Consider the following 72,089-nt stretch of genomic DNA (forward strand, 5'->3'; position numbering starts at 1 on the left):
TAATCATGTCCATTACATAATTACTACAAAAATGCATAAGAGATCATATGTAAGATGCACTACAAATTATGCCATTACATTGAACAAACAAAGATATTTCAAATCACCAATATAAAGCCTCAACAACCAACAACAAAAGCAGTAACTACTATGAACTACTAAAGTAACAAAAAGTTCTCAAGTTTTCTTGATTTTGTCAACATCAAAAGTTTGAAGACAGTAGCTAAATGAATTCAATGCATCTAATTAATCATGTCCATTACGCAATTACTACAAAAATGCATAAGAGATCATATGTAAGATGCACTACAAATTATGCCATTACATTGACCAAACAAAGATATTTCAAATCACCAATATAGAGCCCATGGAGCTTCAAATAGGCACAATTAAAACATGGCTCTTGTAAACAAATTTATAAGTCTGCTACTCAAAGATACTATTATAATGGGAATAGTTCGATCTACCACTCAAAGATACCACTAGCAATAGGTTTGCTACTCAAATGAACTTCCAAATTTTGCTCTTAATAATGCCTCTAATACCCAATTTGCAAACTTCAATGGACGGGGTATGGAATCAGTCAGTTGCCAAAATATTGTCCTCTTTATCTCCTTCGTTGGATAGTTCTTGCATAAATATAATAATATTGAAAGTCATAGATACATTAATAAGTAAAAACAAAATGGATCCTTGCTAAATCCAGCATACATGTAACCAACACTACTGCATAAGAAGCTAAAGACAACCCACAGCCAATGCTAAAGACAATATGGGGCAGTTTAGTAGCTATCAATTGAGAAGTGAGCCCAATTGACAATAAAATCTGAACTTCTGTTGCCACTTCTTGCAACTAAATCTTAATCACAAAGCCAAAACCAACCTTTCATTATGCAATGATGAAAATATAATATCTTGTCGATTCGGCTACGTTCGTTAGACAATTAAGGATATAAATCATTAGCTTCCAAACTTCTAACCCAAATATGCAAAACTCAATTGCATCTGATGAAGAGTGTGCTTTCTTGCCTACCTTTATCTACTTGTTCCGATCTTAGTGTGAGGTAGTCTTCATATGTCACATTCTTAAAAGGTTAGTTTCAATTCAACGCACAATCCCTTGCACCTGGATTTAACATAATTAATAAATGTCAAACGATAACTAAATTCATATACTGTGAGGTTATGAAGTCCTAATAAGTGCACACAAAGTCACAATACAAAAAGGCCGAAAGCATCCAATAAACTACAACCGTAAAATAAAAATTGATCGAAATTAAAATATCATATTAGAAATTATGAGGATTCAAAAATCTGATAAGAAGAGAGGATACTGATCCTCGATACTTGAGTGATATCATAAGAAGTAGAAGTTCTACTTGTGTCTTTTACATGATTGAATGTAATTTAATACCGGTCTGAATCAATTAGCAAATAATGAATGGCATACCAACTCTTTCACATCTCCATATGAAAGGTAAGAGATCCCAAAAAAAAAGTTGAAATTGATAGGTAAGACTTATTCCAAAAGAATAAATGAAAACATGAAACCACAAAAGGCAAGATAACACCTTGCACATCGAAAGTTCGAAACACAAATAGCACAAAGAAAAACAATAGTTCAAAATAAGAAGAATACTTACAGAGTTTCCATATCTATCATTGCTACTTGGGAGGTGGCTTCGTACTAATGGGAAGTGTCAACATGTCAAAAACCTTTTTTTCGGTTTCAATCACATGCACTAGGGGAAAGATACAATAAAACTACTATATTTACCTGAAATTTTTAATGAAGTACCTGATCCAAGATGATTCAATGCGACTGGAACACTGAAACGGAAACACATAGTTAACAGAAAAGCACAACCAACTCATTAGGTCCTAAATCATTAAGCTTGGTGGAATGGATGAGTTTATAGCATAGGAACATTGAATATATTAGCTTTGTATTAGAGCATTGGAGACAGATATTACCTGGGTGAGGTTGTATGACACCATTGAAATAAAGAAAGAAAGAAAGAAAGAAAAACAAAATTAAATAGTTTACATGCTTGGAGTTAAATGGTTTGAGCTGACAAATGGTACGATTAACTTGAAAAAACAACGAAGAAGAGAAAAGGTGAAGGTACGTACTCATAGTAAGTAAGGGGACTTTTTTCTTTGAAGTTTCAAACTTTAAGGCATATAGTTGGGAGGTGGCTTGGTACTAATGGGAAGTGTCAACATGTTAGTAACCAATTTTTTCGGTTCCAATTACATACACCAGGGGAAAGATACAATAAAACTACTATATTTACCTTAAAATTTTAATGAAGTAACTAATCCAAGATGATTCAATGCGACTGGAACACTGAAACAGAAACAGATAGTTAACAGAAAAGGGAAAAAAAAACAAAAAAGCTTAGGGAACCAAAAGCTAATAAATTAGCAAGCAAAGGGGAAGTCATAAAGTAAATCTTCCTCTGATCTATATTTATTTAGCTATGACATATGAGGCATATTACTAAGGAGTGCTGGTTAGTATTGTGTTTGAATCATTGGTATTCGTCTTACTTTCCGCTTCTGCGAGTAAGTTTTCGTAATTCAAAAAGAGTTGGGATATTTTTCTCTAGTGATTCTTTTTGTTGTTATTAGTTGTTCATTTATATTTTTGTTTTTGGTATGAAATATATAGAATTTGTTAGATATACCACCTCCAAACCTTTTCAAAACCCACAGGTCACCATGAAAAGAACGTGTTTGCATACTCTGTCTCTGTTGGGTAACACCTACGCACACCTCCAAAAAAAGGAGATAAAAAGTTGTCGGCCATTGGAGGTATAATAAAGCAACTTGGTCTTTTTATGTTGTTATATCAAGCGGCTGTCGAGAAAGCAGTTTTGGGATGATCTGACGGTAATTATAACACTTTTACTAATAACCACGAAATTAGGAAATAAAAATAAGAATCCTTCGTATGGCCAATCTCTCTTTTTCCTTCGTATGGTAAAACTTTCCAAAAAAACAAACAGACTATTAACTACCGAGAAAAAACAGTTCGTTCAACCCAATTTTTTTTTTCATAACTCCCTTTCTCAACCTTTCTATTTTTACCACTTCTTCTTTGATCAATAATCATGGTGCTTCAATACCAACCCCAACACAATCTAATCTAATGGCGCTTTTGTGTCAACAAATTTGAATTGTGTTTAGAGTTTTCAGGTATGTCTCCAATTTTATGATTTAATGGTTATTCAGTATTTTTCATTTTCTAACTCGACCAATATTATTTTAACATTAATTGAATTTCTTTTATCAATTTGGTTATTGTGAATTCTGGGGAGATGTCAGACCCAAGTGGTTTTGAGAAGGAATTTCTAAAGTGCCGAAGAATCAAAAGGTAGAGCCTTCTTTCAATTCCTTTGTATTTGTTTTACATTGTATAGACGTGATCAATATTAAGTACAATCATAATCAGGAGTGAGGACTAAATTGGTATAGTAGGTGGTCCTGGCACTCCAATATGGTGATATCTATAACCTTGCATCCCTTTAGGGTCTGTTTGGTAGCCTGGTTTGGGTAGTCTGTATAATGTATAAGACCCCTTATAAGGTGTTTAGTTGTTTGGTCCAGTCCATTTTCAGAATATGGGCCACAACTTATGAATAAGGAGAATAGAAATGGCCCGATAACAAGGATTGCTTTATCTCTTGGGAAAGGTAAGATAACGATATTCGAGAGAGAGAGAGAGAGAGAGAGAGAGAGAGAGAGAGAGAGAGAGAGAGAGAGAGAGAGAGAGAGAGAGAGAGAGAGAGAGAGAGAGAGAGAGAGAGAGAGAGAGAGAGAGAGAGAGAGACTTCTTCTTCACACTCTATAGCTTCTTCTTCTCCACTATCTCCATTCCGATCTTGACCAACCACCGCAAATATATATTTGGGTTTTCATATATACCTACAAATAGAATTTGGGTATTAAAAGAAGAACCATCTTCACAATTTCCTCATTTTTATACTTTCAATCTTCTCTCTATCTTCATTAGCTAGTGCAGTGCTTTTGAATTATCAATTTTTTTTTGTTGGACTTCAAGTAATAGGGAGATTATGTTGAATTGAAGTTTGGTTGTCATTTTGAAATTACTAATCCATGTTATCTTTCGGTTGATTTGTGTTTATTTTTTCTGAAAAATTTGAGAGAGAGAGAGAGAGAGAGAGACTTCTTCTTCACACTCTATAGCTTCTTCTTCTCCACTATCTCCATTCCGATCTTGACCAACCACCGCAAATATATATTTGGGTTTTCATATATACCCATAAATAGAATTTGGGTATTAAAAGAAGAACCATCTTCACAATTTCCTCATTTTTATACTTTCAATCTTCTCTCTATCTTCATAATCTAGTGCAGTGCTTTTGAATTATCAATTTTTTTTTGTTGGACTTCAAGTAATAGGGAGATTATGTTGAATTGAAGTTTGGTTGTCATTTTGAAATTACTAATCCATGTTATCTTTCGGTTGATTTGTGTTTATTTTTTCTGAAAAATTTGATGTTATTTTCATTTAATTTGGAGAATTGATAAAAAAAAAACGAAAAAAAAAATTAAGAACAGTACCAAACAAATCTGAGGGACCAAACAGTTTTCAAACTGATTACTTTTGGGGTATCCACCACAAATTATACATAGCCTAAACATGGTCAGGTGCAGAATTTCACAATGCCAAACAGAGCCTTAGTGGTTAACTAATTAACTAAAATATTATACACTATCTTTCTATAAATACAATCGTGGTTGTTCACTTCATTTTGCAACCAAAAACAAAAGCAATATTTAATATAACCATTTTATTTAATATAACTAAATAAAATAAATTTATTTAGTTATATTAAAGTCGGGGTTAAAGTGAGACTAAAATTGGGAAGAGAGGATGACTCTTGCCTATTTGAAAGTATTTAACGTAGATAGCGTCCCCTGACCTTCTTCTTCAAACGATTAAAAAAGAGAGATGAAGGTGTTAGACCGTGTTTTGGGTAGGTGCTTGGGCGGAGAGCTGGAGAAACATTGACCGTGTTATTCTTTCTGATTGATTGATTAGCAAGGGTTTAAGAAAATTAAAATTTCCTAACACATAAATTTATTTTTACGCGCCTGATTTGTCTACCATATGATCTCCCAAAACTGTTTTCTCCCTTGACCACTTCATATATGCATAAAAAACCAAACTCTTTTATTATATAGATTTAAACATGTACAAGAACCCCACCTAAGACATTCCAACACCGAGTAGGTAATCCATAACAATTCGACACAGGAAAAGAGATCGACAGAGAGATAAAACAAGTTTACACAGATGTCACAGAGAAGAGATGTACGTCCATATAGCCATTCTCTAAGATAAATATAATGTCCACCGGCAGAGATGATCAAAACTCTGTTGTCTATGCGTGCTTGATCGGGTTAACTAATCTGTCATATCAGTTTTTGACTTGAGAATTAAAATAAAATCGGAGACAGACTGCATCCCTCTTGATCAAACATAGGGCATTTTAAGCTACAGACTACAGCATCACATCTTCGTTTCATATCTAACACAATTCGTACAGATAAAATACTAGTTCAAATGCGCATAAAGAAAGCAAGATTAGCACAAATTGTCTACAACTGGGCTGAAGTTTTGTCCATTTGATAAAAAATGAAAAGTCTGGTAACCTTGTAAGAAAATCTTGGGATACACCGGGCCAATTTGCAAAATACCAAAAATCTGAAATTTTAACGAAATGTAAGATTTTTCAAACGGAAGAAGTTGCTAGCAATTACAGAAAAAAATAAATGTAAGTGAGTCAATAACATACTATGAGAATGAAATGATGCCTGATGGGTGACTTTTTTTTGGTACAGATGATGGGTGAGTTACATTTCATATTGTCCATCAACTATGTTCAATTAGGTGTAACTTTTGTAGGTCACGGTGACCTCACGATGATCTGGCCTCAGTGAGTCAAATCTAAAAATCAATATGGAATTCAGGCACTAGATTCTCTGTTAGCGAAAAAAAAAAAAAATGCACTAGATTCACTGTTAGCGAAAAAAATAAAAATGCACTAGATTCTGTGAAATTGGAACTGACCCAAGTCACTGCCCTCATCCGTAAATAAGTACAGAAACACATTTAAACTAGAACTAAAGGCATTCAAGTATTTTCAAAGGCCCGCTGTATTGACACCCTATAAAATGGGACTAGTACCCTTTATCTAAATCTGTGGTCCTGGCACCCCTCCATTTAGTAAGACATTTTCCATCCACCCCACCATCCAAAGCACTCCCACCCCACTTTTTGGAACTGCCCGACACAAAACAAAAAAGAAAAAAAAGAAAGAATGAACTGGCGGCTATTTCTTCTTCAAAATAGAAAACATTGGCGCTCTCTCCCGCTCCTCTCAATTTGCACCTATCATCTTCTTTTTCAGTTTCAATTCGGACATTTTGGTATTCATCTACTCCTCTTGTCATTCATTCAATTTATTTTTCAATTTTGACTTTTATTTTTCGCAATTTATTATGTAAATTAAGTTAGGTAATTGTTCTTATGAGTTCTTGTAAATTAAATTGGATAAATTTGAAAAAACTAACTTGTATATTTGAAAAAACTTTAATGGTTTATTTTTAGTTTACAATTCAGCTACAGATTTACAGTATCGCCAATTTCATAAAAATTTCTATTAATTGTTACTCTGCAATGGGGTTTGAATTTTTAACGTTTGAATTTTTAGCTATTCTTGGTTTAATGTTGATTTAAATGATTGTAAAGTGCATTGCTGTTTTTGATTAAATGCGTAAAAGAACTTCGAGCGATTGCGTAGATGAATTTGTTGATTATTTTGGATTGAAATGAAGTTGGATAAAGTGCGCTAGATATTTGATGAAATGCCTAAAATGACATTTTTTTTGTAATTTTTTTTTAGTTTGGTTTTATTGAAACTAAATGGATGTTGCATTTTTTAATAAATATATATCGAATGTTTGAATTTTTTTATTTCATTTTAAATAATTGCGATGATGTTGTTTATACTGCTTATCATTAATTTCAAATTTCTTAAAGAATAAACTATGCTTAATTGTATGATTTTTGTAGTGATGCCTCCTAAAACTAGAGGTGCAAAGGCTTTCCAAGTACAACCAGCTAGTGCTGCAAAGTTGTCAAGAGCCGACAAGCAACCTCAAACTGCTTCTTTCCGTAAAAACCACAATCGAAGAAAGCGGGGTAAGAATGTTATTGAAGAAGAAATTCCAAGTATTTCTGTTTCTGAGGAAGAAAATTTAAAAGAAAGCAATTCCATAGACTCTCAAGAAGGGGCTCAAGAATACTCTAACAAATATTTTATACTTTCTTTGAAAAAGAAGAAGGAAAAAGCCAAGGGTCCCGATGTAAGAGAAGAATATCCCAAAGAGGGTCCATTCCCTGGAGGCCTAATGGCAACGACTGTTTCGAGGTGGTATTATGAGCATGTATCTTTCCTTGTTTGGTTGGGAAAGGTGTGTTACTTATGCAATAACGTATTTGTTTTATTATATATAACTCATTTGTGTTCGTTGTAATGAGAAAATATGTGTTTTGTAGGAGCGCGGAGTATTGAAAACTCACCAACAAACAATGAAGATGTTGGCATAGGTTGTGGAGGGAAAATGCACAGCATTTTGGCAAAAGGTTAAAGATTCAGGCCTTTCCCCTTTGTTGCACACCTATAGGTATGTTAACAGTCTTTCTTTGTGCTTTTATTGAGAGGTGGCATTGTGAGACAAACAACTTTCATCTCCCATTTGGTGAAATGACAATCACTTTGGATGATATTAAATAACTTACTGGGCTTTTGATTAGGGGTGAAGCGTTGGTTAGGAAAGTTAATATTAAAAAGGCAGATGCTAAACAATTACTAGTGCAAGGGTTATCTCCAGCTGTAACAGAAGCCGAGATAGATAAAGAGTTAGACGATTGTGGTGGTGCTGGTAAGGCTGTGTCTTTGGGTTGGCTTCGTTCTAAGTTGGCGGGAAAGGAAAATAGTAAAGATAGTGAAATAATTGATAATTGTGTGAGGGGTTATTTATTATATTTGCTTGGATGTGTACTCTTCCCAAATAAGTCTGGTGATAAAATATATGTGGCATACATGAAGTTTTTGTTGAATTTGGAAAAAGTGAAAGATTATGCTTGGGGTATGTCTGGCGGAGGGTATTTGTACAAGCAACTAAGCCTTGCTTCTCAGCACGACGTAAGACAATTTTGTGGTTTTGCAGCTTTGGTTGAGGTATGTGTTAAAATGTTTTCTATTTTTATTTTTTTGGTATTTTGTAGCATTGGTTGTGGTATGACTTAAATATTTTCAGGCATGGGTGTATGAGCATTTCCCTTGCTTCCGGCCCCCTTATAATTCTGAATATACTATAGACATGCCACACATGAAAAGGTGGCTCGTTAGAACCAGTACAGGTGATCTCATGACAAGGTTGGTTTTAGTTCGAGAGGAGCTTGACGAGTTGGAAGCAAGAGATGTAAGATTTAAATTCCATATATATTAAAAATCATGTTGAATTGTATAGTTGTGCCTTTTTAAATATCAATTGTGATTTTCTTTTGTAGGTAACTTGGGATCCTTATAGAGACGTGCGGGCATCTTTTTCTTTTGATGAGGTTTCGTTCTTTAGTGGATGCCTTTGTTGTCTTGATGATTTGGCGGCTTATCACCCAGATCGGGTATTGCGTCAATTTGGTAGGGTTCAAGGTATTCACTTGAGCCGCTTATACCGGAGCTTGACACGAGTACTCCTCATAATTACAAAATCATTTACCCAAACATTTAGGGGCATCAGTGGTCACAGTGGTTTAACCATGTGTTAAACGAGACAATGCGTGGAATGGCTGTTGTTGATTCTTCAGATTGCGATCCCAAATATATCGAGTGGTATTACAGTGTTAGCCACCCTTGTGTTCAAACGCGCTTTAGTGGTTGCTCGACCTACCTATGATGAGTTGGTATGTGTTCTAATGTTTTTTTTTACCTCTGTATTTGGTGTGAATAGGAAGTTGTACGTGTACGAGTAGTAGTAGTGATGAAAGTAGTAGTAGGTGTCTCCTTTCCCAAAGTCTTAGTAGTTTTATGAAGGCCCCAGTCTCGGTTATTCATTCACTGGTTCCACAACCTCCTAGGCATAGCCACTTTATTTTGGAGATTCCATTATGGATTCGGATCCTGATGAGTCTGCTCCGGTAGGAAAAAAAGGGTGCATACCCGAATAGAGCTTCATTTGGACGATGATGTCTTTGGTTCTAATGGGCTTCAGTTCCTCCCCCTTGCTCTGTCCTGAAGCTCATTAGCTAGCCTTTGTTCGAAAAAAAAGGCTTGTTCATTCCCAATTCCTGCAACAGATGAGACTGGATAGTAGGTTTTGGCACAAGTTAGATACTAACAATAGCAAATCGTTAAGTGTAGGGTCGTGTGAAGCTTAGCTTCCTTTAGCAGCCAGCCACATGATGATTCAAGTTCGTGGTAGGTGTAGGAGCTGGGCGAAGCATTTCTCGTGAGGAATTAGAGGTAGATTGCTTAAAAGATTGGGAAATTTGTTTCTTTTTTCTATAGTCAACAGCTTAAGAGAGAATTGGGAGTAATGAATTTCCGCATATCCAGGACCCATCGTCTAGTGGTTCAGGATAACTCTTTTTTTCTTTATATAAGATGCTAGAGAGAGGAGATAGACACGAAAGTGCTCACTTGCTTCCCGATCAACCAACTAGCATGAATTCCCTTCGTTGATCGCTTGGCTTTCCCCTCGGATATGAAGTTGTGGGTTGCTCCTGTATCAACTAGGGCCCTAGCCTACTGGTCGTTTATGCTCACATCCACGTACATTAGACCCTTAGTGGCCCGCTTGGGACTTGCAGGCTGCTTCTTCACAGCGTTTAGTAGCCTAAGCGCACCCATCTTAGGCTCTTCAGGCTCCTCTTCACTAGCGGCTTCCTTCGCCTATTCGGTCTTTTGGAAGTGCCTTCTTCTCTAAGACTGCTTTCTTATTCCTACTCTTCTACCCCTAGTCTCAATTCTCAAGAAGTGAGCAAGACGGCAAGTCTGCCTTGTCCAGAACGGAAAGCAAGCAAGAAAGCTAACCATCTTCGACCACATCTTCTGACCACACTTCCTTGGGCCGATTTACGACCTGAAGTCACTCGAGAAGTGGTGAAGGACCGATTGACACGGCTCTTTGCTTGTCAGGCCCTGCTTTTGGCCAAGGAAAGGGTAAGGGAAGGGTATAACTAGGAGGCCGGTATCTTAAGCACTAACACATCTTCTCACACAGCCCAAAGTCTGCTGCAGGAGGCTTTCCCTGTAACTGGTGTTGTTCGTCAATACACCCGGTTATAAATAACAGTCTTATGCATTTATTATTGTTGAATCCCAAGTAGAATAAGTTCGATGTGTATCCTTTTTAAGTTTGATGATTGAACTTCAGGAAGTAGCGTACAACTAGTTTCTTATTCTTGTTGAAAGCTGCTATTTTCCCTTATTCTATGAAATACCTAAGTTGTACTGTGTGCTGGAATGAAGAAAGAAACATGTCAGATTTTTACTCCCTGCTTGCACAGACTTTTGGAAATTTGAGAGAAAGAATCTTCCATTTTACCCTTGAGAAGAAATCAAGATATATGTGTCTGGATTTCTTAGAATTTGGATTCGACTGATTTGGACTTATATTTAATTTTATATGAATTGTTTTCCATGACTGCGCAGACCAGAAACCGTTTTGCTAACATTCCCGAAACTTGAGGTTTAGTCAGGTATTACGATGACTTAGGTACTTTATTAGATAAAAGTTTCTTGAGACTAAATCTAGATATATGTGTCTGAATTTCACAGGATTTGGATTTGACTGATTTGGAATTATATTCAATTTTATATGAATTGTTTCCCAAGACTGCGCAGACCAGAAACTGTTTTTCTAACGTTACTGGAATTTGATCATGTCATGTCATTTTTATTTTTATTTTTGCACGTTATGTTAGGACACTCAATTGTGTTTGCAGCTAGTGGACTTTCAATATCTATATGCTAAACCCTTTGGTCATCAGTGTGGTCTTTTAAATTTGAATTTAAAAAAAGTTTCATGTCTTTTTTTTTAAGTTGGTTTACGGACAACTTTTACCTTTTTGTGTTTTGAGAAATATATGTTTGGCCTAGACTTTTAGTTTGTCTTTTTTTTTTATCAATCATATCTTCAGATTTTTGTCGTGGTTTTTTTTTTTTATGAAGTATATGAATTGATGAAATTGCATATTTCTCGTATATCAAAAGCAAAGAGCATTTTAAAGACTCTGATGGATGGGGGAAGTGCTATTGCGCAAATAACCGAAGCATACCAAATACTTTCGATTGATGATTCTTCTGCGTCTTCTGCATCCAAAGATCCGGTTGATGATTCTTTTGCGTCTTTTGCATCCAAAGATCCGGTTCATGATTCTTCTGCGACTTCTGCATCGACAAATCCGGTTGGTGGTCCTGAGAATGAAGGTTGTGTTGCGGTTGTTTCGAATGATGGTGGTCCTGTGAATGTGAAGAAAAGAAAGACTACAGGTCCAGGTCCAACTCAAGTTCGAGGTAGTAGAAAGAAATAGTTTTGATGAGTGTTGGAATATGTAATGGTATACAAAACTTAGGCTCTTCAAATATTTGTGAAACTTGTTTTCACGTATGATATGTTTTATGATTTAATGTTAAAAATATAGATGAAACTCTGCTGAAATTGTTCTTGATATGAAAAGTGTTGGAATATTGTCCAGTTCCTTTTAAAGTGTTTGAAGCGTAAATACCAGACATGAAAAATTCTAATCCAAACTCTCAATTGAATAAACCAAGTAAAAAATGAGCTACGGAAAATGAAGCAAAGTCATTGTATCCTTGTTGCAAATGAAGTGGTTGCACTGCACGAACCCAACACCCAAATTCGTTCAGCCTAATTGAAACATTTTCTTTAGGAATGGCAACAACAAATCTACAGAACTAGTTCAGCCTAATTGAAAAATATGCACAGCTTAGGCATAGATGCAAGATTTTACATAGAAGGCTAGTTCCCTCTGCCATCAATGGAGCATACTTGACAGTAGAGTGAACAGAGTTACCTCAACTTAAACTCAAACCTCATGGCATTCCAGCAAGGGTTCAATCATTTTCAAGTAAAAAGTGAGCTACGACAGTTGTTTGCCGTCCATGTGGTCTTTTGGCGACACCCTTGTGTCGTGGCTTTGTTCTGCTGGCGGCACCTAACTGCCGTGGCATTCTAGCAAAGGTTCGACCATTTTCAAGTAAAAAGTGAGCTACGGCAGTTGCTTGCCGTCCATGTGGTCTTTTGGCGGCACCCTTGTGCCGTGGCTTAGTTCTTCTGGCGGCACCTGGATGCCGTGGTATTCCAGCAAAGGTTCAACCATTTTCAAGTAAAAAGTGAGCTACGGCAGTTGCTTGCCGTCCATGTGGTCTTTTGGCGGCACCCTTGTGCCATGGATTTGTTCTGCTAGTGGCACCTGGCTGTCATGGCATTCCAGCAAAGGTTCGATCATTTTCAAGTAAACAAAGTAAAGATGATTAACATTCATAAACACACTCTCTTCAGCATTTAACATTTGAATCCATAAATATGCGTGCAGTCTTAAAATCGAGTATCACTTGGTCATTTGGTCATTTATATTGTTCCATTTCGATAATTCCTATGTGGTTTGCTTGGTACAATTCAATCTTAGCGAGGTGAAAGGCATTAAATATGTGACATTTGCAAACACATGCACACTATATTTTTGATACTCTTAAACTTAACAACGTAAAGATATGTAAGTGTTTTCCTTAAAATTCAATATTTAATAAACAAAGTAAAGACGATTAACATTGGATATTCACTTTTTCATTACATTCTCGTCATTCCAAAAAATTACAAGTAACCACAATTTACACAAAATTACAAGTAACCACCATTCAACAAAAGTTACAAGTAAACGTCATTTAAAAGTTTAGCCTTACATTCACTGAAAAACTACATCAAATCATCATCATCAACGTCAGATAGGATAATTGCATAGAGCTCCAGCATCTGTCAAAAGTTAAAGGTTCCTAAAAGCCTCCGTGTATGCATCGACTCTAGGTAATGCCTAATCTCTCCATTCACCACCTCCTTGAAAAACAAAATCTCTCCATGAAGTCACAGGTCTAGGGAATAGACAATTCTGGTAGAGTTTTACATTGACATAATGGTTATTGTCTTTGTCGCACAAAACACCAATTATTTTAGGATTACTTGGAGCACTTGAGTGCAATGGAAGGAAAGAATGTATGCCACTAGGGGGGGATAAAAAAAAATTAAAACCACGTTATACTTACTAGCAATTAAATAACCGGTTTCGGGCATCAACATATATTTCGAGGAATAACACGGGCTTTTATACCAATCGATGATTGTGCGAAGTTTTGAGGCTCCATCATCGTGCCACATTTTATTATATAAATCGTGCCTCCATGTGTCAATCTCTTCAACCAAGTCTTGCCTCACTTGTATCCATCCCGTCTCCTTATCAAATCCCATACCAACTACAATTGCCCGAAAACCACAGTTTCCATCACCGCTCACATTTTCAAAATTTTCTACATATTGGTGAAAAGTTTCATGCACAAGTGGAAGATATTTTTCTTTCGTACTTATCAGAGCAACATGATTCTTTGGAGCTTTTTTCAGAGCAACAACCTTCTTCGGAGAAACAACATTTTGTGAAGCCTTCTTCGGAGATTCCTTAGGAGCTTTCTGCATTGAAGATATTTTTCGCTTCTCCGGAGCATGTTGCACGGAAGCAACTGATTCATTGGTTGGTATTATAAGAGGTAGTGATCTTTCCCAAGCCAAAGGATCTCTTTTTGTCGAGTCTTCATCTTTACTTTCATTTTTCATTGACCCTTTAGTTTTTTTTGCCAATACTACCAACCAGTCTTCCCTTTAGGTTCACTTTTGTTTGAGGAGGGATCAACCAAGTATTTTGCAGACAACTTATTTCCCTCAATCTTTGTAACAATTTTTTTTTTCTGATCCGCAGAAGAATTTTGGTAATGGTCAACAAACAAAGCAAATTCATCTTGGTAGTCTAGGTCACCTCGATCAATTGGGTTAGGTGTTGTACTTAGCTTCTTCCAAAATGGGTGAATCAGGTTCATAGCAAGTTTTTCCCCCCTCTTAAAAAGACCATTCAATGAATGGGCACATGGTAATCCGTGTGTGCGACGGAGAACACAACCACACTTTTTTGCACAACTTCCTACATTTTCACATCTTTCTCTCTCTTCAAGAAATAGATTCATCACTTTCCTTGACACAAAGCCTCGAATTTCACTAAATAAAGCAATCCTATGTGCATGCCTAATGTTGTTCAAGCTTTGCTCAAATGAAGCTCTAATTTCAATAACTTGAGCAGCGACATTAGGATGGATCAATTCCCACATGTCAAGGAATGTATGATTTTTTCTTCCATTCAAGCTTCTCTTTAGTGAAGCATGTGCACTTTTGGCTCGGTTCGTGGTCTTCTCACCAAAGTTCACACAACAATCTAACCAAGCATCAACAAATTTTTCTCTGCAAGACATCCATGTGTTTTGAAGATAATCAATCAAATATGGAAACTCCTTGAACTTCTAGACAATATAATTCCATTGCCACTCCACTTCCGCTTCAGTTGTAGAACTTACCAAACGATCCCACAAACTAGAAACTTTTTGGCACGATTCCACATTAGGAAGCTCTTTTCTCACCCTATGTGTAACATTCATATTTATGTTAAATTGGCACAACAATTTAGTAACTTGAGGGAAAACAACTTCCAAAGCTTTCATCAAAGCAGCATCAGCATCAGTCAGCATTACCAAAGGTGTCAAGCCATCCAACATTAACTTAAATTTCTCTAGTGCCCAACTAAAACCATCTGTAGTTTCTCTCTGCATTAGGCAATAAAATGCCGAAAAATTCTTGTGAGTAGGGTAGTCATGCATATTTGTCTTGTAGGTGGCATCCATGATGAAGACATATGGGAAACACTTGGACAAAGATATACTGTCTGGATGCGCCCAACACAAATCCCTAACCTCATCTGTATTGTCTACACGTCTAACATGGTGAATATACCCTTCCTGAGAAATCAACTGTAAAAGATGTATAAAGTTTACTTTATTTTTCTTGCGAAAGTTGTATAGAGTTTGTACGGTCGATGTATTATCTGGAAATCTTTCCTTAAGGTTCTTAAGAGTATTCTTGGGTCTCATCCTTGCTTTCATCAAATCAGTGACTAAAGCTTTCTCTTCAACTCTTAATCTATTGGCATATAAGTGGCGCTCTACCTGTACAGCAATAGAATGATTGTGACAACCAAAAACCACCTCAATTTTCCAACAATCTTTTGAATAAGGAACAAAAACCCCTCTTATTTTGAATCGACAACCACACTTTCTCGTTCCCGCGTTTCTCTTCCTCTTGGTTGAAGTGATTTCCTTTACCATTTCTTTTTTCACATGCACTCGATACTCACCAGAGCGCTGACATTCCAAACATATTCTTGGAGTCCTTCCACTAGTATTTAGATCCGATCTCCCAGTAACAATAATCATGCCCAAACCTCTCCCCACTTGTTAGACCCAATTCACCATTTCTTTACGAGATGGGAACACCTAAATTCGCCAAACAAAATCACACGAAGTAATATCATTAACTCAGATAAAACAAGCATTTCTTTGATTAATAAACTAAAATTTTATGGCTTACCACATCTGTAACAAATGAATCGCTAAAATCTGGGTACTCCATCCCGCTACTTTGATCATGGAGCTCATCATTCGAAACATCCTATTAATTTGATGAAATATATAAATAAAGAAAGTGATACATTGGCAAATAAAAAAAAAACAATTATGACCAAACCTGAGAAACTAGCAAATCCTCTTCAATCCTCATAAATTCACTTGTATACTCATTCGCCGGTAACTAAAAAGCAATAAAAAAAAATTATTAAAAAAATTATAAATTCACATGTTTTGTGCTATTCTTATGGTTCAATATAAGGTTATTTTATTCATCTTCCTGATTCTGTCTGTTACGGTCTTCAAGGTAATGGTAAACTTTATTCTCACTCACTACTCACTTGCCCTGCATTTTTTTTTATTCACACGTTTGTATACAATTTTACTATGTTTTAGTCATTGATGTGAAATTAGCCACAAACTTGTCTCTAAAGCTTCAATTTATTTCTGCTAGTATGCTAATACAAGTTTCGAACTTGAACGACTTTTTACTAGAATACTATTATCCCATTCAAGTTTTAACTATGGAAATCAGGGGATACCCTTAATTTGCTCTATTTCATATGTTAATGGGAATAATTTACTGCCAAAATCCATTAGATGATAAAATATTGTGAAAAACAAATTAAAGAAAGAAAACTCACCGGTGATTGTCGCTCTTCATTTATGTAAGATGTGTGGTAATGAAGGTCATTGTCATTCTCGACTGACTCATACGTCGAATTCTCCAAAATCCCTAACGTGAAACTTGTAATCATTGAGACTTCTTCAATTTCATTAGGCCATTCATTGGGGTTTATGGAAGAGAGTGTGGTATTTTCATCACTCATATTTGAAGGAACTAAATTTTGGTGGAATTGAGAATAGCGGGAGTTTGGTTTTGCTAGGACAAGAAAAGAGAAATTGAGGGAAAGTGTCGGATGAGAATGAAAAATATAAGGTTTGGTTTTCTTTTTTCAAATTTTGGGTGCTTATTTGGACAAACAAAGGTGGGGTGCTTGGTGTGGTGTAAACCCATATGAAGAAGGGACATAGATGGAATAACCATTATTCCACTACCCTTTTACCAAATGGGTGCTAGTCCCATTTTATAGGGTGCCAATACCATGGCCCTTCAAGTATTCAACTTTCTGTAAAATTTTCTCCAGTTACCAAAATTACCCTATTAATTATATGCAATGGACAAATGAACTAAAACAAAAAAGGAACAAATAGAGAGTTTCTTCTGTGCCTTTTCTTCTTCCACCATTTGTGCTTTCAGCTTTATTTTCTTACCGGGTGTCAAACAAAAAGACCATTTTGCCATCTATGCTTAATGAGTTGATGTAACCCTGCTTAGCTACTTCTCTCTTTTTCACTCTTTCAAACCCTGTAACTAACCCTCATGCACTTCACCCTTGTCTTGTAAACCTTAGAAACAGCTAGATTACTTGTATTTTATGCTTTGTCCCTCGTTTCTGCATTTGGGTTCTGAATATCAAGCTAAGTTTCACAGTTTTTTCCAATGTCTGGGATCTGCTTCTTTGGATTTTTAAAGTTTTTATTACTACTAACATTTCATGATTTTATGATGTTTTTGAGCTGATCTTTGTTTGGAATCAAAGAAAAAATCTTTTTACATGTTTGATTGTGTTTAACTGTAGTTATGGATTACTACTACATATAGATAATAAGGCCATTTTAGAAGTTTGATGTTTCAGATTCATTTGAGAATTGCAAGACATGGGTTCTAATGAAAATGCAACAACAGTGGACATTGCTAAGCCATTCTCCTTGAGGTAAACAACGGGGTTCTCTTTAAATTTCTCTTATATCATATTTATTCTAGTCTCTTGGTACACAATGGTTATGCATGATGGTTATCAGTTGAAACCTTCTACTTTTTAATTTCTGTTACCAACTGGTTTTGATTTAGTACATAAAATGTTCTATGTGGACTAGTGGATGCACACCGCAGTACTCCTAAACATATCATATATAATCATTTGAGCTTTATTTCATGAACTTTTTGATTGTTCTGCTAATAATATAACAGATAAATTATCTTACTTAGATGTTTTGATGTAAACTCTGTTAGTATTTGTCATATTCAACCTGTGCTACAAAAGGTGGTCACATGTTTGAGCAAAACCCTCTACATCCATTGACGATCTCAAATTCTGCAATTTACACTTCTTGAGCCAAGTTTCCATGATTTCATGCTTAGTATCAGCAATGCTCATCGACTCAAATTAACCTTGCTTGAGCTCACATTACTGTGTCTTTAAAATGAAAATCTGGAAATAGGACTTGTACTAACATCTGAAATTGACTCTCTTTGAACTGTTACTACATAAATTATGTTGTTGAAGCTCGCAAGCAGGATATCCGTCATAATTGGCCATTTCCTGAGAAATGTTTGGAAACCTGTGTGGAGCATGGCATCGACAGATTGCTCCCTCCATTTGAATCTCGTGAATCAGTGAGGTTACGTTCATTCAGAGAACATGCTCATATTGGTTCTAGTAACTATTCCGGTGGAAATTAAGGAACGTACCAAAGTTGGGAGTAATGTATGCATTGGTGAAGCAGTTTCAGAGATTACAAGGCAGATGCACGCATGCTAGCCATAGAAATAAAGTATGGAATGAGCTTAGGGATATAGCCCCTCTTATCCCTGGTCCTTGGTGTCTCTTTGGAGACTTCAATGCTATCTCCTCCTTGGATGAGAAGGTGGGAGGCAGAAGTGTGATGAATAGAAGCATGATAGAGTTTAATAACATGATATATGAGTTAGGTTTGATTGATTTGGGATATAATAAAAGCCCAAAGTTCACATGGAGTAACCATCGTAAGATTAAAGAATATATCCTTGAAAGATTAGATAGAGCCTTGGCTACTGATAATTGGCTAATGTTATTCCCTAATATGCAAGTTAATACTTTTGTTACTGCATCTTCTGATCATCTGTCTATGTTGATTACTCTGAATAAAGAGAGGAGCACTGTCGAACAGGCTAATCCTTTTAGGTTCTATAACATGTGGCTTAGGGATAATACATGTATGCCTGTGATTGATAATGCTTGGAACTTGGTTATGTATGATATGCCTGATTGGAATGTGTTACATAAGATTAAGTTTACACAGAATAATATCTTACTCACTGGAATAAACATGTTATTGGTAATATTTTTACCAATATAAAAAGTATATATCCAAAAAGAGCTCACTTCTGTTCTTTTAAAGCCTTTCTCAAACATCAACTATGAGAAAGCCAAGACTTTGAAGTCTCAATTGTTTGATTGGATGGTCAAGGAAGAAAAATTTTGGAAGAAAAAATCAACTAATCATTGGATTAAAGAAGGAGGGAGAAATACCAGGTTTTTCCATCTCTCTACTATCTATAGAAGGAGAAAGAATAGAATTGAGAAACTAAAAATGATGAAGGGGAATGGAGCATTGGTGAGGAGGAAGTAGAAGCTAATATGAATGACTACTTTACTCACATCTTTGCTTCTGATAACCCTTAGCATAATGAGCATATTCTGGATCGGTTCAATCTTTGTATTACTGAAAGGGAGAATGAGATTTTCATTGTTGTTCCTACTAGTGAGGTGATTTGGAGAGTGGTCAAGAAGCTAGGGAGCCTCAAAGTCCCTGGCCCTGATAGGTTCCAAGGGTTTTTTTTCCATAAGTGTTGGGACATAGTAGGCCCTAGTATTACTAATTTTGTACAAAGTTTTTTTACTACTGGGATTATAAATCCTAATTTTAATGAGACCTTTATTGCTCTGATTCCTAAAATAACTAATCCTGATCATGTCTCCAAGTTTAGGCCCATAGCCTTTGCAACTTTTGTTACAAAATTATTTCAAAGATTTTGGCTAATAGGTTAAAAAGTCACACTAATAAAATTGTTTCTCCTTTTCAAAGGGCCTTCATTAAGGGTAGAAGTATAGGGGTTAACACTGGTTTGGCTTGTGAGTTATTTCATAACATGAATAATATGAAAACCAAGGGGGATGGTTGGGTTGCCCTTAAGATGGATATGGCTAAGGCTTATGATAGGGTGGAGTGGTCTTTCTTGAATAGCATTTTTGGGAAGCTTGGCTTTAATGAGAAATGGAGAAATATGATCCAGCAATGCTTGTCTACTGTTACTTTTCAAGTGTTACTTAATGCCTCCCCTCTGAAAAAGTTCAAACCTGAGAGAGGGCTGAGACAAGGGGACCCTTTGTCCCCTTATCTTTTTATCTTGGTTTTTGAGGCTCTATCTAGGCTTATTGCTAGAGATGAGCAAGAGGGTAAGATACATGGTATCAAAATCAAAAGAAGGTCTCCCCCCCATTACTCATTTCTTGTATACAGATGATCTGATCATCTTCACCAAAGCAAATCTTACAAATGGGGGTCACCTTAGAAAGCTCCTTGATGACTACTGTGAGGCATCTGGACAGAAAATTAACTTTGATAAGTCCAGTATGTTCTTCAGTAGGAATGTGAGATTCAGAAACAAGCTAGGCTTAAAAGATTTTGGAAAATGATGTAGTTTGAGTCCAGAGAAAAATATCTGGGTATTCCTGTAATGCTATCCTAAAGGAAGGCTGAAGATTTTGAGTATTTGGTGGACAATGTCCACAAGAAAATCAAGGGCTGGAAAGCCAAAGTGTTGTCTCAGGCTAGAAGAGTTACTCTTATCAATTCTGTGGCCCAAGCAACACCTCTGTATGATATGTCCACCTACATGCTTCCAGTTTTAACTTATGATAAAATTGATAAAGTATGTATGGACTTCTTCTGGAATGGGACAGAAACCTCAAAAAGTGTACACACCATTGGGTGGGAACACGTATGTAAACCTAAAAAACATGGAGGGTTGGGCATTAGAAAAACTAGGGATATTAATGTGGCCATGTTGGCAAAGTTGCCATGGAAGGCTACCATTGATGTGGAGTCTATGTGGACTAAAACTTTGTATAACATATATAATAAGAACTGGATTAGGGATGTTGGAAAGCCCCCTGACTATGCCTCCTTCTTCTGGAAGGGTATATATAGGGTGTTCAACACTATAAGTGGGGCTTATTTGGAATATACATAATGGGAATACTACTTCAGTTCTAAAAGACACTTGGCTAGTTTGCAATGGGAAGCCAAGGACTCTTAAAGAACTGGGTATCAATAACCCTGCTCTGGAGAATATGTATGTGTTTGGCATGTTTAAAGAAGATGGGTCTGGATGGGACAATGATCTTTTAGCTCTTCATTTTGAGCCATTTATAAGGCAAAAGATCTAAGAGGTTGTTGTTAGACCTTTAGGGGCTAGCTAGCAAGGACAAAATGATCTCGTGTAAGGATAAATCTGGAAGTTTAATTGTTAAAACTGTCTACTCCTTGCTACATCATAAAGAATGGGAGGGACAGTCATCAAGTTATAGCTCAAAGACTATTGCTCACATCTGGAAGTCCAAGCTACCAGCTAGCACACAATTGTTCATCTGGAAACTATATATGCTTGGACTGCCATTGGGGGATAGATTGGCCCCAAAGAAAGTACCAGGGGATCTATCCTGCCCTCTTTGTTACAAGACTTTGGAATCTGACACACACTTGTTCTTTGAATGTGAATGGTCCAAAGCCTTGTGGTTTGCCTCAGAACTGGGCTTATGGGTAGTTGGCCCTGAACAGGGAACCATAAAAGGCTGGGTGGAAACCTTCATATCCTGGGGTCATAGTACTCAGGAGTCAACATCATTTGTAGGAGTTTTGGCTTGTTGTATGCTCAATAACATATGGAAAGCCAGAAATGAGATTAAGTTTGAACAGAGGAAAGAAAATAGAGAGAGGGTGATAAGAAGAAGTTCTTTGGAGGCTTTGAAATGTATACAAGCCTTCAAAGAAGAGGAATTAACTGCTGACCCCTAAACCAGTTATGAATTTGAGTAATTATCTAAATGACTTTTTCAATATTCCTAGTGATTGTGTGGTTATCAGGTTTGATGCTGCGTTTCGACAGGAAACTGGATGGGCAGTAGCTGGATGTATTGCAAGCAATGATGAAGGTAGAATAGTGGAGCTGCAACAAGGAGGTTCAAGGCAAGAAATGCAGAAGAAGCAGAGATGATGGCAGTAAAAGTGGCAGTTCGAATAACACTAGCAGCAGGATAGAAGGAAGTTGTTTTTCAAGGAGATTGTGCAGAGGTGATCAAAGCATTCACAATCCCGAACTGTCCTTGGGCTATGGAAAGCTTGAGAGACTCTATAAACAATCTCTTAACTTCCTTGCTTTATAGTATGTTTTTTTGGATTAGTAGGAGCTTTAATGGGGATGCCCATGATTTTGCTAGCTGGACTAACCAACAGTTAAGTATGAGCAGTCTTCCAAAGTGTATGCTGGATCAGAACATACAGCCTATGTACTTCTAAGGTAATAGCTACAATATGAGTAAGTTAGTATAAAAAAGAAAAACATGATGGAGAAGAGACGGGGAAGAAAGAGGGAAGATTATACATTTTTTGTGGGGACAGTTCTCACTACACCAAAATTGGATATTTGTAACGCACACTTTTTTTGATTTGTAATGGTTTTTTAACGTAAGTGACTTGCTACTATTTTATTGCCGTAAGGAACTATTGTAAAGCGTTACTTTAATTTTCAGTAATAATTGAATTAATTTCTAACGTTTTTACTTACTTTTTGTTTGGGCGTTATCGTCGCAAAGCGTTCTTCAAACTTAAAATAAACTGGGAAAAAAGTTAAACTGAAAATTAGAAATGTTGGTATGAGGGAAACTGAAAAGAAAATTAAACTCAACCGAAAATTTCGGGCTTTTCACAACCCTCTTAACTAAAATAAAATAGATGAAAATTTCAGGCTTTTAATTTTGGGGTTTTGCTTGTGTCCTCTCACTCTGCCCGTAAGTAAGTAAATCTTGCTTGTGTAGTAGTTCTCATGGTTGAAGATCTTTAACTAATTTCTATAGTTGTAGGTCCCGCGAATCTCTCGAACAATCGGTCTTGCATGATGCAAGATCTAAATTATTATAGCTATTGGCGACATGAAGATCAATGGAGTTTTGATATGCCCTTTGCGGAATTATTTTTCTTAAAGTGCCAAATCTTAAACTTGAGGTATGTTGAAATCGGCTTTTGGTTTTTCATTTTATATATTAGCATGTTTCAATAAGCCGCTCGTGGGATAGCCACCGGTATGTGACTAGGTGTTTGATGAGTTTCAAAACTGATTACATGAATTCAAGTATTCTCTAAGACTTTTCAACAATTGAAATCGATTAGGCGACTATAAAATCTGACTTAACTCATCTTATATAGTCTTTGCAGTGTAAACAAGTGTTACATTAATGTTTTTAAAAGATATTCTTCCCATTCTTGCTTGATTTGATGTCATGAAGGTTATTGTTCAAAGTATGCTAACCTTCTTGGAAACAACAAAAGGTGTCCTATCTTGAAACCATAACACTTGCAGTTTGTTGTAAGCAAGATTAGCTTGGACTGATTGTAAATTCAAAGAAATTATGCTTGCTTAAGTTATAATACTTCCAACAACTTTTGTACATTTGTTAGAATGTTTACTTGCGTAAGTTTCAATGCTTCCTGCTATTAGTTTACTTTCTTAACTATATAGGTGAGAATTTAATGAATCTTCGAAAGGTTACTCCCTTATATGGAAACTATAGTGTATGCTTATTGAGGTTTTGTAACATAGTTTGTGTTTGGTTTTATATCAAATTTACATTATTATTTCGTCTTTATGTTTGTTCATTTGTTCCATTACACAATGCCTGTTTTATCATGATCAATTCACTTCATAATTCCAATTAACTACCTGATGCAATTATAAATGGACACCCCTCCTTGTTCTGAATACTATACCCCTATTTATGGAGCAGATGTGACACCCGATTTCCAAGTATTTATGGAACACCTATCTTTGGGAGAGTAAATGATAACTTTATCCACTGGAGTTGATGATATTCTTTGTTGCATGGGTACTTCATGCCCGCGCCGAATCTCAGACCGATGTCTAAAGTCGACACTTTCGACACTTGTACCCAACCTTTGCAACACAAATTGACATTCTATTTACTTATTTGAAGTAGGGTAATAAAATATCGATGTTTGTCTGAATGAACTCTATTCTGCAGGTAATGTGATAATTTCTCACGAGCCCATTATCTTGGCTATGGGCTCGAGCCTCTGAACACTCTTAGGCTATGGGCAAGAGATAGAAAAGGTATGGTCGATGAAAAGCTTGAGGAGGAAGCTTCTGTGAGGAGAAGAGGAGTAAGTTGTCTTGTAGTAACTTGCCTTCAACAGAGGTGAATACATACATCCATTTGTAATCAATTTAGTTTATAGTTTACATCCATTTTTGTTATTTTTCCTACCTTCTAGACTGTTTAGAAGCTTGTGTCGGGTGGAAGGAATTGGGAGAAGCTTTAATTTTGACGAAAGTACGTTGCATAGTACTTGGACTGTTTGGTAGTTGAATTGCTTACTACTATTTGTTCTTTTAGCGTGAGCAGCAATACCTACTTGGCTAGTTTGATGTAATCCTTTGCAGTGCTTTAGCGTGTAGGAACTGTTCATCTCAGGTTCGAAATGTTTTTATACTTTTGATTGATAAGTATTTATATGAGATCCTTATTCTTCTTGAAGGATTCTCTTCTTCGTATCATATCTAAGTTGGCTTCTGAATATGTGTTCTTTTACCAAAGTATCAAATTTATATTAAAACGAGAAATGTAAAAGAAGTACATTAAGCCAAGTATAAGCCTTTGTCTTTAGAGGACCAGAAATCTGAGTTACCTTTGCTAGGATAAGTTTTTTGGTTGCAAGTTTGTAATATATGTTAAGAATGTTCTTTAAAATGGTAGCAATAGTGTAGGCGTGTAGCGTATGTCAGAAACATTGTATGGGTTAGGTTTTGGTCACGAAAACAAAAGGGTGTTATCATTAGATGGGTCCTCTATAAAAATATATACATCTGTTTGTGGCCTATACAGTTATGTGCATCCTACAAACTATTGTTGTGTGTTTAAAACCTGGGGTACTTGGAGAGATGTCTCAAGTCCGAATGTGAAAAGGCACATTCATATAATAAGTCCATAACCGTTGAGAACTCTAAACCGAAAATTTACTTTAAGTAATCCTCTTTGTTCAATCTGTGGAAGTCTTTTAGATGGGCAGGAAAAGAAAGCCATTGTCCTTTAATAAAGATTTTGATCCAGTACTTCAAATCGTCCAATTAAGTTGATGCTTGGCCCAAATATTCACCATTCACCAAGGTGTGGTAGCATTGAATAGTCAACCCATTATGAAAGCATATGAGTACGTATTTCATTGCCTCTTTGTTCATCTGCTGCTGTCTTATCTTTTCTATTTGTGCGTCTGCAGCTCTCAATGGGTTCTGAGTTTTAGCTTGCCTTTGTCCCCATTGTTAGATGGTAGTGATTCCCTTGTATGTGCATTCAGGATTTGGTCATTAGTGCTTTAGTATGTTTTATGTTCCAATTAGACTTCTATTGCTTTCATGGTAATTTTCGTATCTGACATTTATTTCACTTTTGATTTTCCTTTTTAACTTCAGTTAAGCGGGATCTTTGTTGAGGATTGCATTAAGAAGTTCACTCTGTTGAACTCATAAGAATTACAATTACGCAAACCGGTGTTGGCATAATTCTACAATAAAATATTGATCAATTGTAGGAGGAAATGAGGTAAGTATTGGACGTATAGTATTTCTCTAGTAGTCTAGTTTAGGGAAGTCCTTTCTCAGACACACACATGCGTCCTTAGAATAAAGTAAAATATCATACATTAAATTTTTTTTGGTGCTGGTCATGTTTTGCAGACACATATTGAATCACTCAAGTGCTGTACCAAGGAAGATTCATGTGACTGCAGAAATCTCTTTCCTCAAGACGCTATACTGTCGTCAAATAGTTTCTCATGCGCTATTAAACAATTACGCATCACTCGCTGTCCAAAGGTATGTATTGTGAAAATCTATACCAACTCTAGGCTAAACCTAGAATCATTTTGTGCATATGCAGGAGATTGGTGTTGAAAATAGATAAGAGTGGGTATCTGCTATGGACATTCTCATTATGGAGTCCAGTTACCATTTATAATCTGTTTGGTTTTCTTCTTATAAACCTTTGTTAGTTCTTATATTGCACCATATATATTTGGTTTTTTCACTTATTAACATTTTTTCACCGTGACACACTTATTAACGTTTAGAAAGCGTAACTATGTAAATTTTTCCATTACTTAATTTCGGATAATTATCGAAATTAATTTGTCAAGGTGAGCTAACACATTGATACCGTTAGAAAAAACAAATCAGAAAAATAAAAGACAGTCCAAAACCAAAGGATGTCATACTCATCTCTCTCACTTTCTCACTTTCAGAGGGCCGAGATGTGGATACCTCAAACCTAGACTACCTGATCTAAAAAGAATTGAAGGTAAGTTTTTTGTCTTCTTCTTCTCCTTCTTCTCCTTCTCTTTTTAGGGTTTGGAAAATTTAGATTTTTTATTTTTGCTTCTTCCTCTTTGATTTTTTAGTTATTAGTAAAGATATTTCAAATCTTTTCTTTACTTGTTGTCATTATTGGTGTTGGGTTTAATTGGATTTCAAATTTTTGTTTTAGAACGAGGTAGGGCTTTGTCAATGGTACGCTCAACATTTCTGATTGGGTCAATTAATTTTGCTAACGGGTATTTGAACACAAGTGTGTTGGTTATCTCTTAATATTCGCTGAATATTTTAAATTGTTTCATAAAAATTATGTCGTTGTTCAAAAGTTTTAATTTTTACTATTTTTTCACCCTTCGCAGATCTTGTTTCAATCTCTTGGTTTGAGGGGAAAAGGTATGAAAATGGTGGATTTTAGAATTTTGTTGTTAGTTTTAGTGTGTATTCCTAATAGATTTTTCTTGTTGATCTTTGATTAACATGGTTGCAAACTTGACGCGGAAACAGTGATAAAATGATTCTAGATGGATTAGAACGTAGATGGAGAGCAACAACAGGAGGCCTAGCAGTTAATGAAAGGTAAGGTCTTCATGTGGTTTTCTTTCGTTTCATATGTCACAAGTGTATGCAGATGCTGGAATATTCATGAGTTTTGTTTTGGAAGATGAGTCCTTACATATGAGTAGTGTGAATGTATGGTGTATATATATTCAAAGTGTCATTTTGGTATATAACACTGATAGAGGTGTAGTGTGAATGTATGGTGTATATATATTCAAAGTGTCATTTTGGTATATAACACTGATAGAGGTGTAGTGTGAATGTATGGTGTATCTATGGTTGGAACTAATAGAGGTGTATAACACTGATATTTTGGTATATAATTTATAGTGTCATTTTGATTCGAGGATTGGCTATTTGACTTAACTGCCATTGGTCGAGATGGTTAAGTAATTTGGTTCTCTTAATCAATATATATTTGAGTAGTTTGGTTTATGACCGAGGTCTGAGGTTTTAATATATGTTATGAAAGTATATTATTTGATTTTCAGGTTATGATAGAATTTATGTCTATGAAATGTTGAAAATACAGAGGAGATTCTGCCGAAATTTTTATGTCTTTCGTCAAGGTGTCTGACAAAGTTATAGGGTTTTGGGGCGGTACATAAACTTTCGTGTCTATACTATGCTTCTATTGCTACTAGTCTGCTACCATACTATCTTTTTTGAATTATATAGTTTGAGTATAAGGAGCTACTACTTAAGAATAAGATATAAGTATATATCTATACATATTTGTTTTCTACTGCCTAACTCTCTTTTATTTATTTCTATTGTTGTATACGATGAAAGGGACTTTTCTGATGATACCATCCCAAAGTCATCCCCTGATGCTTGCAACTATTGAAGGTGGGAGTTCTGTACAAATGACGTGAGAGCTTGAGTTTAAGGACAAGTCCCATTGATTTGGAAAACAATGTGTATTTCATTCGTGGCGAGTCCTATTTATGAAAAGATGTTTTGGTGATGTTTTTTTAATAAAAGATTATGTGATTGGATGTATTTTTTTGTTTATGTTATGGACGATTATAGAATACCTAATAAGTGGGGGCATCTTTATCCCGGTTTAGTAGTCTCCCAAAAATGGTGATTTTACCTTTTTTGGGGGGAATTTTTTTTTTTTTTTTTTTATATATGAAATAGTTTTGTAACGGTGGAAAACTGTAACTAAGCTTTGTAATAAGTAACACTTACGAAGCAACAAAACCGTTACCAAAACGTTACAAATTCTATAAATCAGTAACACAAAAAAGCATTACTAATTCTATAAAACTGTTACTGTTGTTAGAAAAGAGTAACGGTCAAAAAACGTTACTAACTCTATAAAACCGTTACTATTGTTAGAAAAGAGTAACACAATTAAGCAAAGAAAACCGTTAGCAAATATTTTTAGTTACGGAAAAAACCTTTACAATAAATAATTTTGTAACGGTTTTAAACCGTTACGAATATTAATAACGAATTAGAAACGCCAAAACTGTGACGCAAAAAAACCGTTATAAATATTTTTAGTAACGGTTTTTGACCGTTACGAATATCCTGTTTTGGTATAGTCTACCTCTAAACTAAAAATTGTGGGTATTGCTGACGTGGGGCTGCCACCTATTTAGACACATCAGTAGGTTGAAATAGTAGGTCATATAAGTAGGTCTGTCTAGCAGTGGCTCTTTGCGTACTGTTACAGGGACAACCATTGTCTTGTAGATGACTAACAACCCAATGGTATAATGCCACGTCACGCAAGAGAAACTTGCTACTTATTCAACCATGCTTTGAAAAAAAAATAAGAAGAAAAAGATAGGCAAGATTAGGAAAGCAAGAAGTTCATCTTGTTCAGTTGTAACATGCCATGGTTGCCTTTTCATCTTCGACCATGTTTGCCCAAATAACCGTCGTGACTTCCATCACTACCAAATTTTCTCAAATCTTGAGAAAATACAAATATTTGGACTGAAAAACTCTAGTTAAAAAGATCGACAACATCGAATCATGTAGAGAAAGCTAAATTTTGGTAGATATTCAAAAATTGCTCCTTTCCAAATTAAATACAAAAGATTGTAGTGTTTTTCAACAAAAAATTATGATTTTTAAAACCTACGGGTTTCATTATAATATTTTGCATTCCTAATTAAGTCCTTGGTACGGTTAAGCAAATTTGGAAAGATATAGTGGTTTTCTGATGAAAAGAGTTGTATATCTTTTTGTTGTTATTTTGTTTTGTTTTTCTTAACCTAAAATAAGAAAGTAAAATAGAGAACCGGATGAAAGAGTTGTAAGTTTTTCAACTACAATGTGGATTTAATTGGTTTGGATGTTAGCCTGAAGACAGATTTTATTCTAAACAAGAAGATTGTAATGGCTTGCCCACGAACTAGCTAGTGGGCCTGCATGTATGGCTCCGCGGATGTGTCATGTGTCTACTGGTGCCATCAAGTTTATGTGATGAATGATGCTCGTATCTCAATGACAATCCAGTGTATAAAGTTGAAATGTATTATTCCTGCCAGTCTATCTAAGGTCCTAAAAGCTCGCACCCATTTCGTATAATAACTTATGAAAGTTTCGGAAGCCTTTGTGATACGCGTGGAGTTGGAGCAGTGTTTAGATCAGGCGAACGTAAACAAGTTGATCGAAGGACCACAGGTACCGCCATAACATAATGTTATATAAGGAACTTCAGTCACACCACAAATCTCATTATTTTGCAACCAAGAGAAGAGAAGATGATTAATGTACCTGTTGGGTTTCGTTTCCAACCTACGGATGAAGAACTTATTTATTATTTAGTAAATAGAGATGATGGAGGATTTCTTAATATTATGAAGGATTCAGTAGAAATTTATGGAAGCAATGGAAAGGAGCCAGGGTAGATGTTCAAGGGGAGTTCAGTCGATGAGTTTTATATTTATACGTTGGTCAAGAAGAAGTTTGGTAATGGAACTTACTTCGATCGAAAGACGGCGACAGGAACGTGGAAGGGTCAGGGAAAAGCCAAGAAGATTTACGATTCCGAGAATAAGTACAAGGTCATAGGATATATGAGGACTTTGAATTTTTTTTCTTGGATGCTGGTACCCAAAAAGATGCTATTGGTAGCTGGATAATGCATGAGCACATGTTGGAAGAACATCCATGTGATCAAGAATCGTGGGCACTATGTAGGATCAGGAGAGGGAGGGGTAATGTATCTTCATCCCCGTCCAAGAAAGAATGTTCCGAGCCTCCTCCTCATTGCGGTAATGAGACTGCATATTCATGGAAGTCTGCACCTGCCTTAGAAACTGATGCTCAGCAAGAAAAGAAATGCAGAAGAACATCTGCGTCTGCCTTAGAAAGAGAAGAGAATGACAAGTTCAAGAAGGGCATCGACAACTTTTTTAAAGCAAACGCCCAGTTACTTGGTGATTTAGACTCAAAGGTGGAAAAAGCAAACACCCAGTTACTTGGTGATTTAGACTCAAAGGTGGAATATCTACTGGGTCTCTCGGATTCTGATTATGTTAGTATGAGGCATCAAGTGAAATTGGCATTGCCTAACAGAGAGAATATATGGAGCCTCCTCAACATGGTGATACGACTGCAGATATTACAATGTTCGAGCAGTTCGAGAACGCCTTGGGGTATTTTACTAATCCAGCAAACAACCAATTACTCAGTGATCTAATGGTGGATGAGCCTCCTCAACACGGTGATACGACTGAAGATGTTGCAAGTTTCTACAAGTTCAAGAAGGAGTTAGGGTTTTAATTTCTATTGGTTGTTTTGATTTCTTTTAGAACTACGTGTTAGCTTGATCCCAGTAAGTGAGGCAGGGTTTCATGTTCCCTGGCCTCCAGGGTACATAGGCAGCCCAGGGTGCAACACCAAAAAAAAAAAAAAAAAAAAAAAAAATAGATGATTATCTCATATTTTTATTTTGTTGTATATATGTATCATGATTCATGTGTTGTAACTAATATTCTATATTTGAAAGGCAAGTTGGGTGTATATTAAATGTTTTGCTTTTAAGTATATCTACTATTGGTACATTCTTCAAAGAAAATAACAAAGAACAAAAACAATGGCAACACTGCCATGGATATCCTAAACACTTCATTTAGTACTTTTCAACCATGTAGGAGAACAGAACAACAACCAATTGAAGGTACAACTGTACAACCGTCTATGTAGAAGCCAAATTAAGTCAATGCAACTTGATTTCTCACATCACATGTATAAGACATCTACTGTATACAATTGATGGGAATCCAGAGTAAATGATTTCAACTTTGTTAGGTGAGTCCGATTTTACTGTGCTTGACCTGGCCTAGTTTACCTTGTAAAATTTGTACTCTGCGGAACTGACAACAATTTCCTGCTTTCTTAAAGCTTCATTTCCAGGTTGATTTGAGAGTCACAAGAACATAAAAATGGCATGTAGTTTCTGAACAACCAAGGGCAAGTTTATGGCTCAACAGCATACCACCGAAAAGAGTTATGAACTTGTGATGCATCAACAATATCATGACATGCAAGACTAAGTTCTAGTATTAACACAAAGATGAAGACATTAACAATTTTTTTTTTTTTGCAAAAAAAGCAAGCGGTTTTGTATTAACTCGAAAAAATCTTTACAAGTACATTTGAAGACATCAGGTCCTTCTCAGGTAATCCCTTCTCAGAAGCAACTTCTACATATGGCTTTATAATCTTAGCCTTACATATTGTAATCCATTCCTATGCTCTTCAAGGATTTTGTCCAGTTCCTTCGTTTGGGGGTTAGTAAAGATGTTACTACCTTTTGGCCCTCTTAAAGAGGCCAGAAAAGCCGCTGCTCTGTTGGTCTCCCTGTAAACATGGACAATTAGCACTTCTTGAAGTTGTTGTTTCAAATCCCATATTTCTCGCACCTAATCCTCAACAGTCCATGGAATATCTTCTATTTCATTCATAATTTGGGTAGCTCTTCTGGAGTATGTGGTTATCTTGATCTTCATGTAGCCTTCTCAAACACATATCCTCAGCCCTTGCAAAATTGCAATTATCTCCTGTGCTAAAATAGACCTTGTGTCCCCATTATGATCTCTAATGATGCCACTTGAACTAACCATCATGTATGAGACTCCCTTCTGTGTTAAGCTTCAATATTCCTGGATCTGGTGGCACCCATTTGAAGGAGATGAGATCAGGGAGTTTGAACTTTACTGAGATATTCAGTCAGCTAATAAGTTTTCTATTCCTAGGATTATCTTGTATCCTAGTAATCCTATTATGGAGAATTCTTTTGATCTCTATTATCAATCCCTTACATAGAGTTCTTTCATAAAGTCTTTTTTGAATCTTCTGCTGTTCTTTTCTCTCCAAGTCTAATATAGAGTGGTGGCTAGGCATACCTTAAAGATCTCAGAGCAGTGTTATTTCTTCTTTGTTGTGTCTAAGATTCATCTCCATTCTTTATGTGCTACTTGTACATTTCTTTGGAATCCCAGTACGATGATTACCTCCTTCCATATCCTGCTCGTGTAATCACAGTTGAAGAACAAGTGACTAGTGTTTTCTCTCTCTTTGTTGCAGAATATACATTTAGAGTCAATTAGAGCGGTTTAATATCTTGATCCTCACCAGTTTATCTTGTGTGAAAAGTGCTCCCGAGAGTACCTGCCAAATTTAGAACTTGTGCCGAGGTAAAGACCATTTCCCCCATATTAACAATTTTGATACATGTACGATTACCAGAAATCCCTGCAAGTGCATGACCTGTCCCTAAAATGATGAAATCTGTTTAAATCTCTAACAATAATATCCCTTTCCACAATGTCACTGATAAGCTTGAAGGCCTCGTGACAGTTCCAACACATTCTCAAGTTTTTCATCACTCTAACTGTCACCCCTTTGGGAATGTTTATCAAGGCAAATCCTAACGCCAATTTCTCGATGTGGAGACCAACAATAGTCTCTTCAGCTTCCTCTTCAACGTCAACAAACACTAATTCTTTGCTAGCACTTACATACCCCCTCTCCTTCATTCTGAGTTATAGTTCCTTCAATACAGTCGCGATTTTTGCTTCTTGCGTGTAAGAAGACAAATCTCCTGCATAGAATATGTAAGTTGCATCGTTGATCTCAATCCAACTACACCCAGGTTCCTTTCGGATACCATGTCGCTCCATCTCAGACCGTATTTTATAGGCATTATCCCACTTCCCAATTTTTGCAAATGTATTTGACATTGTCACATATGCACCTGTAACTTGTTGGTCTGAATCGATTAGCCTTTGTCCAGCCTCAACAGTGATATCTAACCTTCCATGAGTCCTATAAGCCGATAGAAGTGAACCCCACAACAATGCTACCTCTTTGGCTTTTGTACGAACAGTCTTAGCCAACTGGTGAGCTTCATCAAGGCGACTTGTACGACCGAGCATATCAACAGTGCAGATGTAATGTTTTGCATCAGGAACTATCCCATGCTTTGTGTACATTGAATTCAAATATTCAAGGCCTATGTTAACAAGACCTGAATGGTTACAACCATGCAAAACACCAAGAAAAGTTACATCATTGGGTTTAATTCCCCTTTCAAGCATCTCTTGAAAGAGGTCTAGTGACAAATTCCCCTGCCCATACTTTGCAGCTCCCACAATCATTGATGTATATGGAATAACAGATGGGTTCTGAATCATCCGAAAAACCTTATTCAAATATGTAATGCAGCTCCATGTGTTACTTTCCCTGTAGCTAACCTACCTAAGCTTGCACAAGCACTAATAATGCTTCCTCAAGTAAAATGATTCGGCGACATTGACACAATAAATTCCCTAAACAACAAAAGTGCTTTCTCCCCTAATGCATTCTGTACATACACTGCTATCATAGAAGTCCAAGAAACTACATTCCTATAAACCATTGTATCAAAAACTTTACGAGCTTCAACAACATCATACATTTCCCATACATATTGATAAGCGAAGTACAAACTCCAATATCATCTTCTAAACCAATAATCTCAACATGGGCATGAATTTTTCTACCATTTTCAACGTCCGAAAGAATGGAACAAGCATTTATGACAGTAGTGAACGAAAACGAATTAGGCAAAACATGACTTTTTAACATCATTTCAAAAACCCCAATAGCCTTTTAAGGTTTTCTACTATTAATATAACCAGACATGAGAAATGTCCAAAAAACGACATTCGGATCATGCATTTCATCAAACAGATTTTTAGCATCTTTAATATTTTCAAGTCTTACATAGGCGTTCAGAAGATGGTTTGCTGTAATGGTATCATTCAGGAATCCAGATTTTACAATGTTAGGATGGACTGAAATTATAGAATTTAAGGGTTTAGAGTTTTGGAGGTGTTGAATGAAGTGGGGGTTTGTATAGAAGTTTTGGCGGGAAAGGTTTATTAAGGGTTTATTAAGAAGAAATATTTTGGATTTAATGTGAATCTTCACCAGGTTCATATTTACTTATTTAGTGTCAGTTGGGGTATTTTGGTCATTGTAACATGGAAAAATTGTTCTTGCTAACAAGTATGCAAAAGTTGAAGATGAGGTCCAAGAAAGAGAAGCAGACAATTTTGTTTTGGAGGTAAAGTAGACCAGTGTTTTTTTAAGTGTTTAAAGTGTTTTTAAAGGAATGCTCGTGGTTATCTTATTTTTTTTGTTTGAAAAGTGATGCACTCTTACTTACTATTCCTTTTTCTAGACGAAGCAAGTTTGGTCATATCTTTGCCTTGTCTTTACAAAATTTAGTCTAGATTACATACATAATTGGATGAGAGTGAAAGGATTTGAGTGACACCTTTAATGGGTTTTGATAAGTACCCAAAATTGTGTTTTAAACCCCGCAGAGACATTACATTTGGGTCAATTATGTGTTTAATAAATGTAAATTAATTGTATTTTCATGTTTTCACAGGTTTCAACAGTCAACGATAAAATACACACAGAATCTACGTTTTAACATGAAATACAGCCGAATAAAGCTTGGACTTGAAATCTTCAGTATCAGCTCATTTAAAGCTCCAATCTGCCAGCAAAGCTCATGGACTCAGAGAACCATGAAACAAGTTGAAGAATCCAAACTTGAGTTCCTGAGCTAGCCAAAGGAGTCATGTTTGGGTCAAGACTTGGTCAAACTGACTTGTAACAGTCCGAAAATCAGGAGAAAGTTCAAATAGTGACATCTTCCGTCTCCTAACTCCGATTGAAGCATATGACCTATCAAAATGATCAGCGCAGAAAACTCTACACAACGGTATATTGTTTTTACAAAATGGACGTATGGTTTGAAATCAGAGATAAAGCCAAGCACGTCACTATTCATCGAAGACGACGTAGATATTTTAGATTTTTTATTATTTAACTTTTTGTAAAGTCAAAAGATGAATAGTTCCGAATAGTGTCAAATAATGTTGAATAGTTTCAAATAGTGATTACTATTCCTTAAAGTCAAAAAGTTGAATAGTGATCAAATCTCAGTCGTTGGATCAGATTTCTGAGATTCGATCACGACCGTCCATTCAACTATAAATAGAAGGGTCTAGTTTTAGTTTTTCTCATGGAATGGTTAGCATTCCATCAGTAGGAGTAGAGTAGTTTACTGCTTTCCTAGTGTAATGAAGAATTTAATTTCCAGTTTTTAATTAAAATGTTTTTAATTCAGTTTTATTTTCTGTTAATTAGAATAAAACTTTAGTTATGTGATCTCAGAGCAGAAACTTTGCCCGAGTGAGAATTATATCTGTTTGGGGAGTTAATAAAACTCATGTGAGGGAAAATCTTCGTTGTTGGTTTGGTAAGTTGTTTAGGAAGAACAACTAGACCTACATCCTATCCCAAAATGATAGTTGGTGTAGTGTCTAGTTAGGGATCAAAGTGATGAGCTTAGAGATAAGTCATTGCTTTGGTTCCACTTGCTAGCATGTATGAGCTTAGAGATGAGCCATACATGTTAGGGATTAAGTTTTCTTCTATTAGACTTGTCTATGAGTTCTAGGAAGAATAAAATGAACTTATCAAACAACAAAACTTATTAAAATCATTAAGATGAAATATTTTGCAATTTTATTGAAATGTGAACGAAATGACAAACCCGACCGCTGTTTTACAGTCAGATCAGGTTTCATGCTTAAAGACAATGATTTTAGGGGATCCATAGTTTGAACTTCTTACTTATGATGGCTGCTATTATGCTGTCTTATGGATAGTAACTGTATGAGCCTTTTTGTTCCATTGGTTTGTTTTTTGGTGATCTCTTTTGTCTCTCTCTATATACCTATTTTGATCAAATATGTGAAGCTGCAAAACACACACTTAGAATTGGCCTCGAAATTGTCATTTTAAACTGAAGGCCCCTTTAGAAGTCTCTATGAATTTAAGGATTTTTAGTGGTCCGGGCGGAAATGACACTACACCAGATTTTCGAAAAAAAAAACAAGACTACCGACGCCCTTCTTTAGTCTGTTATGAGCACGCACCACGTGTGTCTTTGAAGTCCCCGTGAGGCGTCGGATCAGAACCGAGAGATAAAAAGCAGGAGAGGACAAAAAGAAAAAAAAATCACTTTTCACTTACCATCTCTCAAACCCTCGCTCTCAAATCTCTCTCAAATTGCAAATCATTCTCGAATCTCAAATCGCTCTCAAATCACTCTCTCTCAATCACATAACATCTCTCTTCAGGTACTTTTGATCACTTAAATTGATTTTTTGATTTCGATCCCAAATAAATGATTTCAGTTTTAATTTCGATCACTTCAATTGATGTTTTGATTGATATCGATCACTTCTTAATCATTACAGATTGTTCACTTTCAGCTGTTTGATCATTGTTTTAATATCATCAGTAAGTAAACAAACCTTGCTATCATAGCCCTAAATTTTTGTATAAATGTTAAATGTTTATTTTGGATATGTTTTTAGCTTATTATTGATTGGTATTGGTTTTTTGTGATGTGAAGATATGAAATAAAGCTTGAAATGACTTGAAATGTGTTGTCTCCTTATTAGAAAACATTAATGTTATGGTGGAAATGACTAGTAATGGTTACAAAAGTATTAGTTAGTTATAATTCAATTGCATTTTGTCAGTTGTTTGTTGTATTGTAAGTTTTAGATTCGGAAAAAAATTAACGAATTTTAGCTAAACTTCGGTGTGTGTTTAGGAATTTTGGAGCTTCTCGAAATTTGGAAATTGAATTCCAATGCTCCAATACAATTAACGACTTCGAATTAAGCTTGTTAATACACTACGTGGGTTGTTTAAGATCTACTTCCGGGAGATACTGAAAACACACAAACTATTTTGTATATAGACTGTGGCAGGAGAGCATTGTCTTGATTCTTGAAAGTTTTTTTCTCATCACCTGTAAAACAGCAGGTTTGTTGTATCATCTCATTTCTGTTTTTGGTATTTATTCTTTTGTTTAATTTTTTTCTTCCTTCAAAGTGAAAAATGGAGATCTAATTAGTACAGTTCTTTTTATAATGAAGATTCGTTGTTTACGTGTTTAGGTGATTGATCCAAGTAACAGAGATGCCGAAAGTGGTTGTTTGTACTAAATTTAGACCGTTAAATTTGAAAGAGAAAGGAGAAAATGGTGATAACCTTTGCATCAAAAGCTTAGATTCTGAAAGTTTCATTTACAAGGTTGTTTTTCCACTCAATTCCTCTTAATTATTTAATTCAAACATTTTTTGTGAATAGCTTTTTGTATACTTGTTACTATTGGATTGATTGATTGATTTTAGGATGAGAAGGAAGATGATTCACATTCTGGTTCGATAGAGTATTCTACCAGGGATCTGAACAAGCTGTTGTGTATGATTTTCTTGCAGTGCCTATTATTAGAGGTACATAGATACACTCTAGATTGTACTGTATAATATCCTGGATTTTTAAGCAGATGATGTATTATATTATAATATGAGAATGAATTTTTTGAAATAAATGTTTTTAATGGGACTAATGGAACAATCATCACTTATGGACGGGTAAGGCAGAACAACTTTTGAAGTTTATCTTAGTGTTATAGGTATTAAGTGGCATGCCTGTATTATACCTTAAGCTGTTTTTGTCTTATTGGTTTTATACATGTCATAGTTATAGGGATAAGAGCTTGAATTAGGATGTTAGTTCATTTGTTTGTTTAAAAGTTGTCTACGCAATTCAACAGAAAATTAAGATTTCCTATTCCAATTTGGCAACAGGGTAATGATTTTATGAAAGGGGTCCGAGTTAATCCAATTTGTTCCATGTCCTTACGTTTTGCGACTATTGTGACTTATCTAATGGAGACTGGAGTACAGGTTGGCAGAGTGTTCTATCTCACTTTTTCTTTAGTCCTATATCATTGTGTGGTATCTAAGTGATTTTTTTTGTTTTATTTAGGATATGGTAGACCTTCAGATGATAGAGGTATACTTTAATAATTTTTTGTATGTAAGTTTCATTGAATATGCTAGTTTCATTGAATCTGTGTGCTTGATGGAAGAATTAAGAAGAGTTAGATATAGGTATTGTGTTTACCTGTGCTCATTGATATTGTGCTTGATAATGTTATCCCTTTATATTAGTTCCTTTACCTAAATTTACTTCTGTTTGTAAATGCTATAAACGTTGGTGGCATGGTGTTGAAATCATGAATTATATACATTTAGATATCGTTTAAAATTACATATCGTTTAAAAATTGCATGTCTCTTGGATGCACAGGAAAATGATGTATGTGGGACTTTGTTACAAGCAATGAAGTGACCTATATTAGAAACATGATTGAACCATTTTTAATAAGACGAGGTAGATAAGAAGAAGTATCTGGCAGTACTCTCACTACTCGACCATAAACGATTGTGCTACTGGTTGGTCAAGGGAGAATATGCAATAGGGGTGGTGGAGGTCAAGGTGTTGCAGCAGTTGGGTTTGACATGCAGTAAATGGTTAATCAGTAATTGGTGGTTGATTTTAAGGTGCATCATATGATACATGTCACTTGGTGATCTAGGATAATTTGTGGATGTCACTTGACATGTAGAGTATATTGTATAGGATAGAATCTTTGTGGATCTACCAATTGAGGTATGGTCATTGGCGAGGCCTTCAAGCTGGAAGTGATTCAAAGCCAGCATAGTTGCCTATGGAGGTCCTTTCTTTTTACTCAAGTCCTTTATGTTTGGGATGCTTGCACTTTTATCAAGGTTCATGTATTATTTTATTTCAAATCTAGGTTTGCAAGATTGTCGAGGGGCAGAGATATTTTAAAATGTTCAATGAGAAGCAGGTGACTGCCATGTTAAGAGCATCTTGTCAGCATCCCAAGCTAAGGGAGGACAATATCGAAACGGTATGCACCACACTAAGTTTGATACCAGTAAATCTTTTTGTTGGTACTCATCTCTTCTTTGATAATTGACATGTATAATTATGGATAATTTTACCTATATATATAGCTATGATATTTATATTACCGTTTCATTTATATCCCATTTTTATATCATTTTTACATAATAAGGATACTTCCTGTTTTATCATTGTTCCTATCATTTTTACATAATAAGGGTACTTCCTGTTTAATGTATAGCTATGATAATTGACATGTTCCTATCATTTTTTTACATATATATATATATATATATATATATATATATATATATATATATATATATATATATTATGATAATTTTACTTCCGTTCATTTTTTTTTTTTTCCATGCGGCTTTGTTGACATGTGTGTCGCATCTGTTCCTCTCCCGAGATTCGTGAAAGGGATTTGAGGTTCATTGACTGAAATGAGAAAAGGCGATATCATGTCGAGAAAAAACTTTTCTCGAAAGTAGCTTTTAGAAGGACGGATTCGCATTTAAGAGAATCAATCTTATTTGTCAAGAGAGAACTGCTGATTTATTTGGAGCACATCTATGTAGGGTCACTAGAAAGAGACCTCAACATGCAGGGGTTGTAGCTGGGAGCAGGTAACTCATTTTTATGAAACTACTATAGTCTTAACTGTTCTTTTGAAGCATAAAAAACTACTAAGATATAAATGAGACATGCAAAACTTGCTTTACTTACATGTTCAATTCTTACTGATCTCTCACTAAACTCTCTCCTCCATCCTCTATTTTTCTGTTGACAATTTTTTGATTCCCCCTTCACATGTCATGCAGAACCGATATAAGGATATCTGGTATGAACACAGGATTGAGTAACTATAGCTTGTGCGGTACGGTAATGAATATTTTTCAGTAGGTAATGAATATTGTTTGCAATAATGCTACAGGAGCCCATCTACCTTCCAACAAGTTTAAGTGGATTTTGCTAATCTTAGAGGAGATGATGACCCTGATCAGGAGGAATAACTAAGTCATTATGGTTATGAATTTGGTTTTGCGTATCTATTTCGTACAGTATCTTGAGCTTTACTGGTATGATATTTTTTCGGTAATAATTCGATCGAAACTTACACATCCTTTTACATGAAATAATAATAACCATAGAAATATCGATTTTTTTATCTGATTTTAGATCTGTATATGCGTGTTTAAATGGAAACTATTTAGCATAATTAATCGATGATTTAGGTTTTTTAATAGTTTGCTCAGATTATTTAATATTATAAATTTGAGTTTATGTTGTGAGATTGTTGTCTGTTGATAATAATTGATATGTGTCTACCTGAAGGGTTTGAATATGTGCATGTCCAAAATTTCTTGTTCTAAGATATTAAAGTTTGTTTAGGAGAGCTTTCTAGCTGTGGACGGATGAGTTGGTAATATAATTAGTTGGTTCACAGATCTAGTGGCATAGAAAATTAAGTTTAGCATTGAGCACACCTTTATTTGCTTTTAAACACAGTCCTTGTTTGGGTTAATCTCTATTTTAAGTTCAGATATTTGCGTTGTTGACTTGTTTGGTGCAAATGAGCTTATTTAAGGTTTGAATCATGTGTAGGGAAACACTAGATTTGAAACATGGAAGAAGATAAGGATACACAGGAAACTCCCACGAGAGGAAATGAATGGGAAGTTGTGTCTCGAAGATATTCAAAGATATCAAATCGCCCTCTGGTCTAGCAGGGTTTGAGTCAATTCATACGAGGACGTTGGTTAATTATGGATAATTTTTTGAATTGGAGAAGTAGCTAGTTGACTTTGAATTATGGTGTTTGGTTATATAGTTTGGGCTTCTAGTTATTTTGAGAATGATTATATTTGGGTATGGCTGTGTTTCTGAAGAGATTTTGGGCCAGGTAAGAATGGATCCAATTAACCTGTACTGGGTGGGTTGCTTTTGGCCATGATTCAGTAGATATTGGGCTAGGGACTTTTTTGGTCCTGATTCAGTAGACTTAAAAAAAAATGAAAAAATGAAAAACGACACATGTCAAGTGTCGTAGAAAAAAAAACGACTGCAAAAAAAAAACGGGTCACCATACGACACCCAAAAATGTTTTTTTTTTTAAAAACAACGCATTTGTAATGTCTTTTTTCAACAGATCTAGTGTAGTGTGAATGCTCCACTGGAACATGAGTTGGGATTCATATTTATGTTTGTGGGCCACTGGTCATGGGGTGCTGTTTGACCGGTTTGAGTCCTATGGTCTGCATGCTTTGATGTTTTAAGGTTTGAGCCTGAGATCTCTTACTTGATACTAGTGTATTTGCAAGCTCTACGTGCGAGATTTTCAATCAGAATGTATATTATTTTAATTTGCATGAAAATCATATGATTAAATTAAAACTTGTGAGTTTAAACTATAAACATCTTAGTATTTAAAAATAGGTCCATGCGTATGGGATTTGTAAAAGTTTTAGAACAAATTCATATTAGACTATTAGTCTATCACACCCTCAAATATATGTATTTTATAATGCCCTGTTTAATGATTGTGATGTAATGTCAAGGAAGTAGAAGGTTGCTGTCCACTTGTCTAACCCCTGATGAGCCAATTAGGATTCCCCCCCTAGATGGGAAATTAGGGTCTCTCCCCTAAATACACACAAAATTTTTTTGGTCAACCCACTTTGACTTTTTTTTTGTGTGTATTTAGGGGGGAGACCCTAATTTCTCATCTAGTGGGGGGAAATCCTAATTGGCTCATCTAGTGGGGGGGTAATACTAGTTAACCCTATAAATTATAAAGGAAGAAGGTGGTTGTTTACTTGTGTAGTTGTTGTATGTGCCTATTGAGATGCCCAATCTATCAGTGTTCCTTTTCATCAAAACTACTATGAGTGTCACCTTTCTTTGCACTGTCCCATAATCACTTGTTTTTCCTGCAATAATCTTGTACACTCATCACACCATTATACTTCCACATACAGACATACTTCCTGAGCTTTGTTGACTGCATATGAAGTAATATTTAGTCATAGAGTAGTGGACTCAGTAGCTGAACTACTCCTATTTTATTATAATTTATACATGGATTTGTTATTATATATATTACTCCTATCTGGTCAAATCCCTCTAGGTTGTTACTACCATCTGGCAGTTACTAAATATGCATGCAACTTTACTTGTTATATTTTTTTTTATGAAACCTTATTCATGCAATTGGAATACTCTATTTGTTTAATTTTTATTTTCTATCTCATGTTAACCTCTTCTGTAAGACCCTTCTGAAGAAGAGAAGAAATCAATTAGTAAAACTAAACGCATCGGTCAAACCTCTATAAAGATCTTCTTCAAATACTAATTCACTCAAACTAGGAACTAGTTCAGCTGTATCAAATGTACAAGTTTCCAGCGACCAAGTTAGTCTACCAACCAGACTCAGGAGTAGGCCTAAGAAAGCATTGATGCGGTTTGAATTGAAATCTCCCGAGAATATTGGAAATGATCGACCTAATAACTTTTCTCAATCATTTCATAACAGAGCACTTGATCTCAAGGTTAGATATGTGTTTTCTTCACACATACAGAAATTATTTATCGTGGAGTATCTTAAATTATATCCACGCAGATGGTGTGCTTTCGAGTGGTTCTACAGTGCTATAGATTATCCGTGGTTCGCTAAGAGGGAGTTTGTTGAGTACTTAAATCATGTTGGCTTGGGCCATATTCCGAGGTTGACATGTGTTGAATGGGGTGTCATAAGGAGGTAGTGTGTCTTTTGAATCATTATTTAATATCTTTGACTAAGCTTAAGCTTATTTTGGTTATGGTTGTAGTTGATTCTGTTATTATTTTTAATATATAGCACGTGTATGTTGTTGCAGCTCTCTTGGTAAACCTCGGAGGTTATCCCAACAGTTTCTACATGAAGAAATGGAGAAACTAGAGCAGTATCGTGAATCTGTCAGAACAGATTACACTGACCTACGCTCTTCGAAAAAGGATGGACTTCCAGCAGATCTTGCTCAACCTCCAATAGTCGGTAATCGTGTTATTGCTTGGCATCCAAAGACAAGATAATTACATGACGGGAAAGTACTAACAGTTTATCGTAAGTGTCGGGTTCAATTTGACAGACCTGAACTAGGGTCAGAACTTGTCATGGTAATATGTTCGTTATTTATTATCATTGGTTGCATAGCTTTTTGGACTTGGTCAATATGCTCTTTAATACTTTATCAACCCAATGACAAAGTAATTTTAACAAGTTCTGCCGCTCTTGTAGGGGAGTAATATCCTCATTATGGAATATTGCACATGCGCCAATCATAAGCAAACTCAGGACATCGATCTCCAAGACCGATCTATGAGCGTGTAGAGAAATAGTTTTCTCATTAAGGAATATTGTACACGCGCGAAGCATAAGCGAACTCAGGACATCGACCTCCAAGACCGATCTGTGAGCATCTCCCTTCATATAGGTGGTACGCTTAAGCTCGTTCAAGGATATCTCAAGACGAATAAAAGACTGGAGACAGAATGCCTCAGATAAAAACACACACCACCAGATGTAATCATCACCAAAATCTTACTTTTACATCCCATCACCGGAAAATATGGACTACCGCACCAACTCCCAATCAGCACACAATTCCTACTAAAACCAACTCAACACACATTCATAATCTCCACCCTACATATGTACAAGAGGTACACGTGTCACTAGGATCAACACTCCCTTAAGCCTATAAATACCACCTACTTGAACTACGTGAGACCTGATTCTTCTCTCCCCTTAAAATCAAGAGAAGATATCGTGAAACTTCGCTTCATTAGCTTAACTTCGGTTTCTCCAAAACCCAAACCCATCCTCCTCTCTTCCATTGCATGTAAAGAAAAACCAAAACTCACATTTACATTGGCGCCGTCTGTGGTCTCGATTACTTGAGAAACCACTTTCACACCTCAAAAACCAATAATTCTCAAGCCCACGAAGCATGGCAAGCCTCGAAGCTCAAGTTCAAAATCTCGCAAACCAGCTGGGATTAACAAACGAGAGCATTTCCTTGCTTGGCTGCTTTACGAGCACAAGTAGATGCTTACCAACAAAAACCAGTCGGTAACGTCGCTGAAAACGGCATCAACGAAGTTAATCAACAGATTAACGAATTATCACAAAGGATCGGCCAGAGTGCAGTAAGAAAGGATGCGACCCAGATTGTTCAAAAAATGCTCAAGACATACCGCGCGTCTCCGTTCAGTGCCGAGGTCCTCAATAAACCCTCTCCTCAAGATTTTATCCAACCACGTTTCCCAATGTACGATGGCAGCATGTGCCCCGGTCAGCATGTGGCTCGCTACATTCAAAGTCTGGCGCTCTATAGTTCACCCGAGTTTGATCACCTTTACTGTCGATTATTTCCAGCCAGTCTCAAGGATGGCGCACTTGATTGGTTCTTCTCACTTGAGTCTGATTCTATCAAAACCTTTGAACAACTTTATCGTTATGTTTGCTATCAATACGTGCCACAATGATTTAAAGAAAGCGGATCTTGACTCACTGTTCCAGCTATCATTCAGGGAAGATGAAACCATTTGCCAATTCTTAGGACGGTTCAAGGCCGAACTATTATGTATGGAAAGCGGCCTGAAAGAGTCTTTTGCCACACTGGCATTTTCTAACGCCTGTCGAGTGCGTAATACTGACCTCTCCAGATCATTGATGAAAGAACGCCCAGAAACGTTGTCCGAACTGTACGCTCGGGTTGACAAGTATATTAAATTGCAAGAAAGTTTGAAGCTCCATGGCTTAGCCGAGGACCAGGAAGTGGCAGCGATCTCTGATCACACCCTGCGTGCCAAGAAGCGATCTAGGTCGCTTGCACCAAAGGCAGGTACCCGACCAGACAACAGTAGAGAGTTTGTTGTCTTGACACGCTCCCCCAGTTACATACTAGACAAGATCCAGCGAGCCTCATATTTCCGACTAGATGTGAGGCAACCAATAGATCGACCTGACAAGCCCTACTGCGCATTCTATAAAGCAAAATGCCATGAAACCAATGCGTGCTGGGGGCTTAAGCACTATCTCCAAGACTTCATGGAAGCTGGTCATATAAAACATTACACCAATATTCCTGACGGAGACTTGCGCCATAAACTTATGGCTCGCCGAGTACGCAGTCGATCTCCGCCTCGCCATAACCACCAAGAGATTCAAGCTCGCTCTCAAAGCAGAGGACGTCCCAGAGACCGTTCTCGCCACGAGCGCAGACAACACTCGTCAGATCGCGACAATGCTAGAACCATTCATATGATAACTTTCCCCGATGATTCTGTAACCTCTTCCAGAGAGAAAAGACGTCGTGTCGGCGCTCTTCAGGAAGTGTATCATTTCACTTCACAGGCAGCACATGCTCCACGAAGCTCAGGTCGCAACTCAGGAGATATCATTTTCACAGAGGCCGACCTCAACAAGGTCTGCCTCCCTCACAACGACGCACTTGTCGTCCACGTCAAGATTAGCGACTGGACAGTCAAGCGCGTCCTGATCAACCCTGGGAGTTCGTGAGACATTTTGTTCTACCACACCATTCAAGAGATGAGCTTACCCAAATCAGTCCTTATAGATCCAATTGCCCCCTTTTACGGATTCAATGTCTCCAGGGCCGACCCCGTCGGTGATATCATACTCCCAGTATCGGTAGGGTCTAGAGAAGACAAAGTCAGCTGCAATACACGCTTCAGCGTTCTAGACATCAAGTTGTCCTACAATACCATACAAGGACGGCGTTTGATCCATCAAATGCAAGCCGTACCGTCAACATTGCATCAAGTTCTCCGTTTTCCAAGCCCTAGAGGAATGATGGAACTTCGCAGCAATCAGCTCGAAGCGTATCATTGTAATCAAATCCTATCAGTAAGTAAGACCGCCAGTGTACCAATCCACACAAAGCATGAGCTCACCACCTATACGATGGCAAACGACTTAGTTCCCGGAGTCAAAGTCCAAACTACACTGCAGAACGCTGGGGGCTCCAGCAAGAAGACCTTCTCTTTTGTTCAGACGCCCGCAATCGCTCTAGTAGTCGTTACTTCACCAGCCAAGACCTCAGACGTCAATCCAGTATCTGTCGTCCCATCGATCAAAGCCCCAGAGGTCGCATCAGATGTTGTCGTGCCACCATTTATGACCCCGAAAGCCGCACCATCAAGTATCATGCAACCAGCCCCAGTTCTGGAGATCACGCTTACCCCTGTTGTCATCGCCACCGAGGTCGCTCCAACCTCAGCTGTCAATCACACCGTCTCTCAAAGCGATAAAGCATTCCCAGAGATCGAATCGCCAAAAGACACATCGCCATTAGACGCAGCACCCCCAGCGGCAGAAAAAGAGCGTGTGAATCTAGGAACAGAAGACGACCCCAAGTTCGTCTATGTAGGGGCTAATCTTGACCCCACAGTCAAGGCCCAGCTTGTAAACTTTTTATCCATGAATAAAGATGTTTTTGCTTGGTCGTATATAGATGTGTCCGGAATAGATCCTAATGTAGCATGTCATAGATTAAATGTAAATCCCAATGCTAGACCAGTTCGCCAACGGCCTTGCCGACTATCCCTGCGATTTCAAAAAGCCATCAACGACGAGGTCGACAAACTCAAGCAAGTCGGTTTCATCAGAAAGGTAGACTATCCAGACTGGATCGCCAACATCGTCGCGGTCCCCAAAAAGAATGGAACAGTTTGCCTATGCGTCGATTTCACGAATGTAAATCAAGAAACACCAAAAGATAGTTTTCCCCTACCTCGCATTGAACGGCTTGTCGACCAAACCTGTGGTCATGAACTTCTCTCCTTCATGGACGCGTATAGTGGATACAACCAAATCCCACTCGCTGAGGAGGATCAAGAGAAAACCTCGTTCATTACAGAGCAAGGAATTTATTGCTACAACGTCCTCCCGTTCGACCTTAAGAATGCTAAAGCGACGTATCAACGTCTGGTAACTGACATGTTCCAGGATATGTTAGGAGATACCATGGAGGTTTACATCGACGACATAGTTGTCAAAAGCAAGAAAGCAGGCGACCACCTCACTCACCTTGAGCAAGCGTTCTCCAGGTTATGCCGAACTCAAATGAAGCTGAACCCAGAGAAATGCCTCTTTGGAGAGTCCTCCGGAAAGTTTCTAGGATATCAGGTGTCACAGCGAGGGATCTAAGCAAATCCAAACCAAATCCGAGCGTTCTTAGACATGCCCGATCCACAGACAAAGAAACAGATATAGAAGCTGTCAGGCATGGTCGCTGCACTCAACCGATTCATATCCAGGGCGTCAGACAAGTGCCAACAGTTCCTCCAACTCCTCAAAAAAGGCGAGCAGTTCTCATGGAACGATCAATGTCACCAAGCATTCGCCACTCTCAAAGAGTACCTCACCACGCCTCCCGTCTTAGCCAAACCAACAGACGGAGAAACACTGGGGCTCTATCTGGCAATATCACACTTCGCCATCAGCTCAGTTCTCTTCAAAGAGGAGAACAACTCAAAAATACTGATCTACTTTACAAGTAAGTCGCTCACGCCAACTGAAAAGAATTATTCTTTCATTGAAAGAGCCGTACTTGCTTTATTGTATTCGGCAAGAAAATTCAGGCCGTACTTTCAAGCGCATCCGATCAAAGTACTTACCGACCTCCCCTTGAAGAAAATCTTCCACAAAGAAAACAAGACAACTCGTATGGCAGTATAGGCCGAAGAGCTCGACGAACACCACATGGAGTTCGTACCTCGAACTTCTCAGAAAGGTCAAGTCGTAGCAGATTTCCCTGTCGATGACCCAAATTGGGAACCAGAAACGGAGCTCGCAGACACAAAGGAACGTATCAAATTAGTCTGGTCTCTCTTTGTAGATGGCTCTAGCAACCCTGGCAGGAGTGGCATCGGGGTCATTTTAGTGTCACCCGATGGAACTATGGTAGAGAAGTCAGTTCGAATCGACTTCGCAACTTCCAACAACAAGGCGGAGTACGAAGCATTGATCATGGGAGTTCGTATGGCGCTACAGCTCGGTGTAAAGAAACTCCAAGTCTTTAGTGACTTGCAACTGGTCGTTCGCCAGGTTGCAAAAGAGTACACTACCCATGAAGGTAACCTTTCGAAATATCTTCAAGTCGTTCATCATTTACTGCCTTCTTTTCAGAAAGCTACCATACATCATTTTTTGCGTGATGAGAACCGTCACGTGGACAGTTTAGCTTACTTAGCCAGTCAAACACCGAACTGCATCCCAAGACAACTACTCATTGAAGTAGTCGACCGACCTGCATACCAAGTCGAGCACGCCCTAACAATAAGCGATCTATTCCCTCTCTCTGCCAATCAGTTGAGTCAAACATGGATGCAGCCCATCATAGACTAATCCAGCATGGCGCGCTCCCTGTAGAGCGTACCAAGGACAGGCAAATCCCATATCAGGCACCTCGTTATTGCTTACTTCATAATAAGTTATTTATGAAGTCTGCTGGTAGACCACACTTGCGGTGCATTACTCCATAACAGGGTCAATTGATTTTTGCGGAAATCCACGAAAGAGAATGTGGAAATCATGCCGGAGGTCGCTCTTTAGCCCATATAGCAATTTCCCAAGGATACTTTTGGCCCCGTATGCAGATCGACGCCAAAGCATACGTTTTCAGGTGCATCCAACTCGCTCGCGAGCTGATCAGTATAGCGAGCCCATGGCTATTTCACATGTGGGGCATGGACATCATGGGACCATTCATCCCACAGAAAAGCACTGGTTTCCGCTTCGTCTTAGCTACAACCGACTATTTTACTAAGTGGGTCGAAGCCATTCCTTTAGCGCATGTCAAAGAATCACATGTCAGAAACTTCATCTGGACTCACATCATCACCAGATTTGGCTTGCCACATACACTAGTGATGGACAATGGCCCCCAATTCAAAGGCAGAACAATTAAAGAATTTTTAGCCAAGTGGAAGATCGTTCATGCATTTTCTACTCCACAATACGCCCAGAGTAATGGTCAAGCAGAAGCCAACAACAAGGCAATCTTAGAAAATTTGAAGAAAAAGATTGAAAAGAACAAGAGCCAATTGCCAAATCAGTTGGAGAACATTTTGTGGGCTCATTGCACCACAGCTCGGTCCAGTACAGGCGAATCTCCATTCTCCTTGTGTTATGGCACAGAAGCCGTAATTCCCGAATTGGTGATACTACGACTTCGGTCGAGCTTCGTAGAGACGGGACACAATGACTCCATTTTAGCACGAGAGGTCGACTTGCTAGAAGAACAGCGTGACTTAGCCGCCATCAGAATCGCATCTTATCAACAAACCCTGAAGAACTCCTACAATAAACGAGTGCATCCTAGATCTTTTCAGCCTGGCGATCTAGTGCTAAAAAAGACGCAAGACGACTCCAAATTAGCACCTACGTGGGAAGGCCCATACATTGTTGAACGCATTGTAGGCAATGAAGCATACTTAATAAAAATCCAAGAGGGGAAATTGTTGCCTCCCCCGTGGAATACTTATCTGCTGAAAAAAATTTATCAGTAAAACCACTGGTGTTGTATATTCCATTTTTCATTTAGTATAAACTCAAGGTTAAATTTCTTATGTTGCCTATTACAATCTACTCCATTTACTTGCATCGCAAAGTCATACAATTCAAGACCGGGAAGAGCGACCAAGACACTTACCAAGAACGGTCTAACACTCTCGGCCGAAAGCAATACTGTTATCGTAAGCTATATACGGCTCTCGAGAAAGCGCATGACTCTCGAGCTTATAGGCTCCACAGCCTCTCCAAGTCTTGTCAAGTCGAGGACCTATATTTCTAGGATCGACCAAACGAGAACGGCTCCGGAGTGAAATGATGACTCTCACGGAGCTTTACAGCTCCATAACCTCTCCAAGTCTTGTCAAGTCGAGGACCTATATTTCTAGGATCGACCAAACGAGAACGCTCTCCGTGAGCAGATAGCTCTCTGGAGCTTACAGGCTCCACAGCCTTTCTAAGTCTTGTCAAGTCGAGGACCTATATTTCTAGGATCGACCAAACGAGAACACTCTCATTAAGCAGACAGCTCCACAGCCTCTCCAAACCTCGCTCATCGAGAACCTATACTTCTAGGGTCGACCATACGAGAACGTTCTCCATGAGCATTACGCTTCTATAAGCCAACACGCTCTGCCTGAGCAAAACACTCTCTTGAGTATTACTTCTAAGCTCAGATCAATCCACCTAGTGGACAACTCTTAGTTCTAGACTCAGATCATCTAGAATGCCCCCAGTGTTTCTTCTCTTGTAACATGATGACCAAGAAAGAAAGCGATAATCACAAGCAAAACGTTTCTTTAATCTAAGTCTCAAGCTCCTCAGTTATTTCAAGCCACATGCATAATAAGCAGGATGCTAACTACAAGCAATTAAGCAGAAACATGCATTCCAAACCCAATCAGTAGCAATACTCGGTCAACGCCAAAACAACTAGATCCACTGATCTGCTGGGTCTACCAAGGAAATCCAAATCGGTGTTTATTACAAATTTAACAAGACATCGAACTACCACTTCCGTGGAAACTAGTTCTCTGTACCAAAGTGACGAACTGCTCAGGCAAACCTGAAGACACAGCTCTATTGTTAACTCTCATATAAGATAGGAGAACGTAAAGAACACTCACGATTTTCTTTTTAGCTGAAATAGACAAGGATAGATTGCACCATCAAACATCAGTCAAGACATGCTTATCTTTTGGGGCTGCACTAGTAGAAGCAGTGTGCTGAGCAGATCTCAGCATCACACACATACCTTGCCCCTGCTCCTCGCCTTCAGTCGCTTTCTTTAGGAGGTGATACTTCTCGTCTAGAGTGGCATATTTGACACAGGCCATGGTATACGCCTTCTGTGCTTCGCGCACTACCCCTTGACATTTTTTGGCATATGCGGTCACCTTAGCTAACTCCCCCTCTAGATCAGTCATAGACATAACCAACGCAATGTTCTCGGCAGCAGCATTCTGATACTTGTTGGTCATCACCTCTAGCTTCCTCTTGTCAGCTCCCCACGCAGCTCGCATACATCCCAGCTCGACGTGGGGTTATTATCAGTCTTAATGTTTTGCACAGCATTTTTCAGTTTATCATACCCTGCAAGAAACTGCGCGTACAAAGTTAAAGATCAAAATTGCCCTGGAAACAAACACAACAACTTAGCGCATCATGAGCTCACCAAACAAGCGGCCATATCCATCGTCCCCAACATCGTCTCCATATCTTCATCTTTCACCTCCGCCTTGTCACCATCCAACACGATCCCCTTCAGAAGGCTAGTCGCTATGAGTGCCGAGTGGAAGCTACAGTCCGAGCGTTTCACCGTACGCTTCTTCCCCGTCTTCCCCAAGTAGTAGAATTCGCTCCCCACATCCCCGAATCGCGGGGACGAATTCTCACCAGTGACTTGGTGACCTTGCCTCAGGTCGCTACGCTCCGCGGCATGACGATCGGTGTCGCCTACCCGCTGTGGCGACCTAAATACAATGCCACCAGCCGAACGACCAGCTCTCCCAGGTCGCTTGTTGCCTTTGGCTCCAACAGAAATAACCTTCCTCTTACCACAATCACTGTGCACATGAGGGTCGAACTCCATCTTCTCCATTACCAGAGGCGAAGTCTCTCTCATACTCCCTTCTCCTCTCACATATTTGCGGCACCTTGCCATAATCAAACCTACGAACAGAGATAATACCGCATGAGTTAAAGCTATCCACCAACTCCTTCTCAAAGAGATACATTCAAAGATGAAAACAAACATACCTATAGAAGCAGCGACGAAGGTAATGCACAGCGTTAAGGCAAAGAGGAGCTAAGACAAGAAGCCAAGCAAATACCTTTGGTATTCTACGAACAATTTTACTTATTATGTAACATCTTTTCCCTAAGCACATCATAATTACCTTGTGACGTCAAACGTCAGACCATCTGCCTACCATCATTACGCTCCTTGAATCGCTCGTTTTCCTACACGTGTCACACACATGAGGAAATACTGCCATTCACGGCAATGAACAGAACAACATACGTCCTACTTTATGTATAGGTCACAGCGATCTGGTAACATTATTATGGGCGACACCTATAACTGAAGACAATTTAACGACAAGACGCTCATTCAAGCCTACAGGTTACTTGCAGGTCAGTTATCACAGCAGTACATCCGACATGCATAGTTATCGCAGTATCACCGTTCATACATTCAATCAAGCAAACGACACACACAACAGGGAAACAAGCAACAAGCATAACATATAAGCAAAAAACGACCTGTTCGAACAAGCCCCAACCACGGTTAAGTTCCTTAGCCGAAGTCACGAGCCTACTTCAGAAATCCAACCCGGCTAACCAATACTCATCATCACATGGTTACCCCAAACCAGTACGGGATACCAGATCGTTCAAAGTGGTAGCACATAAAAGCAAGAAAAGCGAACTGCCCAGGTTACCCTAGGAAACCAACTCTATTGTATCACAGCTTACAAGCATACAGATTAGCAAAACGAAGTTACAACTCGCCATCTCCAGGCGCAACAACTAGTTCTTCAGCCACAAGTGACTCGTCAATTTCAGCATCCCTCCCTTCAACCACAATGGACACTCCATCCAAATCCAAACTCATAAGCACATCGACGCAAAGAGCCCATTTCAAGCGGTACCCACCGACCGGGCACGACCACTGAAAAAGCAAGAACACTACCGACATCTCCCTGCACCTGTTCCAGTGCGGTACGAGACATCCCATGTACATGCTCCTCTTTCAAAGCTTTGTAGTCCGCTTCCAGCTCAACAAAGTCAGCATCCAGGTCATCATAGGCCTTCGTAGCGTCTTGAGCAACCTTCTTGTAGTGTAAGGCATACTCGTTCAACCTACCAATTTCCACAGTCGCTGCGATGACATTCTCTTTAGCACCCTATAGTTTTAGCCTCAGATCTTCTGCCTCGGTATCTTTTAGCATCTTTGCCAGACTCAGAGCTTGGTGTGCTTTCTTCAAGTCCTCGAGCTCCTCACGTTCCATCTTAGTGGCGTCTTGAACGCTTTTCAGCTCGTCTGACAGCTTCACCACAGTCTCTCTATCTGCCTCCGCGAACTGAGCAATCTCCTTCAACTTCTGAAACCCACTCACAAGCTGCACTTGCACACATATGTAAATAACCAGTCACAAGATGGCGCATATAAGCGAACAGATACATCAAAGGGGACAAATCCATTACCGGACATTGCGCGATTTTCATCCGCCGGGTTATCAACAACCTCTCTCGTCATCGGCTCCTTTACGGTTGCCGCCCGAGCTATCTGTTCTTCTAGCGCATAAGCCGATACCTTACTCGACCTGAAGCTACAATTAGTTCGCCTCATAGTTTGTTGAACCCCGTTGTCGTCTAAATACACAAACTGTGACTCTAAGTCATCCGCAACCATAACTGACTTTCCACTAGCTTTGTGGGGACCCTTCGCCTTCGCCAGTGGACTAGGTTCTCGCACCGCAGGAGACGGACTAGACCCCGCCCCAAAGCTGGCCAAGTCCATGACCTGCTCCGGTCGCACCCAACTCCGGTGAGCAACCGTAGCACCAGCCTGACCACCACCAGAACCGCCCCCTGCACTGGACCTTTCCCCAAGAGCATGCCGCGCAACTTTGGCAACTCGGGTAGCATCTTGCTCAAACGCGTCATTTCTTCTCTTCTCCGACCTGCTCCTTACACGAGGATTGCAGACCACCGTCTCCAGCACTACAGGAGCATCAATCGACCCCCCTTCAGGTCGGGAGCTCGACCCACCAGCCCCTGAAGCACCACCTCCAGAAGGTCGTCTCAGGCCGCCACGAGCCCGGTTCTTATCTTCCCGCGTTACAAAGTCACTCGTGCGCATCTCCATCACCCCTCTCCTAGTCTGACCTCGAGCTCGGTCCTTTTGAGCCTTTCTTTTTTCCCAGATCGCAGGCCCACCCTTTTCCACAAAGAAATGAGCAAATTCGGGCAGCTTCACTTGTTTTTGTGCTCGACTCAGCTGCGCGAACCTCTCTATCTCTCCACGATCAGTTCGCATTTTCACAGAAAAATCTACAAACAAAGCAAAGACACGAGTCAGTTAGAATCACAGGAAATCACAGAGTAAAGCGACAAAAGCAAGACACTCCCACCCACCAGAAATGTTACAAATCCTAGTTTGCAACCTACATCCGCTAGCACAGTAGTTGCCAACTAGCAGCAACGGCCTCTTTGTCTAAGCCTCATTGCTTACACCGTCAATCACAACAGAACGCGTCGTCATAGTTTGCAAACTAAAGTTCAGATTACCAGATCGCCTCATAACATAATGCTCAATTATGTCGGATACCCCTATGTGGTATTCCCCACTCGCATTCAACAGGTCGAACACCCTAAACAGTCGCCAAGTGTTACCAACAAACTGACAGGGAGACTTCCAACAATGAGCCAAGAAGTCACAAACCAGTTTCGAGAATGGTATTTGCATATACGCTCTCAGCTGGCCTTCATAGATGATTACCCCACCATTCGGAGGGTTGTACTCCTCACTACATACATTTTCACTCAACCGTGGTTCGTATATCTCCAGATCGGGAACGTTGATCCCATAAGCTGCCCTTAGTTTGGGGAACGAGCTCGTAGCACGATAATCTACCGTCCTAAGGGGCAACCCACTTGACGACGAACCCTCCCCTCGACCTGACGTACTGGCCACAACACCTTCAGACCCAGATTGTGTATTACCCTCGTCTACCCTAACTTCCTCATCCCCCCTAACCTGAATGCCAAGACTCACCGATTCTTCCTTATCATCCTTATACTCACCACAATTTAATGAGACCTCCCGAACCTCTTCAGATCGAGTATCGTCAGAATCAGACATTGTGACGTCTCATTCTTATCAACTACCCAAGCTTAAACCCTACAACCTAACACCGACCTACCTACTCAACAAATCGTACTTGAACAAGAGGAAAGCAAATTGAAAATGAAAAGGCAGCAACAGCAGAAGCACTCACCTGAGAAACCCTAGCTTGCGTTTTTGCTGGAGAACGAAACAGGAGATACTTTTTCGAGTGTCCCAAATTTGATTTTGTACAACCGCCTATTCAGTTACCAAGAAGTTATGATTACAGCCTAGGCCCTAGCTCACACACGTGTTTCAAGGACCTGTCTTTTCGAAGTTCCGAATAATGCGGCGACACATTTCTTTAACAACTGCTACGATTCTGTCATGCGCCAATCACGTGCCAACTTCCCTTTCCCGCCAAATCATCATGCCACACGATTCAAACTTTACGGCATCTCAGTCAAATCGTTCACCATAGCTCGCTCATGCTCCACATGTACTTACATCTTTCTCTCAGCAGATCGCTTCCATGGACATACACAATCTACTGAGAGGGGGCTGTGTAGGGGAGTAATATCCTCATTATGGAATATTGCACACGCGCGAAGCATAAGTGAACTCAGGACATCGATCTCCAAGACTGATCTATGAGCGTGTAGAGAAGTAATATTCTCATTAAGGAATATTGTACACGCACGAAGAATAAGCGAACTCAGGATATCGACCTCCAAGACCGATCTGTGAGCAGCTCCCTTCATGTAGGTGGTACGCTTAAGCTCGTTCAAGGATATCTCAAGACGAATAAAAGACTGGAGATAGAATGCCTCAGAGAAAAACACACGCCACCAGATGTAATCATCACCAAAATCTTACTTTTACATCCCATCACTGGGAAATATGGACTACCGCACCAACTCCCAATCAGCACACAATTCCTACTAAAACCAACCCAACACACATTCATAATATCCACCCTACATATGTATAAGAGGTACACGTGTCTCTAGGATCAACACTCCCTTAAGCCTATAAATACCACCTACTTGAACTACGTGAGACCTGATTCTTCTCTCCCCTTAAAATCAAGAGAAGATACGTAGGCAGCTCGCTCATTAGCGAACTCGGTCTCTCCAAAACCCAAACCCATCCTCCTCTCTTCCATTGCATGTAAAGAAAAACCAAAACTCACCTTTACAGCTCCATTTACGGTGTACTGATATCAGCGTCTAGTATCTGTCCAGTTCTAGTTCGGTTTACCTTAAGAAGAGAGTTGGTAGATATGGCAAATATTTTTAATGCTCATCCCTGAGTACTATTAAAGCCATGTGAGAGAGTGATATTCTCATTTAGGAATATCAGGCACGTGTCCAGCATAACGGAGATACCATACCAACCTCATGCCTTTGTCCTCCAAGCTGGCTTTAGAGCGATTCACATCATCAGCTCGTGCACACGATCTACGAGATCGCTCCAAAGTAGCTTAACCCACACATCCTCATGTAGAACGTTCCATCTAATGACATCATCCATCTTCTAGATACAATCATTACCAAAGTCGTACTTACACAATCTATTACTGCAAAATACGAACCACTGTAACCACTCCCCATTATTACAGAATTCCTACCAACACTGTTTCGACCAAATATGACCAAATAAAAGTAGTTTCTTCAGGGAGTTGGCCAATTTGAACTTCTAAAAGTGGATCGACTGTCGGGGGTCCTTCAACATTTCTATTGGCAGAGTAAACTGAAGGTCCCGGATGCTGTAATTGCTATTTGATGGCGTTGGAACTCGAATAGTTAGATCCAACAACCGGACTTCTTATAATCATCGAGAACATTGTCGTGGCAAATTAGAGATGCGGTTGATCATTGCGCACTTTACAGACTTTTTATTGAATGGGAACTTGATGGCTTGATGATATGTTGAGACGACAGCTTCCATATAATGAATCCAATCGCCAACCAAGGATGACATTGTGGGGATTTACAATCCATCAATAGGAAATCAATATTGACTTCCTTCTGCATAAGAGTGACGGGAGAGACACCTTTCCAACGCAATGAGTAGCGGTACCATCAAAACCAACGATAGCGATTTTGAGGGGTGACCAAGTTATCAATAAAAGGAATACTTCGCGATAACACAGGAAAACATGACGCTTAGCTGAACTACCGTTGTCAATCATTATATGTTGTACACGAGCATCGGTGATATAATGCAGTTATCACGACAAACATCATAATGAGGAACATGCACGCCCATTAGATCTTGGTCGATTGAAACATAATGGTTCATCTTCAATAGTCTCCGTCGCGAAAACCTTCCATTTAAATTGATCCCGTTAACCGCATAAATTAGACGGATATTTGACTTTAGAGCGACGAGCGTTTTTTCGATGAGTATTGACAATGAATCAATGATGGCATGTCCAACCTTAATGACATTGTGATCGGTGATAGTTAAAGCTTGAGTTGTTACTTTCTTCGCACATATTGATCAAGTTTCCCATTCGCACAAGCTTTTCAATTCTTCCCCCCAAAGATCGACAATTCTCCGTCTCATGACCATAATCATTATGAAATTTGCACCATAACGATTTATCGCGAGTTGTTTTAGTGTCGCCGCCAAGGGAAAACGGGCGGAGTGAAGCAGACTCTTATCCTTGATTTTGTCGTAAACTACCGCGATATTTGGTATTAAGCGGAGTTAATTCAAAATCGAGTAAAAGGCTTTTCGGTCCCCTTTCGTGGAGTCTTCTTTCTTATCACGGAGGCTTATTTGGATTGTTGTTGATCAAAAGTCGGATTCTTACATTTTATTTATTTGATCATTGAAATCCTTTCCTTTATTATCTTTGTCACGAGAAGTTCGAAACCGCGGTCGTCTTCAACATTGATAAATTGTTGAACTCATTTGGTATAACACACGCCGGAAGATGGAATATCGAACAAGAGAGTTGTATAACCCATCTTTATCAAACAAGATAGCTTCTTTAAAAGCGTAAACCACCATTAGATCGGATTGTTGAAATCTCGGATCTTTGGCGAAAAAACGAGCGATAAAACTACGGAGAGTTTCCTCACGTTGTTGCTTGATGTTGAAAAAGAACTCGGACTCCATTTGGACGTTTGAGATTATGTTGAAAACGTCTTGAAAACTTTTCAGTTAAGTCCTTGAATCGACGAATAGAGCGCGGAGGTAATTCGCTAAACCATACCAATGCTTCCCCTTTAATGTAGAAGGAAAAGTTTGCATTTTAAAGCATCATCACCTCCGATAAAACCGGTTTGTTTGTGAAATTAATCACATGAAGCATAGGGCAACCCCGACATCATCATATTGATCAAACTCGGTTGTTTGAAGTCTTTGTTATGAGTAGCCCTTTGGACGGGCGAGAAAATTTGTCCAAAATACCATCTTCAACCGCCAGATTTTCTAGTGTCGATTCAAAAGGATCATTTGTCGGAAAGAGCTTTTTAATCATTTCTCTAACACGTTGAGGATTCATTAGATCATTATATGTTGGATCGTGATCATAGTCACGATGGCGCCTATGGGAGCCGAGCGAGCGAGAAGAAAACGGCGAAGATTCATCGTTTCCATGTCGAGATGATTGTGGATGGTACGTTGGGCTTTTCGATGCGATAATGTTTGAATGATAAGAACGCGTTCTTGAAGTGTTTCACCATACCGATGGTTCCGATCATGAGTGCGATCATTATTACGTTTCGCCACTTTCGAATTCCTCGGGACTTGCCGATAATTTGTAGGATCATGGGGTGCGGTCGGACGATTATTAGTAGTACCTTGCCTACCGAGAGCGTGACCAAGTGGGTGGAGATTTCGGCGGAGGTCGGGAATTCGCCCATTACTCTTAACTCGTTGATGGGCTGTTGCGAATATCGCGAATCTCATCCTCACCACTTAAACGATCCCACACACTATTATGTCGTTGGCGTGTGTGACGTTGTGGTGTGACAGATACAACATCATCTACAAGTGGAGCGCGTCGTTTAAGATAACGCCTGTAGTAATTATTCTGTTTGCGGACAGTCTTTAACTTTTGAAGAAGTGCTTCTCGAGACATATGACTTAGATTATCCGCATCAGATACTGGAGAATCGTCAGAAGCAATAACCTCACGCTGAATAATTTGGCGCATTGGTGGAACGACAGTATTTGAAGGTATTATGCTGTCAGCGCCAAGTTGTCCTTGACCATCATGTTCGTGATGATCGTCGATAATCACATCGGGACCTTGAGCTCTTCGGTATCGCCATAACTTTCGCAGAGCGTGATCGAGGGGTGTAGTATAAGAACCGCAGACGACGCCAATTATGTTTCGACCAAATATGATCAAAACACCAAGTGTTGATGAAAAAGACGAAGAACGTAGAAAAGTAATTAGAAAAATGATGGTGATCGGGGGAATGATGAGACTGTACCTTGCGGTTGCCTACGTACCCAAATTATCAATGGGATCAAGTCTCAAGAACGTAGTTCTGAATGAAAAATAGTTTGGTATTTATATAGGTAGAGTAGAGAGTCCTTGTAGCTCAAGTAATCTTGTAGCTTGAGTAATTGTGATATACTATAACTTTCAACTGATAATTATCTCTTTGATAAGAAACGAATCTGGACATAAAGCAACGTACATTAGTGGCAAGCCATGTGGTTAAGGTTCAGCCTTAGCCACATGAGTTAATGGGCATGTACATTGATCCATGATATTGCGAATTGGGCTTTAGCCCTGTCGATTAAACGAATAAAGTGGAGACTCCTACTAATGGATGTTTGCCACGTAGGTGGGGGTCGAAACAAACACCATCCATGCACTCCTTCTCAATCTCAACCATACATCTATGCTTGTCAGTACACGTGTTGTGTGGATCCTCATATTCAACAACTATAAATACCACTTGTATGAACTACGCCAGACCTGATTCTACTTTCCCTACAAAAGCGAGAGATAAATACGTAGGCAGTTCGCTATCAATGAACTCGGTCTTTCCAATCTATAATCCCTTTCTCCTCCACCTTAATACCTTTACATTGGCGCCGTCTGTGGTCTCGATTTCTTGAGAAACCACTTTACATAAGCAAAAACCCTCATGCCCACGAAGCATGGCAAGCCTCGAAGCTCAAATCTAGAGCTTAGCAAATCAACTAGGTACCATGAACGAGCACATCACCCTGCTCAGGTAGGAGAATGTTGTATTACGAGCATAAGTGGACGCCCAAAACCCAACTGGTGCCATAGCAAGGACGGTATCCATGAAGGTAATCGACAGATTAACGAGCTGTCGCAAAGAATCGATCAAAGTGCAGTCAAGAAAGACGCCACTTAGATCGTTCAAAAAATGCTAAATACGTACCGAGTGTCCCCCTTCATTGCTGAGGTACTCAATAAACATTGCCCTCCAGATTTCATCCAACCACGCTTTGCAATGTACGATGGTAGCACATGTCTCGATTAACACGTGGCTCGTTACATTCAGAGCCTCACACTCTATAGTGCCTAGGAATTCGACCACCTTTACTGTCGTTTGTTCCCTGCAAGCCTTAAAGACAGTGCTCTCGATTGGTTCTTTTCACTTGAGCCAGACTCAATAAAGAACTTTGAGAATCTCACCGATCTGTTCGTTAGCCAGTACGTCCACAACAGGCATAAAAAAGCAAACCTAGATTCACTTTTCCAGCTCTCACTAGGCAAAGATGAAACCATCCACGCCTTCTTAGGTCAATTCAAAACCGAACTGCTATGCATAGAGAGCGCCCTCAATGAGTCATTTGCCACATTGGTATTCACCAACGCCTGTTGTGTACACAACACAACACAACACTCTTCAGATCGCTCTTGAAAGAACGTCCAGAAACTTTATCCGAGCTGTATGCTCGAGTAGACAAGTATATCAAGTTGTAAGAAGGCCTGAAACGTGAAGGCCTAACAGAAGAACAGCAAGTGGCAGCAATCTTTGAGGATGCGCCACCTTCGGAAAAGTGACCTAGACAACAAGGACAAAAGTCTGGAAATAGAACGCCCAATAGCCGCAAGTTCACTGTACTCACCCGATCTCCCAGTTACATACTCGAAAAGATCAAGAAAGCTGCCTATTACTGACCTGAGGTGCGGCAGCCAGAAGATCGACCAGGCAAGCCCTACTATGCCTTCCATAGAGCCAAGTGTCACGATACCAACGAGTGCTGGGGGCTCAAGCACTACCTCCAGTACCTCGTCGAGTCGGGACATATCAAGCATTATACCAACATCGCTGATGGCGACCTGCGCCATGAACTTCTAGCTCGCAGAGAGCGTAGCAGATCTCTATCTCACCACAATGGTTAAGCTTGCTCTCATAGTAGAGGACGTCCCAGTGACTGCTCTCGTCATGACTGTTGTCAACACTCATCGGACAGAGATAATGATAGGACGATCAACATGATCACGTTCCAGGATGATTATGTTACATCCACCAGGGAAAAAAGGAGACGTGTAGGAGCTCTCCAGGAAGTCTATCAGTTCTCCTCCTAAGCAACACCTACCCCACGTAGTTCAGGTCGCAGTTTAGGCGACATAACTTTCACGGAGGTTGACCTTAACAAGGTTTGCCTCCCCCATAATGATGCCCTAGTTGTCCACGTCAAAATCAGCGATTGGATAATCAAGTGCATCCTGGTAGACCCAGGTAGTTCATGTGACATCTTGTTCTATTAGACCATCAAAGAGATGAACCTGCCCAGATTGGTCTTCATAGATCCAATTGCCCATCTGTATGGATTCAATGGCTCTCGAGCTTATCCAATTGGCGACATCATACTCCCCGTCTCTATTAGATCCTGAGAGGACAAAGGTCAGCATCACCACGCGATTCAGCATTCTGAACGTCCACTCGTCCTATAATGCCATCCTAGGACATCGCTGGATCCATCAAATGCAAGCAATACCATCATCACTCCATCAGGTACTCCGCTTTCCTGGCCCCAGAGGTATGATGGAGCTTCGCAGCAACCAGCTCGAGGCTTACCACTGCAATCAGATCCTCTTAGCGAACAAATCTACTGGGGCTTCCATCAGAACCAAAAGCGAGCTCACCAGCACCACGATGGCCAAAGACTTCATCGCTGAGGTCAAAACCAAAACGCCAAAAGAGAACACTGGGGGCTTTGTCAAAAAAAGTCACTGCACCAGTCAGGACCCTAGAGGTCGCCCCAGCCCCTGTTGTCATGACCACAGAAGTCGCACCAGCTTCTGTCGTCGTAACCACAAAGGTCGCACTAACTCTTGTTGCCAAGATCTCCATTCCTCAGGTCGAGAAAACACCACCCACGACCAACTCCACGGAGGTCGCTTCCACTTCTAAAGCAGCAGTTCAGACTGAGGAAAAGGAGCGAGTGAACTTAAAAATAGAGGACGATCCTAAGTTTGTTTATGTAGGAGCTAACCTTGATCCTACTTTAAAAGCACAACTTTTAAGCTTTTTATCATTGAATAAAGATATTTTTGCTTAGTCATACATCGATATCCCTGGTATAGATCCTAGTATTGCATGTCATACCATAAATGTCAACCCTAATGCTAAACCGGCCAATTCGTCAGTGACCTATGAAATTATCCCTGATATTTCAAAAAGCAATTAATGATGAGGTCCGCAAACTCAAAAAAGTTGGCTTCATCAGAAAGGTAGAATACCCAGAGTGGATCGCTAACATAGTAGCAGTCCCAAAAAAGAATAGTATAGTTCGCATTTGCGTAGACTTTACCAATCTGAACCAAGAAACACCTAAAGATAGTTTCCCCCTACCAAGAATTGACCGACTCATGGACCAGACTTGCGGCCATGAGCTCCTATCATTTATGGATGCATATAGTGGATACAATCAGATCTCACTCGCAGAAGAAGACCAAGAGAAAACTTCATTCATCACAGAACAAGGGATCTACTGCTACAACGTCCTCTCATTTGGCCTCAAGAATGCGGGAGCGACCTACCAGCGACTCGTTACTAACATGTTAGGCGACACCATGAAAGTTTACATAGACGATATGGTGGTCAAAAGCAAGAAAGAGGTTGACCATTTAGGTCACCTCGAGCAGGCGTTCTCTAGATTACGCCGAACTCAAATGAAACTCAACCCGGAAAAATACCTCTTTGGTGCTTCCACTGGGAAATTCCTGGGTTATCAAGTCTCAAAGCGAGGAATCGAAGCTAATCCAGACCAGATCCGTGCATTCTTGGATATGCTCGATCCAACGACGAAGAAGCAAATATAAAAGTTGTCAGGAATGATGGCAACTCTAAACCGCTTCATATCGAGAGCGTCAGATTAGTGCTGACCATTCCTACAAATTCTTAAAAAGGGCAAACAGTTTTTATGGAGCGAGCAGTGCCAGCAAGCGTTCTCTACTCTCAAAGAATACCTAATAACACTACCCGTCCTGGCCAAACCAACAGATGGTGAAACATTGGGGCTCTACCTCGCAATATTTGACTTCGTCATCAGCTCAGTTCTCTTCAAAGAGGACAACGGCTCAGAAAAGCCGATCTACTTCACAAGCAAGATGCTAACACCAGCTGAAAAGAACTACTCCTACATTGAAAAAGCAGTACTCAGATTGTTGTACTCTGCACGGAAGTTCAGGCCTTACTTTCAAGCACATCCACTTAAAGTACTCACCAACTTCCCATTGAAGAAAATCCTTTTTAAAGATAATAAGATAACTCGCATGGCTATATGGGCAGAAGAGCTTGGTGAACATCACATCGAGTTTGTTCTGCGCACCTCTCAGAAAGGACAGGTCGTTGTAGACTTTCTAGCAGACTTTCCTGTTAACGATGTAGGGGGGATTTCCCGTCACTGAAAAGATAACACATGTATGGGAAATAACCTAGGACTATAGATGTCCAGAATGAGACGATGACTATCAGATCAGTTCTGTGAATAAGTGATCTCGTGTTCAGCACGAATGTTTAGTAGACATGTGCCAAGCACATGACTGACCGCCTTCAAGTATAACAGTTACCCAGTCGTTAGGAACTGATGTAGACAGTTCCTGAACAAAAGAAAACTGAAGATGGTGATCTTTGATGATAAGGAAGGAATCGTGATGACATATCTTAAGAGTTTCCTTCTGAGATATAATATTCCCATACATGATGGGACATTATTATCAACAAGGAAACTTACCTCTCGTAAGATATGGTCTAGATTCAGACTTCCATAAGAAAAGAAATCCTAATAGGAAGACAGAGTCCAAAGATAGAAAGGAACTCACAAGCGGTGAAGACAGCCCTAACCCTAGGACTCTCGTAGCTCTTCCTATATAAACCAAAGGGATTCGCTCTTAGGAACGATGCAAAAGAGGGTTTGATTCTCCATAATAAACAAGGAGATACATAGGCAGGAACCAGACGGTTTAACCCTAAACTCACAATCATCTCATTCCTTCTCCATTCATTTAAAAGTTCCAAGATCACACGGCACAGAGGAAGATCAGGGAAAACTCAAAAAACTCCCAACATTTAGTGGCACCGTCTGTGGGGACGAAAATAGGTAAATATTCATTTCAGACGATTGATTTAGCCTAAAAACTTTTATTGTTGTGATGGCAGGAGCATAGAAAACAAAGGGTGCCGCTACCACACGCAGCGTCGCTGTGAGAGAAGAAGAGCATGAGACACCTGAAGGAGGGGACAACGCTGGCCACCACGACGCGAACAACCCCCTCCAGAGACTAATGACCAGCATCGACGCACCAACAATTCCCAGTGCAGGCCCCAGGAATAACGCTCAAGAAGAACGTAAAGATGGTGAGAATGTTGTCCTCACCAACCCAGAGTCTGTTCAGGCAAGCCAAGCAGTACAGGCTCTGGAACAACAAAGGAGCAATATTGAATGAGAAGTACAGTTGCTGAGGCATTTGTATCAATCTGACACAGGGAAGGAGCCACTCATCGATCTCGAGGATGACGACCTTCCAGAAGGTGGTCATGCAAAGAACCCAAGGCGTGGGGGTCCAGCTCGATGCGATACATCTGAACTATTGTCAAAAGACCAGGATCGTGATGTTGACCTTCGACACAGAAAAAGAGCTCAGACCAAGAAGCATTCTACCAAAGAAGCTGCATTGGAAACTGAGAAGAATGACCTGATCCGTTAGATGCATCGGATGACAGGCAAGGGGAGAAAAATGCAAGACTCCCTTGTTCAATCCACTATAATGGGGGCAGGCAAATCTCCTTTCGCATTGATAAGACAATAAAATTTAATATATAGTTTTACTAATGAATAAAGTGATGAAACTCTAAACGCAAGTAAAACTAAAAGTGAACTATACTTGTGATTATCAAAGATTTCTACTCTCGATACTATTGAAGTAGAGTTGGAATAGAAGATTCGTTCCACTCCTAGTTCTTTAGCATTAAAGTTTTCTATAATTGCGAATCTATCCAAAGTCTAACGAGAGTTTTACGAAGGGAATTGTAAGAATAATATACTAACTATAATGATTCAACTATGAAATGCTACAAGATACTAAGGTTTGAATCTAGAATAAGAATTAGGGGGGAATTGAATCCACCTTGAATCCAACTTAATAGACTAGCATAGATTGTTGTAATCCAATTTTCACGTTCTTACGGTAAGAATTGGTCGTTCTAATCCCTAATTATACATGGCATCTCTACCATTTCATAACTAGCATGTGAGGACGTCCACCCATTCTCATGGCGAATCAACGACCTTCTAGAGTGGAATAGACTCTTACAATGATTCTACACTATACAATCAAGTTTTCATCAAACCCCTCTAATGGAGGTTTAGCCTTGATTCATCAAACTATCATTTTCATATGAATTAACACTAGACATCATAAAAAGATTGGAACTTTGCTTATTTAAACTCAAATGGAAACTACTCATGCAATAATTGATTTAAACTAATAATGACGAATAAGTACATCTATTAATTGAAACTAATAATTAATGGAAAACGAAATTAGATTATCAATAACTAAATATTTTATTGATCTAACAACTAAATAAAAATCATTCAATACTGAAATTAAAACAAGAATAACAACTAATTAATTAATTGAAAAACTAGATCTAGAACTAAGTTTTAATGGCTACTCTAATGGCTACTTTCTATCCTAAGCTAATTGATCCTTAAGAGCTAAGTCTTATATGTGGAAATGGAGGAGAACAGATCCACATTTTCGTGCATGGGTTGAGGGTCCATATTTTGGGCCGGAAAATCGAGCCCAAAGCCCAATTTCTTCAGTCCACAGGGCCCTTTTCAGCTGGCTTTAACTTCAACAGGTTTTTTGTCCATTTCTGCTCCTCTGATTGGGTCAAGGTTTAGACCATTGGAAATCTCTTTCTGAGACGGTCGTTTTGACATAAAGTACGCCCAATTCTGAGGCCTGAGTCCAAAGATACGGTCAACCCGGAAGTTTCACGACTTTTGTGTCTTTGTTTACGCCCGTCTTGGCCTTTAATCACAGAACTTCTTAGCAACCAACCCTTGTTCATTTATATCGCCAAAGTGGCACATATCTGCACATAATTGACTTTAATGCGTGAAATACATAAAAACACGTAATTAGTATTAACTCTTATTTATTACTCGCATAATTGGTCTAAAAGTATTATTGCTAAGGGGTTAAACTACAGTTTTGGGCTCTTATCAAACCACCCCCAAACAGCATTTTGCTTGTCCTCAAGCAAATATGAGAAATTAGCATAACTGACCAAAAATGGAGTTCTAACTAATCTCGTTTCACCGAGTGCGATTGCATTGACTATATGCAACAAGGCCTTAAACCACTAGGAATTCCCTAGTGGACGAGTTATAGCCTCGTGAGAGTTTTCCAGTGAAGGTACTCATAAACTTCATCTATACTACAACGACTCAGAAATAAAATTATTGTTTCCTTATCTATGTCTCAATTATCTTTACATCTCACTAACAATGAATACAAAATAATCAAGTCAAAACCTAAGCTAATATATGCATAATAATCAATCATCTACGAATAAATATTTATACAATGAGTAATACTATGAGATGTACTAGCAGGTCCGTTTCTGAAAACTCAAAATAGCGTCCTTAAGTAGGTCCTCACATAAATGTCAAGACAAAAACCACTCTGATTTTTCCGCTTAAGTTTCGCTACTCAAGTGTGTAGAGGGAACACTTTACCTTACAATCTCAATGACACACAAGGAAACCGGAGTCGATCAAATACATCTGCCACTTACTATCACACTAACCTATTCCTAATTGAGCTAAAGGTCTTTATTAGGTGTTGTGGGGATTAGGAGATGGTTTAAGAAGAAAGAAAATGGATATTCAAAAAGGACAAGTCTAAGATAATAGAGTCTTCATATTATGTAACTAGAGAAACCTTGTTCTTTACTTTTGCTTTTACACTTTGCTTCCATCCTTAGCCATATTTTTCTTTTTCTTTGGCTTTTGACTCCTTTGATTCTATTTTTGGAGTTCTAACTCTTTATTTTCTTTTATTTATTTAGTTTTTATAATTTGGATGGAAACTTCATTTTCTTATCTGAAGTGACTAACAAATTCTTGATTTCAAAGGTCTTTCTCTTTTCTATTCTTCATCTCTATTCTCAGACTTATTCAATGAATAGGTATGTTGATTTTTTTATTTTGTTTTGTTTTGTAACAGGGTAAAGAATTTACAGTTTATAAAAGGCTAAAGAAAGGCTCAGAGGGGCGACTAGCGGAAAATAATTCATAGGTTTGAATTTCTGGCTATATCGATCCAAAAAGGGCCTAAATTCTCGCTTAGGATATGGTATAGTAATCAAGCAAGTGGACGTGTGTTTTCTCTATCCGGATTTTACTTCTCCCTTATGTCATTTCTCAAATGTTCACTCATATAAGGCTTTAGGCTATATTCTCATAGAATTTGTAGAATAAGTACTCTAGCCTAGGTCTCAGAAACTTACTGCCAACAATCATAGATACTCATGTAACATATTTATAGATAGATGCAAGAATTATTACCTACATATTAACCTAAGTTTCTAAAATTATTCTAATGCAAAAGCTACGTGAGATTTATAGATTATCAAGGGCCTAGAGAAAGAAAACAATACCAATATTCCTAAGTGTATAGCATAACTTTTATTTATTTATTTTTTTGAAATTTTTGAATTTTTAACTAGAAAACAAGTGCATATTATACATATCTATATCCTAACAGATGCCTTAATTACACGTATTTCTATGCCCCCCCCCAAACAAGAAGCATGCTTTGTTCTCAAAGTATTTAAATAAATAGGGTAGAAAAATACCATAGAAATACGTGAAATTCTAAAACATCTGCAAAACAAGGTTAAACATACTAATATAGAAAATAAAAACTGACGCAACTCTATAAGAGTTCCACCCGTTATGGGGTTAATGAGAAATAATTTACTTGGGACATAAGCAGACACTAACTGAAATAAAAACTAACATTAACTCCCGTTTAAGCATTTTCCTCATTTCCCTCTCCAAAGAGAGGAGGTTCCTTCGCATCCTGCCATGCCATGATAACTTGCCAAGCCCGTCACCGTGTGTCGTCAACTTGTGCTAACCTGTCTAGTGTTACTATGTCTGATGGGGTGTAAGGAGCAACCAAATGAGATTGTACCTGCCATCCCGGCCAAGTCATTACTCGAAATGAGCAAACCACCCAATTGGTGGGTCTCATGACTTCAACCCTTTTTCAATCCGTGAACGGGTACGAATTGGTGGAACAACCGAGCATGATGCGGGAAACCAAAATAGGCATAAGAAGATACTTATGTCGCATGCTTTGGGCTCTCTTAAGACTAGCCACTAATACTTGGGGAATGTCATATCGGCGACGTCCCTCAGTTAAAGCAAGGAAAACGTCACCAGCGGTACTATTTGCAGAGGTAAACTGCCAATCTCCTAAAATATTCATCAGGATGAATAACATAGTGGTGCCTACATTTAGGGACAGGCTACCAAGGGCTATGTTGTAACACCCTTGGTCCATTACACGAAATACCCCTCCCCCATAATACTCATGGAAATATGTATAGTTATAGAGGTATGCATTATCGGTTATATATCCCCACGTGTGAATAGGATCAGGTATTGGTATTCTCGAAACTAATGTTACCACATACTTATTGAATTCTAGGGGTGTGTCATCAACCGTGACGGAGAATTCTTGTTCTCTATCCTGGTTACAATAGAACTTAACATTATTGTAAAAAAAATTAATAAGCTTAGGTGAATACAAGTCGTCTTCACTTACCAGAAGATGCCTCCATCCGAACTGCATAATCCTTTCGCGAAACCAATGTCCATAAGATTTGCTCCCCAACAAGTGTTCGAAAGACTGCTCCGGTATTACTATAGGAGAAGTTATCACAAAACTACTCTCTAGAACAGCTGCAACGATCGTGGAACAATCCACAAAAAATTAGAATTTTTCTTGGCCACGGGGTTCTGGGCGCGGGGTGTACTCAACCTATGCCTGGGTAGGGCGCGGGGTGCGCCTTGGTGATTTTTGAGTTCGGGGCACTTAAGCAGGGCAGGGGCTTTTACTTTGTGCCCTAGGATGGGAGCGGTCGCTCCGGATGAAAACGGAATTCCGTGTTGTGTGGCGAGGTCACGCCGCTCATTTAAGCAAGTCAGCTTCTAATGAAATTTCACGATTGCCTAGGGAGCAGGTAAGCTCCATCATGAAGCAGCGCCTCGAAATAGCCTGAGTTGCTAAAATTGATAAGAAAAATGGGAACCGTGGGAGTGAAAGGTGATAGATGAAAGTAAGGTATAGTGTGAGTTGTGAGTGTAGAATGAATGGAATTTTTATAGGTTTTAAGTTGCTAAAACGAATCTGAAAAGTTGCCAAAAAATTTTAAGGCAATTGTCGGAAATAAAAAATTTCCAAAACCAAAAACGGAAACAACTCATATTATTGATTCTAAAACAACTCTAATATCTTTTAGAGTAAATTTAGGATAGAAACTGCCTAACTCATTGAGATTTCATCTTACCACAATATCTATTCATAGCCATGCCCATATCGGCAATATTCTCAACCCTTACTCCAACACAAATTCTAAACTGGAGGATCATATCAAAAATCATGCTAGAGTAAATAATACCACCCCCAAACAATTCGAGAAGGTGGGATTAACGATAAAAACAATGCACAATTTGAAAAGAACCATTTTATATTAAAACTAAAATTCAAACAACATTTAACAACCAAATTCAAATTTAAATACGAAATTCATAAATTAACATCCGAACTAAATAAAAAGCAAATACAAAACAACATCAACTCATAATATTCCTAAATCACTCGCTGCGAGTAGTGGAAGGGACATGGGAAGGTGATGGCTCCTGAGCTCCTGATGGGCCAGAGCCATCCGTCCTGCGGTGACGATGCTCCTGCCTCACAGACTGCTCCTCAGAAGAAGCACCCCCCCTGGGGTGGAAAGCGTGCAAGCATATCATCTCGGAACTTGCATCGCTTCCATCATCGCCCTCGCCGTGTTGTTCACCGCTCATCCTCGCTACGGGGCACGAAGTCTCGGTTATGATGCATGGTAGCCTGCCGAGTCCGGAGGTCTTCGCAAATAGTATTAAGAGAACGCATGCCACAATGAATCACAGCCATGCGTTCTGCATCCGACCTACACCTCTCCAAGGCATCGCCATCAAAACATGTCGTGTCCTCCTCATCCTCTTCGATTACCCTCTCTTGAGGCAACCTCCAAACTCTTTTTGGATACACTCCGTGATATAAATATGAGGATTTTGGTGCTCTTTCGGGCAAATCCTATCGGGACGTCGGAGTCGCCTCAAAGGTCATCATGATCTTCGTTATCAAAATAGGGAGAGGTGCAATACTTTTCAACTCCCCCTAATCATGTTACTCAAAACTTTTAAATCTGTAACTCATACTTACGCTCCGAGTATCCATAGAATGTGAAGGCAGTTCAGACCGATGTCACTGACTTTCTCCTTCCCTATGACATTTCTACCAATCTACTGAGCTACAGCCAGCTGGTTGGTTCTGAGAGACGACTGGCGAACACAATGGGAGCTCGCATTGTAGTTCCCTTCCGAAACAGTCGCGTTCATCAAAGGCTCGACCCCAATAAATTGGGAATCCTGTAATGTGGCATCGAGATGGCGTCTAGGTGGAATGCTTAAAATCTCAGCTAAGAACCCAGTAGATACTTCTCTCCTCCTCCCAGCCACCTTAACAAAAATCCTATTTCCATCCAACTCTCTCGTCCTATAAAACTGTCGGACCAAATCTTCATGGTAAAAATCGTCTGTCGAGTACCACAAACCACTCCAATCTCTCCTAACCATCTCGTCACCGTAAAACGGCGTGAAGTGGTCGGCAGTAAACGCGTGCTCCGGCAAAATCCGACGTCTTTGAGCCATTGAGACTTTGGAACGATTTGGGGGTTTAAATGGAATGTGGGGATGGAGTTTGAGACAACCTCACTAACCAAACAGTGGTGGTGGCACGACAGTTCAAATTCCTCAATTTTTTTTTTTTGTTTTTTTCTAATGCTTTGGTGGTGGGAATTGGTGGGGGAATGATTTGGAGAGGAATTGGGATTGATTTAAATGCTTGGCGTGGGTGTAGTTAGGTTTCTTTTTTTTCTTTTTTTTTTAGGTTGAGTTTTTAAGCTTAATGGTTGTTAATGGCGGTTTTGGAAGGTGAAATCGTGACTGTTATGTTGAAGATGGAGACGCACATGCATTGCACATGTGTGCGAGATTGGGCCCAAGCCCAATTTGATTTTTCAAATGTTTTGATTTTTCGTGCAACTTCAAACTAAATTTTCCGCTTCGTTACCGGTCCAATTTTTGTGAATGAGATATGGAAATGATCAAGAGAGAATTTCCAATCCAATGATCCATAAAACACTCTATTCCGACT

General features: G+C 38.8%; 2 protein-coding genes, 2 long non-coding RNA genes and 1 pseudogene across 4 annotated transcripts; 4 read left to right on the forward strand and 1 right to left on the reverse strand.

Moving 5' to 3' along the window:
- Window positions 1-18,386: 18,386 nt before the first annotated feature.
- On the forward strand, window positions 18,387-21,939 carry LOC147508949 (uncharacterized). The gene is made up of 7 exons (XM_086597675.1): window positions 18,387-18,998; window positions 19,346-19,485; window positions 19,749-20,119; window positions 20,184-20,314; window positions 20,419-20,863; window positions 20,955-21,099; window positions 21,810-21,939. The coding sequence occupies exons 1-7, from the start codon at window positions 18,387-18,389 to the stop codon at window positions 21,937-21,939; spliced, it is 1,974 nt and encodes a 657-aa protein (XP_086453801.1).
- Window positions 21,940-25,687: 3,748 nt separating this feature from the next.
- On the forward strand, window positions 25,688-27,942 carry LOC147508950 (uncharacterized). The gene is made up of 4 exons (XR_015216473.1): window positions 25,688-25,827; window positions 26,253-26,308; window positions 26,682-26,898; window positions 27,673-27,942. It is a non-coding gene; the product is annotated as an uncharacterized LOC147508950 (long non-coding RNA).
- A 4,646-nt stretch (window positions 27,943-32,588) lies between these two features.
- Window positions 32,589-34,329, reverse strand: LOC147508951 (pentatricopeptide repeat-containing protein At4g15720 pseudogene; annotated as a pseudogene).
- Window positions 34,330-37,178: 2,849 nt separating this feature from the next.
- Window positions 37,179-37,765, forward strand: LOC147508952 (uncharacterized). Its single transcript, XR_015216474.1, has 3 exons — window positions 37,179-37,248; window positions 37,383-37,518; window positions 37,620-37,765. It is a non-coding gene; the product is annotated as an uncharacterized LOC147508952 (long non-coding RNA).
- A 6,761-nt stretch (window positions 37,766-44,526) lies between these two features.
- On the forward strand, window positions 44,527-45,774 carry LOC147508953 (uncharacterized). The gene has a single exon (XM_086597677.1). It carries the CDS (start codon window positions 44,527-44,529, stop codon window positions 45,772-45,774), a length of 1,248 nt encoding a protein of 415 aa, XP_086453803.1.
- The last annotated feature ends 26,315 nt before the right edge of the window (window positions 45,775-72,089 follow it).

Source organism: Coptis chinensis, chromosome 3 (genome assembly GCF_015680905.1).
Source record: "Coptis chinensis isolate HL-2020 chromosome 3, ASM1568090v1, whole genome shotgun sequence".
NCBI classification, from domain to species: Eukaryota; Viridiplantae; Streptophyta; class Magnoliopsida; order Ranunculales; family Ranunculaceae; genus Coptis; species Coptis chinensis.

Excerpts from the sequence above, each read along its gene's own strand:
- LOC147508949 (XM_086597675.1), top strand. The coding sequence starts at position 18,387 with ATGTATGCATTGGTGAAGCAGTTTCAGAGATTACAAGGCAGATGCACG. Across the intron at positions 19,486-19,748 it reads AAAGTCCCTGGCCCTGATAG|GGCCTTCATTAAGGGTAGAA; the intron begins GTTCCAAGGGTT and ends TCCTTTTCAAAG. Across the intron at positions 20,315-20,418 it reads GTATGTTCTTCAGTAGGAAT|GCTGAAGATTTTGAGTATTT; the intron begins GTGAGATTCAGA and ends TCCTAAAGGAAG.
- LOC147508953 (XM_086597677.1), top strand. The coding sequence starts at position 44,527 with ATGGCAGCATGTGCCCCGGTCAGCATGTGGCTCGCTACATTCAAAGTC.